This window comes from Hyperolius riggenbachi, chromosome 3 (genome assembly GCF_040937935.1).
Source record: "Hyperolius riggenbachi isolate aHypRig1 chromosome 3, aHypRig1.pri, whole genome shotgun sequence".
Lineage (NCBI taxonomy): Eukaryota > Metazoa > Chordata > Amphibia > Anura > Hyperoliidae > Hyperolius > Hyperolius riggenbachi.
In genome coordinates this window covers 86,297,231-86,369,319 of record NC_090648.1, presented here as the reverse complement: position 1 = coordinate 86,369,319, position 72,089 = coordinate 86,297,231, and the positions used below count along the sequence as shown (strand labels likewise).

The window sequence follows — 72,089 nt, the reverse complement described above, 5'->3', positions numbered from 1 at the left end:
CTATGTGGTGAAAGGCTCTCAGGGCACAAAAGGCTGCTCTCAATTCTAGCCTGTTTGCTGGCCAACTGCTCATGAATCGAGGCCACACTCCCTGTGCTATAGTTCCTGCGCAGGATGCTCCCCATCCCTTTGTGCTTGCGTCTGTTTGCACAATAATCGGTCTCTCTTGCTTCAGTTGGACTCTCCTCAGAAGATTGCTGTCTGTTAGCCACCAACTTAAATCTGTTTTCATGAAAGTTGTTAACAATATGGTCTGCGTCAGATTCAGACCATCCCATTGCTGGAGAAAGCCTTGTTGGAAATTTCTCAGGTGCCAATGTGCCCATGGCACCATTGGTATGGTAGATGACATTGTCCCTATGACTTTTAGACATACCCTTGCCTGTGCATGCTGTGCCAGTAATACCTGTAAGACTCTCTGCTTCACTGTCAGTAACTTCTCCTGTGGTAACCCCACTGCATTCTCCTCTGTGATAAATCTCGCTCCCAGATATATCAAATCTTTTGTTGGAGCCAGATGACTTTTGTGATAATTGATTAACCAGCCGAATCTTACAAGGGTTTGGATTAGTAACTGCTTGTGGAGTTCTATCTGCCCTTCTGAATCTGCCAGTAGAAGAATGTCGTCTAAATAATGGTGACAACGTAGCCCTTTTAGTCTCAGGAGAGCAATCACTTCTATCAGAACCTTGGTAAAAGTCCTTGGGGCTGTACAGATCCCGAACGGGAGGCATACAAATTGAAAGTGTTGATTTCCTACCGCGAACCGGAGAAACTTTTGGAATGATTCCTGTATTGGTATATGCAAGTAAGCATCTTCCAGATCGATGGACAACAGGAAATCGTCCGGTCTTACAGCTGCTATTATTGTGTTCAATGATTCCATTTTGAATTTTTCTAGACGTATATATGAATTGAGCAGTTTGAGGTCGAGCACGGGTCGCCAGTCCCCCGACTTTTTCTGAACGAAAAATAGGCTCGAGTAGAATCCTTGCTTTTCTTGCTGCTGTGGAACCGGTATTATTGCCTTTTTCTGAATCAATTCTTGCAGATAGGTGTCCAGTATCTCCCTTTTGTCCGTTGTAACTGGTAACTTTGTTCGTCTGAAATGATTTGCTGGTGGTGTACTTGCGAAGGTCCAGAAATGCCCCGTGGTCACTGTTCTTACTACCCAAGGGGCATGTATGTGAGATTTCCATATCTGAGCGTAGTTCATTAACCTCGCCCCAACCGGGCATTCCTGGCCTTGATAGTTGTCAAAAGGACTTTTTGGGGGTTGGTGCTGAATTAGCTTTCTGTTTGTTAGCTCTCCCATAGTTAGTTTGGCCCATTTGCCAATTTTTTCTATAGCTCCTGCCGGGCTTGTAGTTTCTTGCGTTCCTGTATCTGGACGACTGTTGCTGTCCTTGTGACGGTGCGAATTGCCTCATAGGTCGTCGATCTTGAGGTATAAGACCCGACTTACCCCCAGTCACTCGGGTGATGGCAGTATCCATTTTGTCTCCAAATAAAGATTTTCCATCATATGGAATCTTACACCATAGCAACCGGGAAGCCGGGTCCGCCACCCAAGATCTTAACCATAAGGCTCTTTTGGCTGTTACAGATACTAACATAGACCTAGCTGAGGAGCGGATGATGTCTATAGCCGCTTCGCCCACGAAGTCCCCGGTAATCTTTAGGTCCTCTAATGCTGTAATTAGATCTTCCTTTCCAGCATCATCTCTAATCTTCTGTTCTAAGTTGTCTGTCCATGCTCTGATGGCTTGACCTACAGAGGTAAGAGCGATTGCTGGTTTACAAGCTCCGCCACAGCCCACATAAATTTTCTTTAAGTCTAAGTCCAGCTTTCTGTCAAGCGGATCCTTAAACGCGATAGAATCTTCTATTGGAAGAGTAACGTGTTTCGCCAGGCGAACCACTGAGGCATCTACTGATGGTGCATTCTCCAAAGAACTTACTCCGTCTTCTGGCAATGGATATAACTTTGACAGCCTGTTAGCAATAGGAGTCTTCTTTTCTATTTTTTGCCATTCCTGATCTATTAGATCTTGAATTTCATCCATAATCGGGAAAGTAGTTCTAGACTTAGATAAATGTGCGTAATATTTCTTCGGTTTCTTTGATGTTTCCTGCGGTTCTTGAACTGGGTCCTCCCACCCAATCGCTTCTCTCACCGCCCTTACATACGGCTCTACAAGAGCAAAATCGAAACCGATCTCCAAATCGTTTTCCTGCGCCTCCATCGCTGATGTCGACGGCTGATCCGGCATATGCAGTTGTTGCTGCTGTGACATCTGTAGTGGAATCTTAGACATATAATCCTGCACTGATTCCTGTACAGCCTTTTGAACAATTTCTGTAACATCTATAGGTTCTTCGTTTGTCTGTTTCCCCATTTCTCGAAAACAGTCCGCGCAGACCGTCTTCCCTGGAACTGCCGGCTGAGAACAAGCCCAACAAAGTTTGTCCTGATTCCGATAATCCGGGGACCTTGACCTTGATTTATCCCTTTTGTGAGACTTTGTATGCTTCGATTTTCTTCTCCTTGATCTGTCCGCCGAACTCGATCTGCGTCTTGCCCTGTTGCGAGGAGGCGACCTTGAAGCACGTCTTTTGTTACGTGATCTGGAACTGCAAAAGAGAATGCAGTAATGAGCACTCCATTCTGTCCTTGTTCTTACTAACTTACCTTGTACCCCCCTTACCTTTGATAGTATTGCTGGTCTGTGTGAGGCCTATAGGCATCCATAGTTAGGCAGCAAAGTCAGCTGCAAAGAGGAAACAGAATGACAGTATAAGGATCAAAGTGGAAAACAAGAGAAAGCATCCCTAAACTATAGAGCATAGGGATATAAAAAAACTTCAATCCATTTAAGTAAAAAAACCCACCTGGTGTTCTGCAGGAAAATATATATATTATATATATACATGCGTCCGGGTTGCGCTGCATCCAACTGTCCGCAATAGCCAGCGGCGTTTTCCCCCTGCGCGCACAGCCTCCAGACACATTGTAGCCAGTGTCAGCTGTTTAAATAGACTGTGCGCGCTACCAGACGCATTACTACCGGGTCGGAGGCCACGCCATGCATCCAGCCAATCCAAAGCGGCGGAAATGACGCGATCCCGGCGTCTTCCGGATCTCGTCCTTGCGTTTCATTTGGCCACTCCGCCAGGTACAAGACGGTGGAGCGCACGCTACCCTGCGATGAATACTCCCATATGCAGAACCCGACAGGCCGAAAAGAGGAAATGGATGCCGGCCGAAACCACCCATTTAGAGCGGCAGAAAGTAAGTTGCTCCAGCCCCTCATCCACCAGGCACTGTTAGGGCCTCTATATCCAGAGCGAGCGAGCGGACATGACCCCCAAGACCAGCAGAACGGGGTCCCCCATGTTTAGGCCCATTTAGAGCCTGTGTAATGGGTAGCAACAGGGGAGGCAGCCTGTGCGAGGGTCCCATAATGAGACCGGCAAGGGGGTAAAAATAAAAATGTTTTGCAGGACAAAAGCCTGCCGTCCTGTGAGGTGATGGACCAGGAAAAAAAGACAGCGGGCGGGGCTGTAATCAAAACACTTATACTAATCATGTCCTGTGGGGTATTGGGGGCGGGAACCAATACCCGATGTGTTGCCATGGAGGCAGGGGGAAAAAATGTTAAGAAAGACTAATGGACAGATTCAGACTCAGTAGCAGAGGCAGTATAACAAACAGTAAATATAACAAATGTGTACATCTAAAGGGATGTCGGGATGCCTCTATTGTAATTACCTCACAGCAGCTTGTAACAACACAGAGACACTCCAAGCTGCTCTGCACTGCTCTGCTGTTATCAAACAGCCTTTGATGAATTGAAACCTTAGTAGTTCGGTAACTTAACGATCATCTACTGCACATGTGAAAATATTGACGAATTAGCACAATCAAGTGTAAAACACTGAATGCGGTATTTTAACTTCTTTGATTTTGTTATCGAACAGCCTTTGATGAATTGAAGCCAGTGTATAATATTTCTAATCTTGCTAACTTTTCATCACTAAGGCTGCTTTCACAGTGGGACGTTACAGGCACACGTTAGAGCAGCCTGTAACGCACCCCCACCGCACAGCAATGAAAAATCAATGGGCTGTTCACAGTGCCCACGTTGCGTTACATTGTAACGCTGCATGTTCAATGAAAGTGCAGCATGCTGTGCGTTATACGCGGTTTTAGCCGCGTTAGACTGTTTGCACATGCTCAGTAATGTTGGAGGAGGAGGGGAGAGTCCGCTATTGTGCCTAGCCACATGGCTAATTAATATTCACCGCACTGTGTGACGTCACGTGTTTACTTCCTGGAGCGGCCACTTTGTGCCACGATTGGCTGGCGGGACCACGTGATGCGGAGTGTTCCAATCACGTGGTCTCCACAGTCTTTTGACGCATGCGCCGTTTTCATTCCAACAGTATCAAGCGAAAACGGCGCACCAAGAGGAGCATAACGCGTCTCTATGTAGCGTATAACTTTATCACCACCATGGTTTGCGTTAAGGGCACGTTATGCAACCTTAACCTTCCCTAAAACGCAACGTCTTGGTGTGAAAGAACCCTCAGTGTTCCTACACTACCCACCTGTTATAGTTTCAGGGTATTCTATCGGGGATGAGTGAGTGAAATTTTTAAGTTTATTCTCATGGTGAATCTTCCCTAATCCCGCTTATGGTGCCCATACATAGTACAATTTTTTTCGATTAGATAATTTCATTCTACTATTCCAGTAGATCAAATATAAAGATTTTTCCAACATGTCCGATTAGATTTTTATTGAAAAAACTAAATAATCATTCATTTTTCTTGATCGAAAAAAAGAGTCTTTTTGATCATTTTGGTCTAATAAACTGGAAAATAAAATGTTTTTATTGTACTGTGTGTGGGCACCATTACTGCGATTCTCATGAGATCACCATGAAGCCACACTAAGCAAGGTCAAGTATTTTTCATAAAAAAATTGTAAATAGAATTAAAAATGTTATTACAACCTTTCAATCAATTTTAGCCCTTGCTTGCTGGTGTTGACTTAGATCTTTATGTGACCAGAACTCCTAGGAGTGTGTAAGGGGGCTACAAAGGACCAAAAAGCCCTCTTACTAACATGGTATGCAAAACAAAAGTGTTCCTTATTAAAACAGAACGTATTAGAGCCACATTAATCCATGCCATGTACTGATGAGGATCAACTAATCTGAAACAGTCTGTATGCATGTCGGATTATTGTGGTTCTGTATAGTTAACAAGCTGACACAACATTGCATTTCAGCAGTTCTGGAGGTGTGGTTAGCTTACAAGGAGAACAATGGATGATTTGCATATTCAGCAGTGATGCATCATGGGAGACATCATATGCTCACTCCAGCCTGAATTGTCACTTTTCTAATCTTAACACACAAACACTCAATGACCAAGTTTGTGAGCTTTGGCATCAATAATTTGTATATTCCCATAGAAATTAAAGAGAACCCGAGGTGGGTTTGAAGAATATTATCTGCATACAGAGGCTGGATCTGCCTATACAGCCCAGCCTCTATTGCTATCCCAAACCCCCCTAAGGTCCCCCTGCACTCTGCAATCCCTCATAAATCACAGCCACGCTGCTGACAAACAGCTTGTCAGAGCTGGCTGTGTTTATCTCTATAGTGTCAGTCTGCTGCTCTCCCCGCCTCCTGCAGAACTCCAGTCCCCGCCTGCATCCCTTCCCTCCCTGCTGATTGGAGGGAAGGGACGGGGGCAGGGACCGGAGCTATGCAGGAGGCGGGGGAGCAGCTGAGACTGACACTACAGATGTAAACACAGCCTCACAGCATGGCTGTGATTTATGAGGGATTGCAGAGTGCAGGGGGACCTTAGTGGGGTTTGGGATAGCAACAGAGGCTGGGCTGTATAGGCAGATCCAGCCTCTGTATGCAGATAACATTCTTTAAACACACCTCGGGTTCTCTTTAAACAAATCTATTCTACAAGGACTGAATCTTATAATATACGAGAACTTTGTTCTCTGGTTTACCTACAAGGATTGTATGAAGCTCTGTTCTCCCAAACCTCCACGTTTATCTTTTATAGGCCATCCTGAGTTTCCACCTGCATTCAAGGATCATTCTCAATTTGAATGGTGGACAACTAACTCAATGACTACCTCCAACCGTTTTTGGTTGGCAGATAAATTTATCTCCTTCCAGACTTTACAATTTGGTAGGGATTTACCTACGCATGAGTACTTTGGATACAGACAATTACGTCATTTTTTTTTTAAGCACTCCAGCCCTTACGGTCTTCTAAATTGCGCTTTCTACGAAAGTATATACCTTTCTTCCGCCCCTACAACTGGACTGATTTCTAGAATTTATTCGCACATAAATACTCTTTCACATTCAAATAAAACTAAAAGTATGAGAGATTGGGAGGCAGAGCTTCAGATAAATCTTTCTTTAGAAGAGTGGCACAAGATTGGTGACAACATGATGTCAATTACTAAAACTCTGATGATCAGAGACACTGCCTTAAAATTAGCTACGAGGTGGTATAGAACCCCAATGAAATTGCATAGAATTTTTCCTAATGTCTCCTCACTATGTTTTAGGGGATGTAATCATGAAGGCACTTATCTGCACCTATTTTGGGAATGTCCAATTGTGAGCACTATTTGGGATAAATTCAGAAATAATTTATCTAGAGCCTCTTCAGCTATAATCAAATTGGATCCCCGACATGTTTTATTACTCAAACATAATGAAAGTGTCCCTAAAAAATGGAAAAGAGTTTATTACGTAATTATATGCGCTATACTATGGGCAGTGGCCAGAAATTGGAAATCAGCTGCTATTCCCATGTTACAGATACTTCAGAGAGTTGAAGATATTCGCCTAGTGGATTATTTATATCATATTTTACACGATACTTACCCAATCTTCTTACACAACTGGGAACTTTGGTCTCAAAAAGTGTTTCTCAATAGTTACATTTGCTTGACCCGGGAGATATATCTCCTTATATTTTCTGTGAATAATAACTATCTTAATCTCTGTTTTATATCCCTAAGCACACCAACAGGAGTGGAATTTTGTTTATTGTTAATTTGTGACTTTTATATTAAGAGACTAAAGTTTTAAGGCTAACATTTCTTAAACATATTGTACAACTCAGATGCACCTTTTTATGCACTCTTTTACAAATTTTGACCTTTTATTGTCAGTTTATTACTGTCGATTCTGTTATGATCTCTATCTTGACAATAAAAATCAGTGAAAAGAAATTAAACAAATCAGATTGGCGCTTTGTGACTCCGCCCCTCTCCAGCATTTGGACCCAAGCCACCCAATGAGTAACTGTAGCAGGTTTGAGGCATCTGCTATTAACAGTGTAAAATTGGCAGCAATTTAAATATTCCCCTTGAAAATCAACAGGCGAATTTTGATTGGCTCCACCCACTTCTCTGAATCTTAATCTCAATCACCCAGTGACCATCTGGGCAAAGTTTGAGACCCCTGCCATTAACAGTGTAAGAAGGCCTGCAGTTTATATTGTCCCAGTGAAATTTGCTTTTGGCTCTGCCCACTTTTTGTAACCTGGACACGCAGTCACTCAGTGATCAAGTTTGTGAGCTTTCAGGTTCCTTGGCATCAATAAAAACAAATCTGAATTGCTGTTTGTGGCTCCGCCCCTTTTCTGAATTTTAATCACAGTGACCCAATGACCAACAGTACCAGGTGTGAGGCTTGTGCCATTAACAGTGCAAGAATGGCAGCAATTTTAATATTCACCTTGAAAATCAACAGGTTAATATTGATTTGCTTTTTTAGGCTCCACCAACTTTTCTGAATTTTAATCCCAGTCACTCAGTAACCAACAGTGCAAAGTTTGAGACCCCTGCCATTATCACTGAAGAAGGGCTGCAGTTTACATTTTCCCAGGGAAATCTGTTTTTGACTCCACCCAGTTTTTGTAACCTTGACACACAGTCAATCAATGACCAAATTTGTGAGGTTTCAGGCTCCTGGCATCAAAATTGTGTGAATGGAAGCAGTTTATGCAGCAAAGAAATCTGATTGGCTGTTTGTGGCTCCACCCCTTTAGTGAATTTGAACCCCAGTCACTTAATGACTGACTGTAGCAGGTTTGAGGCCTCTGCCATTAACAGTGTAAGAATGGCAGCAGTTTCAATATTCCCCTTGAAAATCAATAGGTGAATATTGATTTGCTGTTGTAGGCTCCACCCACTTTTCTGAATATTAATCCCAGTCACCCAGTGACCAACTGTGTCAAGTTTGAGAACACTGCCAATAACAGTGTAAGAATGGCTGCAGTTTATATTTTCCCATGTAAAAAGTTATTTGTTTTTGGGTCCGCCCACTGTTTCTAACCTTGACATACAGTCACTCAATGACCAATGAGCTTTGGGGTCTTTAGCATCAATAAGTTGCATTTTTCCATTGACATTAAACAAAGCTGATTGGCTGTTTGTAGCCCGCCCCCTTTTCAGAAATCCCAGTCTCTCAGTGACTGTACCAGATTTGAGGCCTCTGCCATTAAGAGTGTAAGAATGGCAGCAATGTAAATATTCCCCTTTAAAATCAATAGGTGAATTTCATTGGCTGTTTTAGGCTCCACCCACTTTCCTGAATATTAATCCCAGTCACCCAGTGACCAACTGTGCAAAGTTTGAGAACCCTGCCATTAACAGTGTAAGAATAGCTATAGTTTATTTTTGTCCAGTGAAATTTGTTTTTGACTCCGCCCACTTTTTGTATCCTTGATGCACAGTCACTCGATGACCAAGTTTGCGAGCTTTCAGGTTCCTGGCATCAAAATTGTGTAAATGGAAGCAGTTTATCCAGCAAGGAAATCTGATTGGCTGTTTGAGGCCCCCGCCTCTTTAGTGAATTTGGACCCCAGTCACCCAATGACCGACTGTAGCAAGTTTGAAGCCTCTGCCATAAACTGTAAAAGATTGGCAGCAGTTTAAAAATTCTTCTTGAAAATTAATAGGTGAATTTTGATTGGCTGTTGTAGGCTTCACCCACTTTCCTGAATCTTAATCTCATTCACCCAGTGACCAAGTGTGGCAAGTTTAAGAACCCTGCGAGTAACAGTCTAAATCTTCATACACACACCTGATTTTTACAAACTAGGGGTTGTCAGACCCACCCACGGGGCGGTCGTTGTGACGACAGTGTGTGTACAGTCTGTTGTCAGGCTGATAGGGCTGGTTTTCACTGATCCGCAGAGCAGTTTGTAAAAATCAAACATGTGTACATAGCTTAAGAATGGCTGCAGTTTACATTTTCCCATTAAAAATGAATGGCTGAAATTTGATTGGCTGTTTTATGCTCCGCCCACTTTTCTTGGATTTGTAACCTCGGTCACCAAGTGACCAACTGTGCCAAGTGTGGGGACTCTGGCTTGATTACTGTGAGAATGGCAGATTATACATGTTTTCCATTGACATAAATGGGTGAAATCTGATTTGCTGTTTGTAGCTCCGCCCAGGTGTGTAGGGGGGACGCGAGACCCCCAGAACATATCATGCCAGGTAGTAAGGGATCTGTATACCAAGTTTCGCTCAAATCGGTCAATGCGTTTTCAAGTGATCGCGGCACATACATACATATACACACGCCTACACACGCACATACATACGATTTTATATATTTAGATTCTATCAGGTTTTACTACCTTTATTGATTTCTTGATAGGTGCAATTTAAATGTCTAAAGTAGCAAAACTACAAACTTATTTTATGGTACCATCTTCCCTACCGTGCTCAGTAAAATAGTCCACTTTAAAAAAAACTGGGTGCCATTTATGTACACTTCACTTCCTCCTTCTCCTACTCCTCACCTTCATACAACTTGTCTTTTTCATGGTAAATTTTTCTAACAGCAGCGATAAAAATATATCCATATATTTGGCTTGCTGAATTTTGTTCTTCACCTCTAAATGGGATTCCAGACCTCTGAACTACAAGCACACCCCATCCCCCTTTCCCTTAATTATCCAGTTACTCCCTGTCTTTCTCCTTAGAGCTTAATAGCTGAGGCTTCCAAGAGCATGCTCAGTAGGCCACCCTGATACATCAGGAAATCTTGTCCAATGACTCCTTACTGGTTAAGTACATAACACAAATGGAGATAGGTCCCATGAAATAGTTAATACTCTACTTCCAGAAACAGTCACAGAAGTAAAAAAAAAGTATACTACCTGACCTGGGAGGGTGGCTGGATGGATGGATAATGGTGCCCATTACCGCCTCTCCCCGCCGATCCTATCTACTGTTTTCTTGTGGTTTCGCTTCTGTGACCCCCTGGTGGTCATGATGCTGTAAGTGCGACATAGTGATTTCCACTGAGAGCACAGAACCAGGGCCGGCGCTACCATTAAGGCAAAGGAGGCAGCTGCCCCAGGGCCCCAGAGCTTGTAGGGGCCCCCAGTGGCTACAAGAGGAAAAAAAAATTCAAATCGACCTTATAGTTCCTGAGAAAATCGATTTTAAAGTTTCAAAGGAAAAAAAATACACATTTAAAAACCAGCCGACTTTAATGGTTAATAGCAAATGCACCTTAAATTCTAGAAACCCTAAATTTGCAGGATATGTTAAGGAGATCATTGGGAATAAGAGGAAAAAACAATTTTTCAAAATGACCTTACAGTTTCAGAAAAAAATCGATTTTAAAGTTTCGAAGGAAAAAAGCATAATTTTAAATGCGGTAAATGTCACTTTTAGTACCTAACGGTAGTGTAATTTTACATGTGTCAAAAGAAAGAGCAATACATTTCCTGACGGGGTTTCCAGGGGGTCTATACGCAGCCGCAGTGGTTTGGCCAGGGATCGCTATACAGCCGCAATATGGCTGTATGAAGATCCCTGCCATTTTTTTCCTATTTTCCCAATTTTTTTTTTATGTTTAGAGTGTTTAAATTATGTGGGGTTCCCCCTCCTGAAACTTTTTAACCCCTTGTCCCCAATGCAGGCTGGGGTAGCCAGAATGTGGAGCTCCGACCGATTGGGGCTTCAAACCCTGACTATACCAGCTGCAAAAAAGGTCCCTTACTACCAATTTTTGCTCCGGGGTATCTGTTGGGGGGGCCCCCCAGGTTTATTTTGCCCTGGGGCCCCATTGTTGCTTAAACCGGCCCTGCACAGAACCCTGATGGACATGCAAGGGGCAGGGAAGAGGTGGGGAACATTCAGAGAAGAGCCAATGAGAAGGCTGTTAGAGGCAGGAAAGGGGCGTTATGTAGGAGTTCCTCTACTGCAAGGGATCCACCTTCCCCATTAGTCTCCTGACAAGCTGCTTGTCACCAGACTGGGGGGTGAGGCTAGTGCAGCACAGGGGGCTGACATTGGTGCGGAGGGCACACAGAGGCATGTCCTTCAGTTGGGAACATGCCTCTGTGTCCCTTTTTTATATTACAAAAAACTTTGGGTATACTCTAAAGCAGAAGTCTTTTCCTTCCTGAACCCCTAAACCCTCTATGAAGGGAAACTGGACTTATCGGCCTGCATGAGTGATGCTACATCCCTTTACATGGTAGTGGGTAGATGACCATGTAATGCATTTCCTCTTCATTTCACCTTACCTGGTTAGTTCATTGCTGTGTCATTATCCAACTCCTTCTGGTCAGGGCCAGATTTCTGGACACGTCACACAGGCTTGGAACTAGGGCAGCACATGCCTAACGAGGTGGATGGATATGGAAGATGGATTGCTGTACAATAAGGAGGAGTATGCACAAAGAGAAGGGAGGCTGCAAGTGGTGAGCAACACTATGGAGAGGGAAACTGCTGCCTAAGGGAGCAGTACATGAAAGAGAGGGGCGGAATGACTGTAACACATGGAAGAGGGGTCTACACATCGAAGTAGAGGTCAGTGTTGCATGCAAATTTTCCCCAAAGTCATTTTTGCATTGAAAATTATTATTATAATTATTATTATTATTGATTTCTAAAGTGCCAGCATATTACACGGCACTGTTTAACTATCTGCTGATCGCCCCGCGCGAATGGGCGCGGCCGCAGCGGCAGCCCCAGGACCGCCTAACGCCAATTGGCGTCAAGTCCCGGGTCTCTGTTTTGCAGGAGATTGCGCGTGCATCTCCTGCTCAGGGGGCGGAGCTTTCAGTCTCTAAGCCGCGGTTGCCGCTCGGGAGTCTCTGAGACAGCGAAACCGCCGTCTTTACATATAGTACAGCGCTGCGATCAGCAGCAGCACTGTACTGGGGACAGCCGTGCGACACGGCTGTCTCCCTGGGGGACAAGAGAGCGATCGACTCTCATAGGCAGAACCCTATGACAGCCGATCGCCGTGACTGGTCAGCTGCGAGGAGGGAGGGGAAATAAATAATTTAAAAAACAGTATTTTCTATTAAAAAATAAACAACAATAATATTTGTTAAAAAAAAAAAATAAACACAAAGGACCCCACCAATTGAGAGCTCTGTTGGTGGGAAGGAGGGGGGGAATCACTCGTGTGCTGTGTTGTGTGGCCCTGCAGCTTGGCTTTAAAGCTGCAGTGACCATTTCAGCAAAAAAAGGCCTTGTCTTTAGGGGGGTTTAACACTGCAGTCCTCAAGAGGTTAAAGTAAGAATACAAACAAGGGGTACATAATGATAAAGACAATGACATACTGTACATCAAATATGGACACTGGAACAAAATACAGAACTGGTGGTTACAATGACAGATGTAGCATGATGAATAAAATGTATAACAGAGTGCAAGCTATGAAATGAACAATACAATTCAAGATGCAAAAGGGTGAGAGAGCCCTGCCCTTGCGAGCTTACAATCTAAAGGAATGGGAGGAAACAAGAAGTGGGGAGGTATGCAGTATACATACAAACAGTGTGTGTTTAGGGTATCTAGTAGGAGTAAAACTTGAGAGGTCGAAGGGGGAATGGCCTAAGTTAGAGAATGTGTTTGTCGGGAAAAATTGAGCTTTGAGGGAGTGTTTAAAGATTTCATAGGTTGGAGTGTGATGGATGTGCTGTGGAAGAAGATTCCAGAGGAGGGGTGAGGCATGTGAGAAGTCTTGTGTAAGTGAATGTTAGGAGGTAATTCTAGAGGGGGATAAAAGAAGCTCATGTGCAGATCTGAGATTGCAGTTGGGTTGGTATCTGGAAACCAGTGAGGAGATGTACAAGGAGAGAGATTGTGGAGAGCTGTGTAGGTTAGGGTTAAGAGTTTAAAATGGGTCCTCTCTGTAGTTGGCAGCCAGTGAAGAGCTTGGCAGAGAGGAGCAGCAGAAGAAGAGCTAGAAGAGAGGTGGATGAGACGAGCAGCCGAGTTCAGTAAAGATTGGAGGGGTGCCAGTTGGTTCGTTGGTAGTCCACCAAGCAATATATTACAATAAGCCAAGTAAGATATAATTGAAAGTGGCATATTTGATTTTGAGACAATCTTTTGCATTATAGCAAAAATTCGTGAAAATATAAAAAAATCATTTTTACTGCAGAAACGCCCCCAAAAATCTTTATTTTTACTGCAAAAACATGAAACATCTTTTATTTTCTATAAACTTGGTCACTCCCAAAGGGCACCTCAAAAAAACCTTTGGAGACAGAGCTTTCTGTCATGCTGCCCCTACTCTTTGGAACTCCCGAGTCCCTACCATACCCAGTAAAGACAGCCCCATCCCTGGAGTTATTCAAATCCAGACTGAAAAGCCACCTGTTTAGCCTGGCATTTCCAGACTTATAGAATTCTTCCTCTGCTCCACGACTTACCAATCAACCAATTATTGGTCTGAGCCATGTTTACACGCTTTGAGTGCTACGAGAGAAAGGCACTTTACAAATGCTATTTGTTGATGTTGTTGTTATTTTAGCGAAAATAGAGAAAAATCACAAACTTATTACATAATGATTTTCAATAGCATTTTCGCTCGAAAATCGAATTAAACATTTTCACGAAAATGAATGCGAAAAAAATATTGGCATTTTTGCTCATCACTGGTAGAGATGGTTTGGTGTATTTGGAAGAATACCCACAAGTTGGCCTACGGGTGGAAAAAATGGAAGCAGGAAAAAAGGGTGCATATGGCTAACGGACAATAGGTTGCAATGCAAAATATCAGCTATTGGGCGCCCGACAGGAAATTGTATGTATGCTCCTAGTCCTAAAAATGACTTTTTAAGATATCCCATGGTTTTACTTTATATTTATGCGTGTGGGAGAGCTGGCAGGCACTCGGAGCAAAAACAGCTGATATCAGATGAATATTAACCACTTCAGGATCACAGGTTTTCTTCCCTTAAAACCAAAACAACTTTTACATTTCAGCGCTCCTCCCATTCATTCACTGATAACTTTATTGCTACTCATCACATGTGAATGATCTATAGCTTGTTTTTTTCGCCACAAATTAGGCTTTTCAAGGGTGATATTTTACTTTAGTAATAATGGTATTCTCTATGCATTTTAAAGAGAAATAAGAGAAAAAAATGAAAAGATACACTATTTCTATATTTCCAACCACTGTAGTTTTAAAATAGACAAAGATACCATAGATAAAACCAACACATTTCATCCGCCCACTTGTCCCGGTTATCACAACATTTAAATAATGTTCCTAGTACAATGTATGGCGACAATATATTATTTGGAAATAAAGGCACATTTTTTCAGTTTTCTGTTTTCTGTTTTTTCATTGTACTCTATCAGTAATTAAAAGCCCTTATCTGTAAAAGTAACAGTAATATACCATCATGGCATACATATTTAAAAAGCTGAGTGACTAAGGTAGCTATTTATGTATTGTATTTTCAATTATGTCACTTGTGGTTTTTTTTACAAGCGTTTTATTTTGGTGCCGAGTATATGAAAATAACAATTTTATTGCTTTTCATTCAGTTTCTTGCTAAAGAAAATTCACATGACATAGGTTTCAGTTGTCAAATATCCCAAATTATATTCTCTCGCTTGTCACGGTTAAAATGATACCCTATATACATCATCAGATAGCTTCTTGGGCACACCGCACACTGATAACCACAAGTAGCACCATTGGATTTTTCAAGGCCATTTTTTGCAACAAAAGTAATACAGTCATTCTTTCTTGGCAAAGCCCCTGGTGTCTCAGAACATTCAGTACAGGTCATAAACCAAACCATTCTGAAAACTAGAGACCTAGGCCTACTCAGATAAACATATTTTGTAACATTTGGATTCATGCCTTTTTTGCTGAAATTGTACCAGAAGTTTGAAAATAGCATTTTTTAACAGTTTTCTCAAGTTTGGCGAGAAAAAAAAATCACATGACATAGACTTCAACAATACTACATCCCAAATTATATTCTCTCGCTTGTCACGGTTAAAATGATACCCTATATACATCATCAGATAGCTTCTTGGGCACACCGCACACTGATAACCACAAGTAGCACCATTGGATTTTTCAAGGCCATTTTTTGCAACAAAAGTAATACAGTCATTCTTTCTTGGCAAAGCCCCTGGTGTCTCAGAACATTCAGTACAGGTCATAAACCAAACCATTCTGAAAACTAGAGACCTAGGCCTACTCAGATAAACATATTTTGTAACATTTGGATTCATGCCTTTTTTGCTGAAATTGTACCAGAAGTTTGAAAATAGCATTTTTTTACAGTTTTCTTCAGTTTGGCGAGAAAAAAAAATCACATGACATAGACTTCAACAATACTACATCCCAAATTATATTCTCTCGCTTGTCACGGTTAAAATGATACCCTATATACATCATCAGATAGCTTCTTGGGCACACCGCACACTGATAACCACAAGTAGCACCATTGGATTTTTCAAGGCCATTTTTTGCAACAAAAGTAATACAGTCATTCTTTCTTGGCAAAGCCCCTGGTGTCTCAGAACATTCAGTACAGGTCATAAACCAAACCATTCTGAAAACTAGAGACCTAGGCCTACTCAGATAAACATATTTTGTAACATTTGGATTCATGCCTTTTTGCTGAAATTGTACCAGAAGTTTGAAAATAGCATTTTTTTTACAGTTTTCTTCAGTTTGGCGAGAAAAAAAAATCACATGACATAGACTTCAACAATACTACATCCCAAATTATATTCTCTCGCTTGTCACGGTTAAAATGATACCCTATATACATCATCAGATAGCTTCTTGGGCATACCGCACACTGATAACCACAAGTAGCACCAACAGCTTTTTCAAGGCCAATTTTCTCCCAAAAGTGTCATTCTTTTTTTAAGTCCAGTACACACTTTCAATTAAGATTGGCCAATCACTGACCAATTGTACCACCTTACCATGTAGTATGAGAGTCAACAAATATTGAATAGTATGAGCAGATTGTGTAGGTAAACGCTCATAGGGTTTACCTACACAATCTGCTCATATTATTCAAGATTCAATAGTAAAATTGATCAGTGATTGGCCAATCATACTTGAAAGTGTGTACAAGGCTTTAGCAAAGTATACTGAGGGCTTCACAATGTCTCTAAACATACACAAATTGGTACTCACCATTGTAGAAGCTGTAGAAAGGTGGAAGTCAGGAGGTCCGAAGGTGTCCGGCAGCCATGCCAAGGGTCAGAGTTTGGTAGATCAGCCATGCCAGAGGTCAGAGGGTAATTCGGCAGCCATGCCAGAGTTCAGAGGGTGGTCGTTAGTTATGCCAGGGGTCGAATTCCATAGAGTGGTTGTCAGCCATGCCAGAGGTCAGATCCTGAGAGTCAAATACAGTTCAATTATACCATAAAAAAAAAGGGCAGTGAAAGGGTAAAAAAAATAATAAAAAAAAAATAATAAAAACTAATAATGAAGGACTGTATGATAGGTCTCAAAGCAGGGATTAAGGCATAGTGCTGCTTTGGACGGACATTTCGGACAATGATATCGTGTGTCCCTTCGAACGTGATTTTTCCTGCAAACTCTGCACCTCTTTTGGGGGTATGGTTTTGATGCAGTTTGAGGGAGTGGGGCAGGAAAATGATTTCCCTCAAATCTGGCAACATTTTCTGCACGAAGTTGGTCTGGGTTTGGGGCAGGTTGTCCAGATTCAAAAAGGAGACATGTAATTATTGCCAGCTGGAACTTTAAAAAAGAGTCCCTGTTACCTGATTTTTTGTACAGGACAAAGGCGTTTTGGAGGCACATCTGGAAAAAATATAGAGCCACTTTTTTGTACCAGATCTTCCTCTTCCTGTTGAGCCTGTATGGTGCCAAAACCTGGTCGGACAAGTCCACTGCCCCCATGAACTTGGTGTACTCAGCGATGGCCAGTGGTTTTACTACTTCCCGACTACGAGTCCTCACAGTTGTTGTTGCCTCGGAGTGGATGGTGGTGAGGGCTAAGACATTGCGCTTATCTCTAAATTTTAAAGCGAGCAGCTCGTTGCTCCGTTGGCTGCAGGTCTCCCCCCTCTTCAGTTTTTTATGAACGACCTCTGATGGCAGGCCTTTGCGATTTGCCCTGACAGTTCCGCAGGCTGGAGTCTGGACTGAAAATAAATGTTTGAACAGTGGAACACTCGTGTAAAAATTGTCCATGTAAAGGTGGTAACCCTGGTGGAGTAGAGGGTTGAGGAGGTCCAGTACTATCCTCTCTGTTGTACCCATGTAGGGAGGGCATCCAGGAGGCTGTATTAAGCTGTCCTTCCCTTCATAAACTTTTAGTGAATAGATATAGCCACTCCCACTTTCGCACAACTTGTACAGTTTTATCCCATACCGTGACCTTTTGTTGGGTATATATTGTTTGATTGCCAGCCTCCCGTGGAAAGGGATTAAGGACTCATCGATGGCTATTCTTTGCTCTGGCATGTATTTTTCTGCAAAAGTTCTATTTAAATGGTCGATGAAGGGCCTCAATTTAAATAGTCGGTCATGGGCTGGGTCGTCAGGTGGGAGGTGGTCTGCATTATTGCTAAAATGCAAGCAGGTTAGCAGCATTTGGTAGCGGCGTCTGGACATTCTGGACGAATAAATTGGGATGCAGAGGATTGGATTTTTTGTCCAGTACAGTTGCTGTTCAGGTAATGGAGAAAGGGCAATATCGAAAGTCAATCCCAAAAAAACTTTCAAATCACGGGTAGTTGCAGGGGTCCAGTGAGAAGCTAACACACAGGTGGGATGGTCTGCTATGCGTTGCTGGGCATAGATATTGCTCTGATCGCAGACATACTGCAGGAAGCTCTCTGGCAAAAAAAGTTCAAAAAAGTCAATGGGCTGCATGTTGCTGGTGTCCACTAATAGGCCACTCCTGGCTGTGAAGGGAGGGAGGTTAGGGGTCTCCATATTAGATGCTGACCATTGTGGGTGGCTTAGATCATAGGGTAGCGGTTCCCTCTGTGGTACCCTTGCTGGCATGCTCTGCCTTGGCCTGGCAGCCCTCTGACCTCTTGGGATGGCATTGCTGGAGGTAGCTATAGGTGACCCTCCTTCAGAAGCAGTGTCAGTGTCACTAATGCCCCTTGCCTGCTCTGCGCTCCTAGATGGCTGAGCTGTGGATGGCCCAGCAGACTCAGAATCGCTGTCCGTTGAGTTGCTTTCTGACTCGGACGGCAGCCAATCAATATCTGTGGACTCCAAATCATCCTCAAATTCGCTGCTGCTGTGACTGTCACTGTCACGCTCCAGAATGGCGAATGCCTCTTGCAAAGAATACATTCTCTTTGCCATCTTTATAGAAAATGTATATAGGATATACACTATAATTGTATAGAGGCAAATTGTAAAAAAAAAAAAAAAAAAGAAAAAAAAAAGAGTCCACAAAAATACAGCAGAAATAAGTATATTGTATAAAAAAAAAGCAAGGGAGGCTAGGATTAGATCAGGGTTGATCAGGGTTGATCAGGGTTGATCAGGGGTATATAGTCCTGGTATATTTATTTATAAGTCCTGGTATATTTATAAAATCCTCTAGGTGGCAGTCAGAATACAAGAAAAGAAGATCCAGTTACCTTGTAATCCTCTCAGGAGTGATTACAAGGTAACTGTATCTTCTCAAGTGCTGCCAACATTGTTTGTAAACCTCACAAATGAATGAGCACTGCTATTGGCTTATAGCAGTGCTCATTCATGGTTACAGGCATCTGATTGGTGATGGGAGTAATTACTCCCATTCATCAATCCCACCCAGAGATAAATGAAGCTGGTGCACGCGCATGTGCATGCACGGGGGCGCGCACCCGCAGGCGGGAGCGCGCGCGTGCATGCGCGCGATCGTGCCTGCACAGCACAATAGCGGCAGGGGCGTTTATCAACGCCCCTGATCCGCTCATTAAGTCAATAGGGGCGTAGTTATGCGTCTGGGAAATCCGAAAGTGGTTAAACACCCAGGCAACTATGTGCTCAAGACTGGTAAAGGAAAGAATTCTTCAGTATCATAAAGCATGGAAAAATAGTCTGGCACTATAGTGTTTATTGTGCAACAAGTTGACACAAAAATGCAATGTGGAAGGCATCAACAAGGTATGACAGTCATGCCAAAATATGACAAATCAGTAATCATACCAATGACTAGTGTTGGGCGAACACCTAGATGTTCGGGTTCGCGAACGTTCGCCGAACATCGCCGCGATGTTCGGGTGTTCGCGCCGAACTCCGAACATAATGGAAGTCAATGGGGTCCCGAACTTTCGTGCCTTGTAAAGCTTCCTTACATGCTACATACCCCAAATTTGCAGGGTATGTGCACCTTGGGAGTGGGTACAAGAGGAAAAAAAATATTTGAAAAAGAGCTTATAGTTTTTGAGAAAATTGATTGTAAAGTTTCAAAGGAAAAACTGTCTTTTAAATGTGGAAAATGTCATGTTTCTTTGCACAGGTAACATGCTTTTTGTCGCCATGCAGTCATAAATGTAATACAGAGAAGAGGTTCCAGGAAAAGGGACCGGTAACGCTAACCCAGCACAAGCAGCAGAACACGTGATGGAACAGGAGGAGGCGCAGGAGGAGAAGGCCACGCTTTTTGAGACACAGCATCCCAGGCCTTGCATGAGGACAAATAGCGTGCGGATATAGCAATGCTTTTTGCCGCCATGCAGTCATAAATGTAATAAAGATGAGAGGTTCAATAAACAGGGACCGGAAACGCTAACCCAGCAGCAGCAGCAGCAGCACACGTGATGGAACAGGAGGAGGCGCAGGAGGAGAAGGCCACGCTTTTTGAGACACAGCATCCCAGGCCTTGCATGAGGACAAATAGCGTGCGGATATAGCAATGCTTTTTGCCGCCATGCAGTCATAAATGTAATAAAGATGAGAGGTTCAATAAACAGGGACCGGAAACGCTAACCCAGCAGCAGCAGCAGCAGCACACGTGATGGAACAGGAGGAGGCGCAGGAGGAGAAGGCCACGCTTTTTGAGACACAGCATCCCAGGCCTTGCATGAGGACAAATAGCGTGCGGATATAGCAATGCTTTCTGCCGCCATGCAGTCATAAATGTAATAAAGATGAGAGGTTCAATAAACAGGGACCGGAAACGCTAACCCAGCAGCAGCAGCACACGTGATGGAACAGGAGGAGGCGCAGGAGGAGAAGGCCACGCTTTTTGAGACACAGCATCCCAGGCCTTGCATGAGGAAAAATAGCGTGCGGATATAGCAATGCTTTTTGCCGCCATGCAGTCATAAATGTAATAAAGATGAGAGGTTCAATAAACAGGGACCGGAAATGCTAACCCAGCAGCAGCAGCAGCAGCACACGTGATGGAACAGGAGGAGGCGCAGGAGGAGAAGGCCACGCTTTTTGAGACACAACATCCCAGGCCTTGCATGAGGACAAATAGCGTGCGGATATAGCAATGCTTTTTTCCGCCATGCAGTCATAAATGTAATACAGATAAGAGGTTCAATAAACAGGGACCGGAAACGCTAACCCATCACAGATGGTCATTGTTCATGTTACTTGGTTGGGGTCCAGGAGTGTTGCGTAGTCGTTTCCAATCCAGGATTGATTCATTTTAATTTGAGTCAGACGGTCTGCATTTTCTGTGGAGAGGCGGATACGCCGATCTGTGATGATGCCTCCGGCAGCACTGAAACAGCGTTCCGACATAACGCTGGCTGCCGGGCAAGCCAGCACCTCTATTGCGTACATTGCCAGTTCGTGCCAGGTGTCTAGCTTCGATACCCAATAGTTGAAGGGTGCAGATGGATTGTTCAACACAGCTACGCCATCTGACATGTAGTCCTTGACCATCTTCTCCAGGCGATCGGTGTTGGAGGTGGATCTGCACGCTTGCTGTTCTGTGGGCTGCTGCTGCATGGGTGTCATAAAATGTTCCCACTCCAAGGACACTGCCGATACCATTCCCTTTTGGGCACTAGCTGCGGCTTGTGTTGTTTGCTGCCCTCCTGGTCGTCCTGGGTTTGCGGAAGTCAGTCTGTCGGCGTACAACTGGCTAGAGGAGGGGGAGGATGTCAATCTCCTCTCTAAAGTCTCCACAAGGGCCTGCTGGTATTCTTCCATTTTGACCTGTCTGACTCTTTCTTCAAGCAGTTTTGGAACATTGTGTTTGTACGGTGGATCCAGAAGGGTATAAACCCAGTAATTGGTGTTGTCCAGAATGCGCACAATGCGTGGGTCGCGTTCAATGCAGTCTAGCATGAATTGAGCCATGTGTGCCAGAGTCCTGCAAGAATCCTCATCATCCTCTTGTGAGCGTTGTGATAGTTGTTGTGATGCATCATAGTCGTCACCTTCTTCCTGGTCTGCTTCTGCTGACCATTCGCACTGAATTGTGGAAGTCCAACGTGCACCGCTCTGGCCCTCGTCAGTGGTGGCAGGAAATTCCTGCTCCAACTCCAGCTGTTCCTCCTCCTCTTCTTCGTCATAGCTGCTGGGGCCAGCGTTTCCTGATGCGGATGGCCTGTTGTTGGTACCATCACGCTGATCGTTTTCTCCTTCAGATTCCCCCAGTTGCATCATGACAGCTGTTTCCTTGATTTTCAACATTGACCTCTTCAGTAAACACAGCAGTGGTATGGTAATGCTGACTGAAGAGTTGTCACTGCTCACAAGCAATGTGGATTGCTCAAAATTTTGGAGGACTTGGCAGAGGTCCAACATGTTGGCCCAATCGGATCCACAGAAGCTTGGCAGCTGTCCGGATGCGCCTCGGTGCTGCGCCGTCATGTACTGGACCACTGCACTCTTCTGCTCGCAAAAGCGGGCTAGCATGTGCAGCGTAGAATTCCAGCGCGTAGGGACATCACACAGCAAGCGATGGTGGGGGAGATTGAAGCGCTCCTGCATCAGGCAAGGGATGTGTGTCAGCTTAGCCAACCTTAAAGCGCGAATGAGATTACTCCCATTATCACACACAACCATGCCCGGTTTCAGGTCCAGCGGTGCCAGCCACAAATCCGTCTGTTCCTTTATTCCCCTCCAAATTTCCTCCCCTGTGTGCTGCTTATCCCCAAGGCAGATCAGCTTCAGCAACGCTTGCTGACGCATGCCAACAGCTGTGCTGCACTGCTTCCACGATCCTACTGCTGCTGGGTTAGCGTTTCCGGATGAGGTACAGCTTTGAGATGCGTTGGAGGAGAAGGAGTCAGAGAGGTAGGTGCTGCTGTTGTTATCCAGTGGGAGGGACGGCGGTGCAGCTGTTTGCGGCGTGGGCAACCCCCGCGCCGTAGCAGGTGAGGAATTGCTGCCAGGCTCCACAAGGTTCACCCAGTGCGCGGTAAGGTAGATGTATCGACCCTGGCCGAACGCACTCGTCCAGGTGTCAGTGGTGAGGTGAACCTTGCAGGCAACGGCATTCTTCAAGCTTCGAGTTATTTTGCTGACCACGTGCTCATGCAACTCAGGCACTGCAGAGCGCGCAAAGTGGTAGCGGCTGGGAACCACGTAACGTGGGATGGCCACTGACATCATCCCCTTGAAGCTGTTTGTCTCCACCACTCGATATGGCAGCATTTCGCAGGCCAGAAGCTTGGCTATGCTGGCTGTTACTGCCACGGCCCGGGGGTAATTTGCTGGCAATTTCCTCTTGCGATCAAACATCTCCAAGACAGACAACTGAATCGTAGGGCTGCACACTGAAGGGCTGTTGGTTGTTGTGTTTGATGAACACTGGGAGACCTCAAGAGCACTACTCCGGAAAGTGACAGTGTCAGCGTCTGATGTTTGTGAATGTTGTGAACCACGCAATGGCTGGGCTACTGCTGCTGCTGAGGCGGGTCTGGTGGTGAGTCTGGTGACCCCAAGGGAGGCAGTGTTGCTGGTACTCTGTCCTGCCGCGTTTGCCCACAGAGTGGGATGTTTGGATAGCATGTGGCGGCTCATGCTGGTGGTGGAGAGGTTGTTAATACTTTTCCCCCTGCTCAGGCGGGTCTTGCACACCTTGCAAATCGCCATAGTACCATCCTCAGTGCAGTCTTCAAAGAAAGCCCAGACTTTGGAGAACCTGCCTTGCTGGCGATTTCTATTTGCTTTTGCCTCTCACGTGAACTTCTACGCTTGTGGTGCCTGAAATTGCGCGCCGCCTACCTTGTGGCACAAGGCGAACTCGTGCAGCAGTGGGTTCTTCAACAGACTCATCTGTGCTGCTGCTACGACGGCGATGTTCTCGTTCACAAACAAAATCTGGGTCTATGTCCACATTGTCCATACCCTCCTCTTCCATCTCCTGAAACTCGTCATATGTCATTGCGGGGGGCCGCCGCCGTGGAGTAGAGCTCCCCAGAACAACCTCTGCGCAGCTCACTCCAACGTCGTCTTCCAGATCTTGTCGGCCGACCTACTGCAATTGCAACCCCTCCTGCCCAACTTGCTCTGGGATTTGGGTTTCCGAGTCCTCCTCGGACTCGCCTTGTATTTCAGTGCGCGGTGCATTTCCCACAGTTAATGGTTGTGAATCCGGGCACAACATTTCTGGCTGTTCCTCCATTGACCTTTGAAAGGTGGAAGTTTGTTGGGCTGGGAATAGCTCCTGCAAATACCCCATTGTGTCCTGAGGTAATTCATCGGACTGGTTATCTGGCAGTTGTGTGCGTGGTGTCGCTGCCGGTTGTGTCAGCTTTGTGCCCACTGGCTCCTTGTAACTGGCTGAGGACTCGGACCTCGTGCGTGATGTGCTGGTGCTGCTTAACCCACTGCTGGACGCTTGAGAGGTCATCCAAGTAATTATCTGTTCCTGTTCTTTTGGATTTGTGAGGGTTGTTGTCCTGGACAACATGGGCGGTATTGAGTGGGTTTTCTTGGGTGCTCCCCTGTGGCATGTACGTGAACCGTCAGGGGAAACACCTCTTCCCTTGCCCCTCCCTCTTTCACCGGATTTCTTCCTCATTTCACTTATCCTTAAAGTACACGCTGACTGGCAGCAGTACAGTGGCAGTACAGAAATGCTATACAGTGGTGGGTGAGCGGTGTACCACTATTCCCAGCAGCGACACAGAGCACAATGCTATACAGTGGCGGGTGAGCGGTGTACCACTATTCCCAGCAGCGACACAGAGCACAATGCTATACAGTGGCAGGTGAGCGGTGTACTACTGTTCCCAGCAGACACAGAGTGGCAGTAAACACAATGCTATATAGTGTGGCTGAGCAAGGTACACAGAGTGGCACTAAACACAATGCTATATAGTGTGGCTGAGCGAGCGGTGTACTAATATTCCCAGCAGACACAGAGTGGCAGTAAACACAATGCTATATAGTGTGGCTGAGCGAGGTACACAGAGTGGCAGTAAACACAATGCTATATAGTGTGGCTGAGCGAGCGGTGTACAACTATTCCCAGCAGACACAAAGTGGCAGTAAACACAATGCTATATACTGTGGCTGAGCGAGGTACACAGAGTGGCAGTAAACAGAATGCTATATAGTGTGGCTAAACGAGCGGTGTACTACTATTCCCAGCAGACACAGAGTGGCAGTAAACAGAATGCTATATAGTGTGGCTGAGCGAGGTACACAGAGTGGCAGTAAACACAATGCTATATAGTGTGGCTGAGCGAGGTACACAGAGTGGCAGTAAACACAATGCTATATAGTGTGGCTGAGCGAGCGGTGTACTACTATTCCCAGCAGACACAGAGTGGCAGTAAACAGAATGCTATATAGTGTGGCTGAGCGAGGTACACAGAGTGGCAGTAAACACAATGCTATATAGTGTGGCTGAGCGAGCGGTGTACTACTATTCCCAGCAGACACAGAGTGGCAGTAAACAGAATGCTATATAGTGTGGCTGAGCGAGGTACACAGAGTGGCAGTAAACAGAATGCTATATAGTGTGGCTGAGCGAGCAGTGTACTACTATTCCCAGCAGACACAGAGTGGCAGTAAACAGAATGCTATATAGTGTGGCTGAGCGAGGTACACAGAGTGGCAGTAAACAGAATGCTATATAGTGTGGCTGAGCGAGCGGTGTACTACTATTCCCAGCAGACACAGAACAGTAAACAGAATGCTATATAGTGTGGCTGAGCGAGGTACACAGAGTGGCAGTAAACAGAATGCTATATAGTGTGGCTGAGCGAGCGGTGTACTGCTATTCCCAGCAGCGACACAATGACTGGGGGGACCCTGGCTAGCGTGGCTGGAGCGCGAACTACCCTGCCTGCCTACCCAAAGCTAAACCCACAGACAAATGGCGGAGATATGACGTGGTTTGGGTATTTATTTACCCGAACCACGTGACAGTTTGGCCAATCAGAGCGCGTTCGGGTCCGAACCACGTGACCCGTTCGGCCAATCACAGCGCTAGCCGAACGTTCGGGGAACATTCGGCCATGCGCTCTTAGTTCGGCCATGTGGCCGAACGGTTTGGCCGAACACCATCAGGTGTTCGGCTGAACTCGAACATCACCCGAACAGGGTGATGTTCTGCAGAACCCTAACAGTGGCGAACACTGTTCGCCAAACACTACCAATGACCTCTTTGGTGGCGTCTGGGTGTGGAGGGGAGGCAGCGGTGGTGGGTGCCACAAGGTGCACGGCCTAACGACCGTTTCGCGTGGCTTTCGCCAAGCTTTTTACAAAGGTTGCACATTCAACTCAACTATTTTTCCATGTTTTATGATACTTATTTTATATTTACATGTTTACAAACTAGATTGAATGTTTGATTGCCTCTGCTCAGTGACAGCCTAATGCTAGTTACACATGATGCGTTTTCTCAGTTGATTTTCCGTTCGATCGATTTTCAATTTGATTTTTCCGCTCGATTTTCCTCTCCATTCCCTTATCTTTTCTTATCGCTTTCCATTCACTTCTATGAGAAATCGACCAGAAAAACGATCGAAAATAATATCGGACATGATGGAGAATATCAAACCATCGATCCAGCACAAAATTGTATGGTGTGTACCTAGCGTAATATGTGTCCCAAATTTAGAAAAAGGTCAATAGTTCATGTATTTTATCTCTCTCTGCTCTCAGGAGTTGTATTCTGCCAGGAAAACTATTCTGGCTGTAATTTGCTTATCAGTGATGCTTACTATTTCCCCGACAAGGTACCATCAAGACAGAAGCTGTCACTTCCATGTACGGTACAAAACACATTAATAACCTGGCTTGCATTATTTTGATGCCTGAAAGAGTTAAGTCAACACCAGCAAGCAAGGGCTAAAATCAATAGAAACTTTTTTACTTCTATTTACAATTGTTTAATGAAAAATGCCTGTAAAGCATACCTGAGGCAACGTGACATGAAGACATAAACATGTATATGTACAGTGCAATGCATATTAATAACCAGGCTGTTTAGTTACTTTATTTTTCCGCCTGAAGGGTTAATACACATGTTTATCTCCTCATGTCATCTCAGGTACACTTTAAAGGCATTTTACGTATAAGATGTAAAACTATCACCTAGGAGAAAACCCAGGGCCTATAATATGCAATTAACTTTTTCTCCTACATTTAATCCTAGGAGATTATTTTGAATAACTTTTTAGCATTCTGAAAAAGTACCAAAAAGAAGGTGAAAAGGTTCCATCAAATGTATATTCTTACTTGCTGGGGATTTAAAGTAAACCTTAAGTCAAAAATTAAAAATGAGTTTTACTCACCTGGGGCTTCCCTCGGCCCCCTGCAGCTGACCGGTGCCCACGTAGAGTCGCTCTGATGCTCCTGGACCCGCCGGCGGCTACTTCCGGTTTTGCCGGCACCTTTTTTTGACTTAAGGTTCACTTTAAATCGCCAGCAAGTAAGAATATTTTTGTCTTAAGGTTACCTTTAAGGGGCATTTTATTGACAAGTTAGAAAATATCAAAAAAGTTAGTGCATATGGGCCCAGGTGCCGCTATCACTGCACTGGGCTATGCTTAAAGCAAATCTATAGTGAAAAAAAACTTTCTATACAAGATATATACAGGTAATGAATTGGTTGTGTAGTACAGATAATGAATAGAACATTAGCAGCAAAGAAAAGAGTCTCATCATATTTTTTTTTTTACGTTATAGAGCATATATACTGTATATACTGTATACTAAATAATAATAATATATATGTCATTGCATCCTACCATCACAGTTGCAGTTTTTACCAATTCTGTCCTCCCAGGAATGTGCAGGAAGTTAACACTAAGGTTTTTTTTAATGATTTTCATAATTTGCAAAAAAAAGATTTCCCCCGCCCCAAAGGGTAACATGCAGTGGCTTATCTTTAAAAGCAGAGATGACATTCTGAGTTTAGTTCAACTTGAAGAGATAAAGGAAAATCAAATCTTATACTGCAGAGATTTAAAGTGTACCAGAGGCACAGCTCACGAAAAACAAAGAATCCATACTTACCTGGGGCTTCCTCCCATTCCATAAGCACGTATGAGTCCCTTGCCGTCCTCCCGCGGTCTGCTGTTCAGCCACGGTAACTGGCTCAGTCGTGTCAATCCTGGTCTTCTGCGCATGCGTGCAACCTCCACACATGTGCAGAAGACCACAACTGACGTGACTGAGCCAGGTACCGCGGCTGAACGGCAGACCGCGGGAGAACGGCGAGGGACTCATACGTGCTTATGGAATGGGGGGAAGCCCCAGGTAAGTATCGTTTTTTTGTTTTTTTGTGAGCTCTGGTTTCCTTTAAACCTTAAAAAAAAAAAAAAAAAAACAGGTAAAAATAGTTATATTTTGTGGCGATTTTTTTATGGATTGGCGAAAGAATGTACCTTTCTATTTTTAGTCCAATGTTGATCTATTTTTTTTTCAGATGAATGTCTGTTACATACAATTTAATGTCTAGACACAGTGGCGTGATCACGTGGTCTGGTGATTCTCCCATTGCAAGTGCCTTCCCGTTCCTCCTACGGTGCCCGTGTTCCACCGCTGGATTCCCTCTTAGCAGTCTTTGACTGATCGGTCGGAGACTGCTCTGTGCCGCTGCCTGAGGTAAAGAGCCGGACAGAGCTGGGACAAGGTCCTCCAGCACCCTAGGCTGAGATACCGAAGTGCGCTCCTCCATCCCTCCCACCCCAACCGTCATACACTGATTGTTATTAGACTAAGAGGCTCCCCAGGGTCCCCCCCAGCACCATTATCTCTAGTTATCTGGCGTACAGTCACTGCCATGTATCCCCTTTCTTTATTTCTCTCTACTTCAAACACAATAGGGCAATGATAGCCGAGTGAGCTGTGCGCCCCTCCTACACTGCGCCCTGAGGCTGGAGCCCCTCTCGCCTCTGCCTCGGCTCGGCCCTGGAGCCAGGTGAGTTCTGCTATGCGCCACTCACAACTCTGAATTGAGGGGAATCACAAAGAAGAGGGGTAGACTCAGGGAGGGGAGTGAGCTGCCTCTCCACCTTCAGGTGCCTGTAGGTTCAACTCGATGTAATATAATGGGAAGGCTCTTTTTTGGTAAAAAAAAAAGGGCAAAAACACACAGTCCTTAAAGGGAACCAGAGAGGAATGCTTTGGTAAAATAGAAAAAAGATTTTATACATACCTGGGGCTTCTTCCAGCCCCATAAGCCTGGATCGCTCCCACGCCGCCATCCTCCGCTTCCTGCATCCGCCGTTACCGGCCCCGTCACTTCCGGCGGACGCAGCCAATTGTCCGCATCACAGGGGCTCCCTCCATACCCGTACGCATGCGGCTGCGCAGTAAGCAGCCACACGCGTACCTGTATGGAGGGAGCCCCCTGTGATGTGGAGAATTGGCCTCGTCCGCCGGCCGACTGGCCGACTTGTGGCAATGACGGGACCCGGTACCGGCGGATCCAGGCAGCGGAGGACGGCGGCGTGGGAGTGATCCAGGCATATGGGGCTGGAGGAAGCCCCAGGTATGTATAAAAGCTTATCTTCATCCTCTCTGGTTCCCTTTAAAGGACATCTGAGGCAAAAATAAACTGATGAGAAAAACTATTGTATCTAACCTCTATCTCCTAAAAATGACTTTTTTTTAGATATCCCACAATTTTATTTTATATTTAAATCAAGTTGTTGCTTATTCATTGTATCTACTCAATGACTCCTTCATTGAAGTATGCCAGAGCTTAAATCTATGAATTATTGACTATTTTATTTCTTTCCTGCTCTCAGAAGCCATTTACTGACAGGAAAGTATTTTATGGCTAAAATTACTTATTAGTGAGGGTTATGCTACAGTCCAACCCAGTCCGACCTGGTCCCGACCCCAACAGAAACTGTCACTTGCATACCTGATGTTTAACTCTTTCAGGCAGAGAAAGAAAAAAAGGAACACAGCCACTATACATACACATGTCTATCTCATCATGTCACATGTCACCTGGAATGTCCTTTAAGAGGGTGATCCACCACACCCAATCATCACACTTAAGGGGCCCATACACCTAACGATTTTCCCGCCGATATACAGCAGATTCGATCACTGTGATTGAATCTGCTGTGAAATCGTTGTACAAACGCAAATGCAATCAATTGATTTCCGTCCAAAATCAATCGTTCCCGTCGATTCCTGTCGAGCCGTCCGTGCAGAAGATTTTGCTTGATCGCCGGCGGGTCGAGAGTGCGTCGATAGCGACGTTAGAATGCCCGACGACCGACGCAATACAGCGGCAATACATTACCTGTTCCGCCGCCGCGAGTCCCCTGGTCACCGCCAGGGGCGTAACTAGAAATCACTGGGCCCCCCTGCGAATATTTGGATAGGGCCCCCCCCCCCCCATAGGTGCCAAATAATCGTAATGGGGCAGCGTTTCACTGTAAATTAATTGTAAAGTGGGCAGCATTTTACCAGACAATCGTAATGTGGGCCAGAAAATCGTAATGTGGGCAGAGTTCACCAGAAAATCGTAATGTGGGCCTTTAGAAAATCATAATGTGGGCAGAGTTCACCAGAAAATCGTAATGTGGGCACCAGTCACCAGAAAATTGTAACGTGGACAGCATTCACCAGACAATCGTAATGTGGGCAGCGTTCACCAGAAAATCATAATGTGGGCAGAGTTCACCAGAAAATCATAATGTGTGCAGAGTTCACCAGAAAATCGTAACGTGAGCAGCAGTCACCAGAAAATTGTAACGTGGACAGCATTCACCAGACAATCGTAATGTGGGCAGCGTTCACCAGAATATCGTAATGTGGGACAGAAAATCGTAATGTGGGCAGAGTTCACCAGAAAATCGCAATGTGGGCAGCAGTCACCAGAAAATCGCCATGTGGGCAGCAGTCACCAGAAAATCGCAATGTGGGCATCAGTCACCAGAAAATCCTAATGTGGGCAGCAGTCACCAGAAAATCGCAATGTGGGCAGCAGTCACCAGAAAATCCTAATGTGGGCAGCATACACCAGAAAATCGTAATGTGGGCAGCAGACACCAGAAAATCGCAATGTGGGCAGCAGACATCTGAAAATCGTAATGTGGGCAGCAGACACCAGAAAATCGTAATGTGGGCAGCAGACACCTGAAAATCGTAATGTGGGCAGCAGACACCTGAAAATCGTAATGTGGGCAGCAGACACCTGAAAATCGTAATGTGGGCAGCAGACACCTGAAAATCGCAATGTGGGCAGCAGACACCTGAAAATCGTAATGTGGGCAGCAGACACCTGAAAATCGTAATGTGGGCAGCAGACACCTGAAAATCGCAATGTGGGCAGCAGTGACCAGAAAATCGCAATGTGGGCAGCAGTGACCAGAAAATCGTAATGTGGGCAGCAGTCACCAGAAAATCGTAATGTGGGCAGCAGACACCTGAAAATCGTAATGTGGGCAGCAGGCACCTGAAAATCACAATGTGGGCAGCAGACACCTGAAAATCGTAATGTGGGCAGCAGACACCTGAAAATCGTAATGTGGGCAGCAGACACCTGAAAATCGTAATGTGGGCAGCAGACACCTGAAAATCCCCCTCCAGCTAGTCAATGTGTGTGGGCAGCGGGCAGCGGGCAGCAGCGGGATACATACCTTCTTCCTTGCGTTCCATCGCCGTCTTCTCGCTCTAGCGTCTGACGTCACTTCCGCTTCCGGAAGTGACGTCAGCCGCTAGAGCGAGAAGGCGGCGATGGAACGCAAGGAAGAAGGTATGTATCCCGCCGCCGCTGCCCGCTGCCCACACACATTGACTAGCTGGAGGGGAGCGCAGAGGGGAGAGCCCCGAGGTGAGGGAGAGGGGGGAACTTCCCCTCTCCCCGCCGACTGTGGGCAAGGCTTTCCCCTCATGCTGCCACCCCTCCAGCCCCCAAAAAACGGCCCCGAGCGGGCCCCAGGGGGGGGCCGGCCCCCCCCCCGCGGGCGCAGACGCTGCAGGGCCTATTGCTACGCCCCTGGTCACCGCTGCTCCGTCTCCACGCTGGGCTACGAGTCCGGCAGGCTTCATTTCTTCCTGTCCCGGCAGGAAGTTTAAACAGTAGAGCGCCCTCTACTGTTTAAACTTCCCTGGACAGAAAGAAGTGAAGCCAGTCGGAATCCGGAACCCAGCGGAGAAGAAGACAGTGAAGACCGGGGGACTTGCGCCGGTCAGAACAGGTAATGTATGCGGGGGGCGGCGGCGGCGGCAGCTCCACAGATTGTGATCAATTTCATGCTGAAATCGATTCACAATCTGTTTGCAGTAAAGGTAACCATACGATCCCTCTCTGATCAGATTCGATCAGAGAGGGATCTATCTGTTGGTTGAATCTGATGGCAAATCGACCAATGTATGGCCACCTTTATGTGTTATAGAAGGACCAGTAATTAATTTAATGAGGTACCATGACACACTTCTTCTAATGCAAAACTTAACCTCCCTGGCGGTATATTAAAAACCGCCAGGGGGCAGCGCTGCCGTTTTTTTGCTATATTTTTTTTTTAAATCATGTAGCGAGCCGGGGGCTCGCTACATGATAGCCGCTGCTCAGCGGCATCCCCCCAGCCCCTCCGATCGCCTCCGGCGATAGGCGATCAGGAAATCCCGTCCAAAGAACTCAATTTCCTGGAGGGCTTCCCCCATCGCCATGGCGACGGGGCGGGATGACGTCACCGACGTCATGGACGTCGTGACGTCTAAGGGAGTCCCGATCCACCCCTTAGCGCTGCCTGGCGCTGATAGGCCAGGCAGCGCAGGGGTCTAGGGGGGGGGGCTGTACGGCGGCGCGGATAGCGGCAATCGAGCGCGGGGCAGCGGCGATTACGCAAATCGGCCCAGCAGGGCCTGAGAAAACCTCCTGCGCGCCAAGGAGGTTAAGTAGTAGGAAGGATTGGTTAGCACACCATCTTCTCAGCGAGCAAATGATTATTCTTCAATCATGTGTCAAACATCATAAGTTAACAATTGTTTTGGGGTCATGCAGGGTTCCCTTCTTCAGAACAGTGCAGAGAAAAAAAATCCTTTTTTTTGTCTGTACTGTTCTGAAGAAGGGGACCCTGTGTGGCCCAAAACAATTGTTAACTGATGGTGTTTGACACATGATTGAAGAATAATCATTTGCTCGCTGAGAAGATGGTGTACTAACCAATCCTTCCTACTACTTGACTGTGTTGGGACATCACTCAGTGTCCCTGGTTATGTACCCGATCTAAGCAAGAGAGGTGATTTACTTTGACATGTGACCTCCTATCTCTCCAAGTCCTGTGCCCTGCTAATTTTTATTGTCCTAGGCCATGGCCTTTGTGGCCTTCCCAGAAATCCGGCCCTGACCATTCCTATTTCAAGATAAGCATCCCTCTTTCAGTAAACTCCCGGTATAGGTAACTACATGTGCCCCAGTATTAGGTAGCTCCTTAAGTATAGGCAGCAGATGTGCCCCCTCCCTCCAGTACAGGAAGCCAAATGGGCCCCAGTTTGGGTAGCAGTTGTGCTCCCTCAGTATAGATCACCATATGTGCACATAGTAATACATAGTCAGTAGTCACCCTCCCCCCCCCCCAGTATATGTAGCAGATGTGCCTCTCACAGTATGGGAAGCCACATGCTCCCCAAGTATTAGGTGGACCCCCAGTTTAGGTGGCATATATGCCCCCCCCCCCCCATTTCAGTATAGATAGTATAGCCAGACGTGCTCCTAGTATTAAGCGAGCCCCTTCCCCAAGTATGGATAGTAGATCTGCCTCCAGTATAAGGTAATCTCCGCAATATATAGTACATAGTAGATGGCCCCGCCCTCCCCATGCAGAGTCACAAGTGGAGCATAGGAGGAGAAGTTACTCACCAGGCTTTCGGCATTTCACCACTCCCTGGTTTCTTTTTTCAATGCAAAGTCTATTTATGGCTACAGCTGCATGATGCTCCTCATGTGACTTGCTGACGGGTCATATGATGAACAACACACCACTGTAGCCATAGAGATGGGACAATGGATATGCAATTGAAAAGAGATCATGGGCAGTGGTGGAGTGCAGAGAGCCAAGTGAGTTCTCCTCCTATGCTCCGCTCGCAACTCTGCCAGGGGGCGGGTGGAGAGGCGGGGTGGGAAGTGAGTCACCTCTCCACCATCAGGTGCCTGCAGGCTCAAGCTTTAGTGCCTTGATGGTAAATCCGGGCCTTGTGTCTGCCATAGTTTTTGCAGCATTGTACCTTACTTAACTGATTTTGGACGGGCGCCTCTGGTACCTTTAAGGACCAGATGCTTTTTTTCATGTCTTTCCTTACAGTGATGCCTATCACTGTAATTGGCTCACCAGTGATCAGGAGGTCAGGAGCCAATGAAAACGGCTCCTGACCAATAGGAGGAAGTCACACAACAGCCGAGTTTACTTCCTTCAGGAACAGCAATCTGCTCCGGAATCTATGCCGCATCAGAGTTAGAGAACCACAGGTGTGGCGTAGATTGTACTTACCACGGGCCCAAACCTTAAAGCTAACTGAGCACCTGAAATTACATTTCTTTTATGAACCTCCCCATAGAGAGCTGTTGGAGGAGGGAGGGTTGGGGTGAGAATCATTATCTATGGGTTGCTTCTCCTCTGGACTCTTGTTCCTATGGGATCCACCAATTTCTCCATGGACCAATCGCACTGTGCTGAAGTTTACCAGCGAGGCAGGGCCAGATTTACCATAAGGCACGGTAGGAATGTGCTCACAGGCGCCTGATGATGGAAAGGTGGCTTACTCCCCTCCCCAAGCGCCTCTCTTCCTCTTTCCCTTCGCAGAGTCCTGATGAGAGTGTAAATTAGAGGTAACTCACCCAGCTCTTGGTGTTCCACTGACATGATTTACCTTCAGTCGGGGCACAACAACTAGTTACTTAATATTGAGGGTACCTCCGGCTACCTAATGCTAACGGACACCTGTAGCTACCTATGATGGGCAAGGGAAGTAAGGGAGAAGTGACAGCTGGGACAGCCAGCACACTTGCGGTGTAGCTTGGAGGGGGTTTGTAGGTTCATGGAGGGTGAAGTCTAGGATGCCAGGACATCTGTGCCTATAGGCTCCTGTGAAGTAAATTTGGGCCTGCAGCGAAGGAGTGTTTGCCTTCACCGCAATGTATGCCGGTAGCATAAGCACTGATGCTCACCTCAACCCCTTCCGCCCCAACGGCACACTATTATGAAACTCCCTTATGGGAATGTTCATTTTTAAAGTACACATTTATTCTAGGGGCTCAGATCATTTTAATATTGCTGAGCGCCGCTTTTATTAATATGAAAATACAGAGGCTCATCCAGCTTTGCCTGCAGTGTTTCCCACTATCAGCATTGAGTTTTTTAAACTTACCTGCTGACAGGATCTGTTCCTTAATGATACACCCTGAAGTCTGAGGTCATGTTTATTAATATAATTTTGGTATAGCCAACCATGTGAATCTGAAACATAAATCATTTAGGTTCCTATGACAAGCACATGCTCATGGATGTGACTGGTGACTCTCTCTATAAATATATACATACAGTATATATACACACATACACAGAAGCCTTCGCTGTGACCCTGAGTACATCATATAGCTGAAGATTTGATCCTGCTATTTGGAAGATGGATTCTACCGAAACCAAAATGTACAATAAACATGGGTTCAACTCAAAAGAATATCTTGAAACATATTTTTCTGAAAAGTCATCTCCGGTGTTTGGAGATGAGTTGCTAAAGTTTCCTATGGAAAAAATTCATCAAGCTTGTGTTTCTGGTATGTATAATGTAGAACTAAGACATTTATTGCATGTATATACTTATTGTTTTTTAGCATCTGCAAACATCATAACCAGGGATGCTCGGATACCCCTTTTTAAAATCCTAATTTATTCGGATCCGGATACCCAGACACCTTCTCACTGAACTGAACTATTGGAACTTGTAAGGCTACTGTAGGGGGGAAAAGAGTTGAACTTACCCGGGGCTTCTAGTGTCCCCCCGCAGACGTCCTGTGCCTGCGCAGCCACTCACCGATGCTCCAGGCCCCGCCTCCAGTTCACTTCTGGAATTTGTGACGTTAAAGTTGGAAAACCACTGCATCTGCGTGGCCGTGTCCTCGCTCCCGCTGACGTCACCGGGAGCGTACTGCACAGGCTCAGACCATACGGGGCCTGCACAATACACTCCTGGTGACGTCAGCGGGAGCGAAGGCGTGGCTGCGCAGACGCAGTGATTTTCCGACTTTAAAGTCGCAAATTCCGGAAGGCGGGGTCGGGGCATCGGTGAGTGGCTGTGCAGGCGCAGGTTGTCTGTGGGGGGCCATTAGAAGCCAGGGGTAAGTTCAACTTTTTTCCCCTGCCCCCCTACAGTAGTCCTTTAAAGTGGTATAAAACTCAGCATTTAATTGTCTGCTACATAGTTACATAGTTACATAGTTACATAGTTATTTTGGTTGAAAAAAGACATACGTCCATCGAGTTCAACCAGTATAAAGTACAACACCAGCCTGCTCCCTCCCATATCCCTGTTGATCCAGAGGAAGGTGAAAAAACCCTTACAAGGCATGGTCCAATTAGCCCCTAAAGGGAAAAATTCCTTCCCGACTCCAGATGGCAATCAGATAAAATCCCTGGATCAACATCATTAGGCATTACCTAGTAATTGTAGCCATGGATGTCTTTCAACGCAAGGAAAGCATCTAATCCCCCTTTAAATGCAGGTATAGAGTTTGCCATAACGACTTCCTGTGGCAATGCATTCCACATCTTAATCACTCTAACTGTAAAGAACCCTTTCCTAAATAAATGGCTAAAACGTTTTTCCTCCATGCGCAGATCATGTCCTCTAGTCCTTTGAGAAGGCCTAGGGACAAAAAGCTCATCCGCCAAGCTATTATATTGCCCTCTGATGTATTTATACATGTTAATTAGATCCCCTCTAAGGCGTCTTTTCTCTAGACTAAATAAACCCAGTTTATCTAACCTTTTTTTGATAAGTGAGACCTTCCATCCCACGTATCAATTTAGTTGCTCGTCTCTGCACCTGCTCTAAAACTGCAATATCTTTTTTGTAATGTGGTGCCCAGAACTGAATTCCATATTCCAGATGTGGCCTTACTAGAGAGTTAAACAAGGGCAATATTATGCTAGCATCTCGAGTTTTTATTTCCCTTTTAATGCATCCCAAAATTTTGTTAGCTTTAGCTGCAGCTGCTTGGCATTGAGTACAATTATTTAACTTGTTGTCAATGAGTACTCCTAAGTCCTTCTCCAAGTTTGATGTCCCCAACTGTATCCCATTTATTTTGTATGGTGCTAGACCATTAGTACGTCCAAAATGCATGACCTTACATTTGTCAACATTGAATTTCATCTGCCATGTATGTGCCCATATAGCCATCCTATCCAGATCCTGTTGCAATATGACACTATCTTCCTGAGAGTTGATGATTCTGCACAATTTTGTATCATCTGCAAAAATAGCAACATTGCTCACTACTGCATCTACTAGGTCATTAATAAATAAATTGAAGAGCACTGGACCCAGAACAGACCCCTGTGGGACCCCACTGCTAACAGTCTCCCATTTTGAGTACGATCCATTGACCACAACTCTTTGTTTTCTGTCCATTAGCCAGTTCCCTATCCATGAACACAGACTCTTCCCCAGTCCTTGCATCCTCAACTTTTGCACCAGACTTTTGTGGGGAACAGTGTCGAAGGCCTTTGCAAAGTCCAAGTATATCACATCTACAGCATTCCCAATATCCATATTAGCATTCACTACCTCATAAAAGCTGAGCATGTTAGTCAAACAGGACCTGTCTTTAGTAAACCCATGTTGATGCTGAGAAATAAGATTATTTTCTACTATGAAGTCATGTATAGTATCTCTTAGTAACCCCTCAAATAGTTTGCATACAACTGATGTTAAACTTACAGGTCTATAATTTCCTGGATCAGATTTTTTGCCCTTTTTAAATAATGGGAAAACGTGGGCTGTACGCCAATCCACTGGGACTCTGCCAGTTGCAAGAGAGTCACAAAAGATAAGATAAAGGGGTTTATCTATAACTGAACTTAATTCCCTTAGGACCCGAGGATGCATGCCATCCGGGCCAGGTGCCTTGTCTATTTTTAATTTATTTAGTCTTGCCTTCACTTCTTCCTGCGTTAAGTATTTAATATTACAGTTAGAAGATTGAGACTCTTCCGCCTCTGTAGTTTGCAACAGTGCTGTTTCTTTTGTGAAGACAGAAGCAAAGAAAGCATTTAATAACTCTGCCTTACCTTGGTCATCCACCATTGAGTTCCCACCCTCATCCTTTAGGAGTCCTATACAGTCAACCTTTCTTTTTTTAGAGTTAATGTACTTGTAAAACTTTTTTGGGTTAGATTTGATATCCTTAGCGATTTGTTTTTCAGCTTCAATCTTTGCCTGCCTAATTTCTTTTTTACAATTTTTATTGCACTCCTTATAATTGCTTAGTGCAACCTCGGTCCCCTCCTGTTTTAAGACCTTATAGGCATTCTTTTTCCTCTTCATTTTATCTTTAACCTTTCTATTCATCCATAGAGGCCTTTTTTTATTCCTAGACATTTTGTTTCCATATGGGATATACATACTACAGTATTGATTGAGTATAAGTTTAAAAGCTTGCCATTTCCCTTCAGTGTCTTCCCCTTGTAGTACATTATCCCAGTTCACCAAACTTAGTGCCTGCCTAATTTGATTGAGGTTTGCTTTTCTAAAATTCATAGTTTTAGTGGTCCCGCTGCCCCGTGGCCTATCAATTAGTATACATTACAAGCTGTGCTGAAAATTAACTCTCTCAGCTTTAGAAGCAGAGAGCTGAGAGGTGATCACTAGATTTTAATATATAAATACAGCAGCAATGCAATAAAATGCAATGGCAGCTTTTAGAGCAGATAAACTGTACTTTGGGAATCTGTAATTTGTAAACATTCAATATTACTTGTGTACAGAAGCAAATATGATAACTGTATGGGTAATAATAAAGTAGGAAAACACATTTTTATTTAATGTTTTATCAGTTTCATCCCAATATAACCCAACTAAACCACTAAACAAAAACAAAAACCCAGAATATCCCCAATTAGTATGATTTGAAAGAATGCACTCCTTATATTAACATTAGTCTTTGCTTTTTTTTCACTTTGGCAGTATGTCACCCATTACTACATACAGTAACTATGCTGAAAAGTTGATTCCATGCAAAAAAATTGGCATGGCATTGGAAGAAAGGTTGTTTTTCATGCCCTTGTTAAAATTAATCTAGCAGATGTTGAACCAAAAAAATGCTCTCTGTAACTTAGAGATGTCTGCTTTAGGCTGCTTTCACAGTGGGACGTTAGCAGGGCCGGCCCTAGACTTTTTGCCGCCTGAGGCATAATTAGAAAAAATCGCCGACCCCCCTGGCCGTGGGTGGGGTGGGGGGGGGCGGGCGGCGAGCTGGAGGGGTAGCTGACAGAAAGGGGGTATTGGGCCTAGCGGTGGGAAGGGGGGTCGGACCCCCCCCCCTCCCTCGCCTGGGTCCCCCGATCTGCGCTCCTCCTCCAGTGTTAAGTAACCAGCGTGCATACAGATGAAGAGGCAACGGGCGGGGGAATCACTCACCTCTTCCGCGTTCCATCGTGCGCTCCACTGACGTCACTTCCTGCAAGGCCGTCCACTTACAATACAGTGGGCGGCATTGCCGGAAGTGACGTCAGTGGAACACACGATGGAACGCGGAAGAGGTGAGTGATTCCCCCGCCTGTTGCCTCTTCATCTTTATGCACGCTGGATACTTAACGCTCATTCACTCATTACCTACCAACAGTTCATGTTTTGTGGATATCCACAACAGTTGGTTAATCCATATATGTAATACTAGTGCATATGTCACCTGCAAAACATGCACTGTTGGTGGTTGGTGAGGACAGGTTTGGGAAAAACTGGTCTATAAGATTGGAGGTACACTGCAGGGAAGCAGGAAATGTGGGTGCCCACTAGTGGTGGAGGTTCAAAATGTACTTTTTTTGTGGGGTGCTGGAGCGGGGCAGTTAAGGTTAGCCTTGGGGGGGGGGAAAGGGTTAAGGTTAGACATGGGGGGTTAAGGTTAGACACTGTTGCTTACCCAGTTCATTATAGTGAAAAACTCCCAGAGCAAGGAGCTATCAGCTCCAGGCTGCCCATAAGGCGGGTGAGGCAGGCCATGGGTGGGGTCACCGAGCTGGAGAGGGTAGCAGCCAGGAAAGGGGAGCAGTGGGCACAGCGGTGCGGAGGGGGGGGTCTAAGCCCCCCTCACCTGGGGCTCCCCCAACCGCACTCTCCCTCCAGCAATTTTCCCAGCATATAACTAATCAACAAGCAGGCAGAGGAGGCCGATGACTCACCTTCCTTCTCCCACTACAGCGTTGCGTTCCACCGCTTGCATCAATTCCTGCAATGCCGCTCACTGGTCAGTTGGCGGCATTGCAGGAAGTGATACTAGTGGTCCAACCTCCCCTTCCCACAGCTGTGCCCGCTGCTCCCCCTTCCTCGCTGCGACCCCGTCCAGGCTACCTATTAGTGGGGGCAATGTTACAACCTATAGGATGTGGGGGGGGGGGGGCGGTATCCTCACAAGTTTGCCTCAGGGGGCAAAAAGTCTGGAACTGGCCCTGGGAGCTATTGCAGCAAGTCCTGCAGCAACCTATTAAAGCAGTAGGATTAGCCTTTAGCCATACTATGCCAGGGGAAAAAAACACATATATAAGTAGATAAATACTTTATCTACTTACATAACACATGTATTGTACTGTCCACGTTTTGATTTCAGTGAATTTTATATAGCAAATGAAGAGAATTCTGTTTCTGGTGCGAACCATGTTTTTTGCCCACAGCTGAGGCTAAATACTGATGTAATTTCTTCCCTTAACTTTTGTTTTTCTTTTCTCCTCCAATAGCTGAGTCACCTCAGTCTTGCTTTTAAACACAAGTGAGCAGAGGATCATGTTTCAGATAGGCATCTAGGCGGGGAAATAAAGGGAAGAGCAATATATTATAGATAAAAAGAACCCCCAGCATGCAACTGTTTGGCAATGGCACGTAATGGTCCAGAGCTCATAAGGTATATGATAACTCCAAACCATAGCAGCAGAAAAAGTTTTGCAAGTTTTGAATGCAGGATTAGCATCTTTATCACTTAATACACTCAGATCATATGTTGTTGAAATGTGATTTTTATGGTGACAATCCAGCTTAAAATCCCACAGCAGGGAATTTATCAGCTATGGCAAGCTCTGCACTCAGTAAAGCCAATAAATAGAGCTTGCTGCAGAGCTTGCGGCTGTAGCTGATTAGCTCCCCAGTATGGGAGTTTGCCAGTATAATGTGGTGGGTGGTATCAGATGCTACTGCTGACATGCACCGGCGAGTGCTTCAATCAAGATCTTGAGGATACTGGCTTGGGTACATTTATTAATGGTAAATAGGTGTATTTATTGTATTTCCAAGTCTTGTGATTGCCCTGAAATTTCAGATTGTAGGCCAATCACAAGACTCAGAATTCGTAAATACTCGGTAGTATTGGACCATTTAGAGAATGGGGAGGTTTACCACAGAAATCAGAATACCACAAGCATTTTAGATCAAGATTCAATAAAGTTTTGTACTATCCGGGTCTTGTGATTGGTCTACAATTTCTGTGATATTCTGATTTCCGTGGAAAGATTCTGCATCCTATGGTTGGTCCATTGTTTCTGGGCTCTGTGATTGGGCTAACAGAGTTGCAGTACTGCTCATTTCCGCAGAGTACTGATTTCCAAGGCCGATTTCCAATTACTGCTGCGGAAAGACGATTTCCAATTGGAAACTTCAGAAATTGTAATCTCACAGATGTTTTTTGACCATCCCTGTTCACGGGTACTATGGTACTCCTAAACCTATTTCACTTGTGTAGCAACTGACTGAATATAAGAGGGATTTATTTGATATCATCTGGTCAAGGACTAGGAAAACACTTCTGTCTGGAGCAAAACCCTACTATGAATAGCATGGACATTAATGGGGACCTCTTTTGATGGTCATTCGGAACTCTTTATAGGGCTTTCAATGCAAACCCGAGACAAACCTCAGGTAAAAAAAAACACATACTTACCTAAGAAGAGGGAAGTTCCTGGAACTTGTAGAGGCTTCCTGTGTCCTCCTTGCCTCTACCACCACTTGTCAGGACCCTCCGGAAGATCCAGGTGGTGCGCCTCTTCATGCACTAGTACGGCCGTGTTGCACCCACATGAGAATGACTGTGCTTGGGCAGTAGCACAAAGCCCCTTGTGCACCATCGGCTCTGACTTACTGGATGCCCATAATCGTGTGGATGCAGTACAGCCACATGAAGAGGCGTGCAGCATGGATCTTCAAGCCTCTCAAAGATTTGTTTGGGAGGTGTGCTAAAGGCAACGGAGGGCCACAGGATGGCATGGTAAGCTTCTTCAGGATCCACAGGCTGCCCTCTTCTTAGGCAAGTATGTGTTTTTTGACTCAAGGTTTACTTCAGGTACACTTTAACCACTTGCCCTCCCCTGGAACGAGTATCTATGTCCCTGCAAAATCCCTCTTCGCCTCGCAGGGATGTAGGTACTACATCCCTTGCCGCCGTGCACGCCTGCTCGCTCCCGTACTCATTCTCATTGCTGATCATTAGAGTGGAGATCAATGAATGGGAACATAGTCCCCATTCATTGATCTAAGTCCTTGTGTGAATGATTGCCGGCATCAATGAAATGCCACGTCATTCATAAAAGCCAATACTTACACATCCACGCATTACTACCTGTTTGTACGCGCAGGAAAGTCATGCGCAAGGACATCTTGTGGCCAAATAGTGAAACTACACCTATACACACTTTTTAAATAAACAGACCTATATTTACATTGAAAAATAACCCCTTACCTCCCGCACTCCTCGATAGTTACCCAAATATATATATATATATATATATATATATAAATATATATATATACAGTAAAAAAATACATTCATGGTTATCTTAGGGACTGGCCTTTTTAAAATGTATGTCAAGAGGGTATATTACTGCTACTTTTAAAATTATGGGCTTGTAATTAGTGATGAACATAAAACTGAAAAATGCAGCTTAATTTCTAAATAAAATATTGTCACTATACATTGTACTAGGAATATAGTATATATGTACAGACAGTGGCGTCCCTACCATAGGGCGGCAGGGGGCGCCCCGCACCGGGTGTCGGGCGCCCCAGGGGGTGTCATCAAGGCCTCCCACAGAGGCTTGCGCAGGACAGGAGGGGAAGCAGCACGGAAAGGAGGGGTGGCGGGGAAAGCGGCGGGGAGGGGGGCCGGACCCCCCACCTCCCTCACCTGGGTCCCCTCCTTCTGGCGCTTCCTCCTCCTAATTAGTAGCAGCGGGCACGGGCAGCAGCGGGCAAGAGGACTTACTCACCTCCTTCCTGCGTTCCAGGCGATGGCAAATAGCGTCATCGTCACGTGACGCTGGTCTCCGCCTTCTCCACCGCTCACTGTGCTTCCTGATTGGCGGAAGCACAGTGAGTGACAGAGAAGTCGGAGACCAGCGTCGCGTGAGGATGACGCTATGCGCCGCCGCTATCGCCAGGTGCAGGTGAGTGAGTCTTCTTCGCCGCTCCTGCCCGCTGCTGCTAATTAGGAGGGGGAAGCGCCAGAAGGAGGGGGACCCAGGTGAGGGAGGTGGGGGGTCCTGCCCCCCTCCCCGCCACCCCTCCTTCCAGGCTTTCCTCACACTGGGGGCAACTAAACTAGCTATACTGGGGGCAATTATACTAGCTATTCTGGGGGCAACTGTACTGGCTATACTGGGGGCAACTAAACTAGCTATACTGGGGGCAGCTATACTAGCTATACTGGGGGTAGCTATACTGGGGGCAGCTATACTAGCTATACTGGGGGCAGCTATACTGGGGGCAGCTATACTAGCTATACTGGGGGCAGCTATACTAGCTATACTGGGGGCAGCTATACTAGCTATACTGGGGGGCAGCTATACTAGCTATACTGGGGGCAGCTATACTAGCTATACTGGGGGCAGCTATACTAGCTATACTGGGGGGCAGCTATACTGGGGGCAGCTATACTAGCTATACTGGGGGCAACTAAACTAGCTATACTGGGGGCAGCTATACTAGCTATACTGGGGGCAGCTATACTAGCTATACTGGGGGCAGCTATACTGGGGGCAGCTATACTAGCTATACTGGGGGCAGCTATACTGGGGGCAGCTATACTAGCTATACTGGGGGGCAGCTATACTGGGGGGCAGCTATACTGGGGGCAGCTATACTAGCTATACTGGGGGCAGCTATACTAGCTATACTGGGGGCAGCTATACTGGGGGCAGCTATACTAGCTATACTGGGGGCAGCTATACTGGGGGCAGCTATACTAGCTATACTGGGGGCAGCTATACTAGCTATACTGGGGGGCAGCTATACTAGCTATACTGGGGGGCAGCTATACTAGCTATACTGGGGGCAGCTATACTAGCTATACTGGGGGCAGCTATACTAGCTATACTGGGGGCAGCTATACTAGCTATACTGGGGGGCAGCTATACTGGGGGCAGCTATACTAGCTATACTGGGGGCAGCTATACTGGGGGCAACTAAACTAGCTATACTGGGGGCAGCTATACTAGCTATACTGGGGGCAGCTATACTAGCTATACTGGGGGCAGCTATACTGGGGGCAGCTATACTAGCTATACTGGGGGCAGCTATACTGGGGGCAGCTATACTAGCTATACTGGGGGGCAGCTATACTAGCTATACTGGGGGCAGCTATACTAGCTATACTGGGGGCAGCTATACTAGCTATACTGGGGGCAGCTATACTAGCTATACTGGGGGGCAGCTATACTGGGGGCAGCTATACTAGCTATACTGGGGGCAGCTATACTGGGGGCAGCTATACTAGCTATACTGGGGGCAGCTATACTGGGGGCAGCTATACTAGCTATACTGGGGGGCAGCTATACTGGGGGGGGGGCAACTATACTGGGGGCAGCTATACTGGGGGCAGCTATACTAGCTATACTGGGGGCAGCTAAACTAGCTATACTGGAGGCAACTAAACTAGCTATACTTGGGGCAGCTATACTAGCTATACTGGGGGCAGCTATACTGGGGGCAACTATACTAGCTATACTGGGGGCAACTATACTAGCTATACTGGGGGCAGCTATACTGGGGGCAGCTATACTAGCTATATTGGGGGCAGCTATACTAGCTATATTGGGGGCAGCTATACTAGCTATACTGGGGGCAGCTATACTAGCTATACTGGGGGCAGCTATACTAGCTATACTGGGGGCAGCTATACTGGGGGCAGCTATACTAGCTATACTGGGGGCAGCTATACTGGGGGCAGCTATACTAGCTATACTGGGGGCAGCTATACTAGCTATACTGGGGGGCAGCTATACTAGCTATACTGGGGGCATCTATACTAGCTATACTGGGGGCAGCTATACTAGCTATACTGGGGGGCAGCTATACTGGGGGCAGCTATACTAGCTATACTGGGGGCAACTAAACTAGCTATACTGGGGGCAACTAAACTAGCTATACTTGGGGCAGCTATACTAGCTATACTGGGGGCAACTAAACTAGCTATACTTGGGGCAGCTATACTAGCTATACTGGGGGCAGCTATACTGGGGGCAGCTATACTAACTATACTGGGGGCAGCTATACTAGCTATACTGGGGGCAGCTATACCAGCTATACTGGGGGCAGCTATACTGGGGGCAGCTATACTAGCTATACTGGGGGCAGCTATACTGGGGGCAGCTATACTAGCTACACTGGGGGCAAATATACTAGCTACACTGGGGGCAAATATACTAGCTACACTGGGGGCAAACATACTAGCTATACTGGGGGCAACTAAACTAGTTATACTGGGGGCAACTATACTAGCTCCACTGGGGGCAGCTATACTGGGGGCAACTATACTAGCTAATACTTTAAAATACAGTTAGCACCGCCCTCATATGGTCATGACCACGCCCATTGTTTTGCTGCGAAGCACGCCGCAGGTTGTGGCCACGCCCATTTTTAGGGGGGGGGTGTCTTTTAATACCCAGCACCGGGTGCCAAATGCCCTAGGTACGCCACTGTGTACAGATCATTTCAGTGTGATAAATATTGTTAAAGTTATTGGCAGATGAATGGACACAGCGCTGAAAGGTGAAAATTGCTCTGGCTTTTAATTACTTGCCCCACTGGGACGTCAGCCTCATGTCCGCAGCAGCAGCTTCTACAGCCGCAGGGATGCGCTAGTCACATCCCTGCAGTTTGGGGGAGTTTGCACACAATCGTGCAGGCAGATACTCGCAATTACGATGTTGCTGGTAGCAGGGGCGATTGGCACAGTTCAAAAACAGTGTTTATATTAAATAGAGCCGCCACGCTTCCTTCCGCCGACGCTTTATGCCGCTTAACACCGCCGATCGTTAGATTTCTGAATGGGAAAAAAGTTCCCATTCATTAATCTACCCACAGGCCACCGTGATCGCTGTCTGCGTCACTCCCCTAGTTACAATGTAGCAATACATTGTTTCCTATGCAGAGTACTTATTGTACGCTAATAGGATTTGCTCAGCGGGGACATCTTGGGCCAAATAGTAAATATACACCTACTGACTTTAAGGAATAATAAAAAAAATTAATACGTATGTCAAGAGGGCATATTATTATTAAATTATGGGCTAAAAATTAGTGATGGATGTAAAACTGAAAACATGTACCTTTATTTCCAAATAAAATATTGCCACCATACATTATACTAGAGATATAATTTTAACGTTGAAATAACTGGGACAAATGGCCAAATAAAATGTGTGGATTTTAATTATGGTAGCATGAATTATTTTAAAACTATAATGGCTGAAAACTGAGAAATAATGAATTTTTTCCCTTTTTTTCTTATTATTCCCATTATAATTAAAATTCTCAGAATAAAGTACCACCCAAAGAAAGACTAATTGGTGGCAGAAAAAAACAAGGTATAGTTAATTTTGTTGTGATAAGTAGCGATAACGTTATTAGGGAATGAAAGGGAGGAGCACTGAAATGTGAAAATTCCTCTTGTCCATAAGATGAAAAATACCCGCTGGCTGAAATGGTTAAGGGGAAAAATCCTTGGAGGCGAAGTGGTTAATCCTGTGGTTCTTCCCTCAATTTTTAATTTGATTCTTTTTTTTTCTTCTGTAGGTGATATTAAAGGAGATATTCTTATAGACATCAGTGTTGGTCCGATAGTCCACCACCTCTACCCGATGTGCGGCCTCTTTAAAGACATCCTATTATTCCGGTTCAATGAGCGGTGCATAATAGAGTTGCGTAAATGGCGCAATGCACATGATGGAGCTTTTGACTGGACGCACATCTCACCTACAATGGCAGAATTGCTGAGAGACAGGTAAGTATATTTGGATGGGTGAAGGTTTCCCTTCCCTGGAAACCTTACATATGCTAAATAGGAGCTATAATCCCTAAACCACATTTTCTGTCCCCAACAAAATCACAGGTGTTTACACAGGTAGTGTAGCATGCATTGTGCACAAAGCCAGGGCCGGATTTGTACTTTTTGCCGCCCAAGGCCCACTATCACAAGCCGACCTCCTGACCAATAGCATCCTAACCACCATTATCCCCTCTTATTCCATCCCCCTAAGTAGAGTATATGTAGATGACACCTGCTCTCCCCATGTACATTATAGTTAGCCAGCTGACCCCCCCCCCCTCCCCAGTACAGTATAGGTAGCCAGAGCCCTCCCCCCCCCCCCCCAGTGCGGTACAGGTGGCCATATGCACCCACCACAATATATGTAACCAGATGACCTCCCCCATTACAGTAGAGAAAGCCAGCTTGTGACAACCCCCTAGAATCCCAAGCACAGTATAGGTAGCTAGAGCACCCCCAGTATAGTATAGGTGATCAAAGTACACCTCCACTACAGTATAGATGGCCACATGAACCCCTAGCACAGTATAGATAGCTAGAGCCCCCACCCCAGTACAACATGGGTGACAAGATTACACCCCACCCTCCAGAATAGTATAGGTGGCCATGTTAACCCCCAGCACAGTACAAGTAGCTAGAGCACTCCACCCCAGTACAGCATAAGTGACCAGATTAAAGCCCCAGTACAGTATAGGCGACCATATTAAACCCCACAACCCAGTATAGTATAGGTGGCCATGCAAACCCCCTGTGCAGTACAAGTAGCTAAAGCTCCCCACCCTAGTACAGTATAGGTGACCTGATTACACCTCCACTACAGTACAGGTGACCAGGTGACACTCCCACCCCCCAGAACAGTATAGGTGGCCAGGTTACACCCCCCCCCCCCCCAGAACAATATAGGTGGCCAGGTTACACCCACCCCCCAGAACGGTATAGGTGGACAGGTTACATCCCCCCCCAGAACAGTTAAGGTGGTCAGGTTTAGAGATGTAGCGAACGGTTTGCCGGCGAACGGTTCCAGGCGAACTTTGGGGGTTCCCGTTCGCCTGGACCAAGCAAACTTTTGCGGAAGTTCAATTCGCCCCATAATGCACTATGAGGGTCAACTTTGACCCTCTGCATCACAGTCAGCAGGCACATTGTAGCCATTCAGGCTACACTAAGCCCTGGAGCCCCCCCCCCCCCCCCTTATATAAGGCAGGCTCACTGGCCATGACACTCACTCGTGTGCCTGCTAGAGACAGACTAGGGACAGCTGCTGCAGATTTTTTCTTCTAGGGAAAGATTAGTTAGGCTCTTGGCTTGCTCCTGGCTGATTGTTATTGCTAAAATAGCACCCCTCAACAGCTCTTTTGAGAGCTAATGTTCTCCTGATGTGTTTTTTTTGTGTGTGTTGCTCACTGACACTGACATTATACAGCCCTATCTGTTGCAGCTGAACCTTGGTAATTGTTATTACTGTGCCAGCCAGGCCCTGCCTAACTATCTATACTGGGACACCTACCTATGCCTACCTAACTACTGGGGCACCTACTTACCTATATGGGGACACCTACCTACCTATACTAGGGGACCTACCTATGCCTACCTACCTATACTGGGACTCCTACCTATGCCTACCTACCTATACTGGGTCTCCTACCTATGCCTAGCTAACTACTGAGGCACCTACCTATGCCTACCTACCTATACTGGGACTCCTACCTATGCCTATCTACCTATACTGGGACTCCTACCTATGCCTAGCTAACTACTGAGGCACCTACCTATGCCTACCTACCTATACTGGGTGTCCTACCTATGCCTACCTACCTATACTGGGTCTCCTACCTATGCCTAGCTAACTACTGAGGCACCTACCTATGCCTACCTACCTATACTGGGTCTCCTACCTATGCCTACCTACCTATACTGGGTCTCCTACCTATGCCTAGCTAACTACTGAGGCACCTACCTATGCCTACCTACCTATACTGGGTCTCCTACCTATGCCTAGCTAACTACTGAGGCACCTACCTATGCCTACCTACCTATACTGGGTCTCCTACCTATGCCTAGCTAACTACTGAGGCACCTACCTATGCCTACCTACATATGCTGGGACTCCTACCTATGCCTACCTACCTATACTGGGACTCCTACCTATGCCTACCTACCTATACTGGGACTCCTACCTATGCCTAGCTAACTACTGAGGCACCTACCTATGCCTACCTACCTATACTGGGTCTCCTACCTATGCCTACCTACCTATACTGGGTCTCCTACCTATGCCTACCTACCTATACTGGGACTCCTACCTATGCCTACCTACATACAAGAAGATAATAAGTTTGTTGCTTCATTGTTGACAGACCAAATTTGATCAGCTGGACAGTCACTGTTCTATCATTCAGCTACCACAGCCCCGCGACCATATGGGCTGGAAAACTGCCACGGCCTGCACTCTGGCCATGTTGCGCACCAGTCCAGCATGGCCGTCACTATGTAAACAGCTGTTTGCGGTGCGTTACACAGTGAGTTTGGTGTGTCAGTGTGAAGCAGTACTCTAATTACACTCCCTGATTGATGTATACACATGCAAGATGTTTAAAAGCACTTTAGGCCTGCAATTTAGCATTCAATGTGATTTCTGCCTTTAAAACGCTGCTTTGCGTCAAATCCAGATTTTTCCCCGGGACTTTTGGTGTCTATCCCACTCCGCCACCTGGGGGTCCAGGTGTTAGACCCCTTGAAACATGTTTTCCATCACTTTTCTGGACAGCATATTTTTTGCTATTTTTCAAAGTTCGCCTCCCCATTGAAGTCTATTGCGGTTCGCCAACTTTTACGCGAACCGAACCTTCCGCGGAAGTTCGCGAACGGGGTTCGCGAACCGAAAATCGGAGGTTCGCGACATCTCTAGTCAGGTTACACCCCCCCCCCAAGAACAGTTAAGGTGGCCAGGTTACACCCCCCCCCCCCCCCCCAGAACAGTATAGGTGGCCAGGTTACACACACCCCAGAACAGTATAGGTGGCCAGGTTACACCCCCCCCCCCCCAGAACAGTATAGGTGGCCAGGTTACTCCCCCACCCCCAGAACAGTTAAGGTGGCCAGGTTACACCCCAAGAACAGTTAAGGTGGCCAGGTTACACCCCTTCCCAGAACAATATAGGTGGCCAGGTTACTCCCCCATCCCCCAGAACAGTACAGGTGGCCAGTTAACACCCCCACCCCACAGTAAAGTATAAGTGGTGTCTTCACTGTACTAATTACATTTGTAGCCAAATTACTTTTTCCCCACCGAGTACAGTGTAGGCAGCCTCCCCCATCCAGGACATTATAGGTAACCTTCCTGCTCTCACCTGTCCCCCTCATTCTCTGCTCTGTCTGGCATAGACGTCCTCTCATCAGCGATGGCCGGGACTCACAGAGATGATAACGTGTGTTGGTGCACAGTGACGGCGCCACATATTTCAAATACAGGAAGTGAGCTGTTGTTTTACTTCCTGTAAGAGGCTCCGTGCACCGCTCGCTATCTCTGTGATCGCCGGTCACTCCTGATGTGAAGTCTACGTCGGGCAGGGTAGCGAGCAAGGAGGAGCAGGAGAAAAATCTTTGTGAATGCCTGCCTGAGCGAGAGAGTCTGCCTAGTTGTAACATACTGGCTGGTGGCTGCCAGGTGCAGGCAAGCTCGCTCGAGTCCAGAGCAGCAGCTTCAACGCCTCCAATCTCCTCCTCAGTACTCCGGGCTCCCGCCTCCTTGTTGCCAGGCAACCGCAGCCACCTCCACCTGACCTACTCTGCTCACATGATCGCTCTCAGACAGAGAGGCAAGCGGGGTGGGCGGCTGCAGACAGTTGCGTGCGGCTAAGCTGACAGCCTATGGAGGAGGGTACCAGGTGCAGTACCTGTCACCCGTGGCCGCCCCATGATCCAGCCCTGCACAGAGCGCAACTTGTAGTATGAACACAGTTCTAATGATGTCTCTATATTGCACATTAGGCAAATATTGTAATGCAAATATTGTAAAACTTTGTATACATAGCCTGAGTTGCACTATGTGTAGAACAGCATGTTATGCAAGTAGCGTAAACAGCTGTAAAATTGCTAAGCACTGCCTCACTTTTGGCCACAAGTATTGATGTTGAGCCTGCCAAATATAAACATCTACATTTAAAGGGAACTTTGCACAATTTTTTAAAAAAAAACTCTCAAATGATCCTCCCCCCTAAGGGATGTTCATTGATTTTGTGGGCTTTAGGGGGTACAGCAGGCATTTACTTACCTATGGGGGGCTGCTCAGGAACTAGTACTAGGGGTTAAGGTAAGGCAACACCGGGTGGGGGTGTTAAGGTTAGGCACCACCAGGGGGGGGGGGGGTTAAAGTTAGGCATAAACAGAGGAGGGTTCTGTGTGAGAGTAGGGAGAGGTTAGGTTGTAGTAAAATATCGGTAAGTATTAAAGATATTTTACTATTTGAATGAAGTAGTGCAATATTAGTAAATTAATGTTTTATCACTTTTGCTGGTGTCCATTTTACTAAATGTAAAAATAGAGGTTACAGTGTGGAATAGTAGAATATCAATATTATGAACAATATTTTACAGCATATCCTTGCGTCCATTTTACTAAACGATAACTTCAATATTGTTTAATCTGAGCCTTTATTCTATGCACACTTCCTGTCTGCCTGTCTGCTGTATCTTCTTTCATAACCACACACTTCCTGTAACATAACATGAATAAACCAGAGCTGATCATTTTGGAACTGCCACCTCTATCCACTTCTCTACCCGATATAACAATAAATGTCAATAAATAACATCCCTGAAACGTCAGTTCTCCAACCATGTTACCCAATATTGAATTCTCTCTCTAATTTCTCCAACATATTCACCATTTAACCACTTCACCACTGAGAGGTTTTTCCCCTTATGGACCAGAGCAATTTTCACCTTTCAGCGCTCCTCCCATTTATTCACATGGCAAGGATATGTGTGTGTGTCTGTTTATACTGTACATATATATATATATATATATATATATATATATATATATATATATAGATATAGTTGTCCTTTAAACACTTCACCCCTAAGCAGGTGCCACTTAAACAACAGAGCAATTTTTACATTCCAGCACTGCGTCCATTTATTTGGCAATAACGTTATCACTACTTATCACAATTATATAATCTATAAATTATCTATATCTTGTTTTTTTTTCGACACCAATTACGATTTCTGTGAATGGTAGGTTTTGCAATGAATTATTTTATACTTCTCAGTTTTCAGCCATGATAGCTTTAAAATAAAATGTGCTACTGTTGATAAAACCCACACATTTTATTTGCCCACTTGTCCTGATTATTACAACATTAAAAATATGTCCCTAGTACAATATATAGCCACAATATTTTATTTGGACAAAAGGCGTATTTTTTCAGTTTTGCGTCCGTCACTAATTACAAGCCCTTGTTTGCAAAAATAACAGTAATATACCCTTATGACATACATATTAAAAAGTTTACTCCCTATGGTAACTATTTATGTATTTTTTAAATGTCTTTTTGTATATACAACTTTTTTGAGGGGGAGAGTGGGGGAGATACGGGGGTTAATTTTAATGGGTAATTGTAACAATGGGTGTCAGCAAGTAACAGAGTACTGATTATTTGGTGATCTGCAGTATCACCATTAATACAGATACTGTTATAAACTGTTCTTATCACCTTGCTTCGACACCATCATCTCACAGACTGTGAGATCACTTGACTCTCCACACAGCAAACAGGATATAGACTTGCTCAGGCTTCTTTCAATGTTTCCGTTATTTATTCAAGTCACAGGAATACAGATAGATACATTCATCATATCCTAGCCATGCCAATCTTCATGTTGCGTTATAAGCTCATGATTAGACTCCCTCTTGAAGTCAATCAGGTACCTTCTTCCTAACTACGTTACACTAAACTACATATGTACAGCATACATTATATCAGATTACAGAAAGGACGAACATGCTTAGGTCCCAGTCGGCCTTGCGAGCTAGTGCAGAAGGAAGAAGCAGAAGTGAGTTCTCCATTGCTCGCTCCAGATTTAATACCGGCTAGGAAAGAGTTAAATATGACATCATCTTCGCCACCCCCTAAATAAGTCTATTGGTGGACTCACTTGTGGTGTCATCATACACACCTACTCGATTAATAATCGATGAGGCACTTGACCCAGATGCGGGAATGTGAATGTTTAGTAAATATGGCCAATGTTTACTGTTCCTGTCCTGTAAGTGGAGGTCAGAGTAAACCGATGGCCTTCTCTTAGGAACATGTTCTCAGTATCTGCGTGTATCTTCTGCTACACGCAGACCCTGAGATGCCTCTGTCTATTTTAAAGGCATACACTGCGGACAAGCCTTTTACATAAAACTCAGGCCAAGTAACTGAGGCCTACTTAAATTATAACAATCCCCCCTAAAACGGCTTGACCCGCAGATCCCAGCGTCTGAACCTCCCAGTACCTGGTTTCTTTCTTGTATGTTTCACTTTTCGATGTTCGTGCTCACACAACCTCTCTGCTCTAGGCGGTTACCCCTGGAAGAGAGAGAGCAAGACCTCTTGGTCTTCCTGTAACCAGGCTCTCTGGGGAGGCCCTACTTCTAAGTCCCTCAATACCACATGCTCAGCATTTGCGTCACTTGCGTATCACTCACAAACTTGCATGACCACAGAAAAGTGAAACTCGTTTGGTTGTTACAAAACGGAGCAGTGCCAGGTGCCTTTTAAAAGAGCGCCTTTATACAATCAGCTCCTAGGTACTACTAAACCTATACCCGTAACCCTGTATATCCCTTAATTTAAACTATTGGTTCCGGAGATTGTTTATGAGGCACCAATCTCTGGACCGGTTAATTTATTTTACGTAATTTTAACCCGCAACCTCACCTGGATAACGATGCCTAAAGTTGTCATCCCCATCCAGACGACCAGTGGGTGTAGAAAGAACTTTGGAACTGCAGATGCCCCGTCCGAGTGTCCCTGGAACATCACCGGAACCTTTGTCCACCAGGGCAGACTGGAACTCACCTGCTTATTTTTGTGTTCTACCTCGTTAAGATCACCTGTATCATGGTGAAATCTTACCTCTAACTTAGTGTACTGTTTGTTTAACCTTTGTAACAACATGTGGCCGTCTTGGATCAAACCCTGTTCCCCTTTGTCCCATGTCGTGTTCTCTTTCAGGACGGGAACTACCCGTGAAACTTTGACCTTTAGAGTTCTCTTAACAATTTGAGAAACAACGTCATCAAACCTGGATGACAGGATCCATATGGGATCTCCACTCACACAATATGTTCCCCTTGGAAACTCCCCCTTATCGGAACAATTATGAGAATATACCTTGAATGTATCATTAGACCTTATGTTAAAAAAACAAACCTTTCCTTCCGCCACCGGAACTATCGGTTGGGCTTCAGGGTGGATCTTTTGAATGGTAGCCTCGCACTCTGCGTTATTGAGCCTGCAGGCATCTTCACTAAATTTGACTTGCCCCGGCCAACGCAGGTACTACTGCAAGAATTGCCCACATGAGGACAACTCTACTTGTTTCACCTCCCTGTCTAGCACCAAAAAAGGTTGACCTCTCAGGTCCTGGTGTAAGACATGGGTTGAGGTGGGAACTAAGGAAGTGGCGGTGCCTAAAGGAATGTTGCACCGTTTCCATTTGTCCACCCAAACATCTCGAAGCTGCCATGCAAAAGATCCTTCTCCAGAAAAATTAATATACCTCCCCTTGTCCAATCTTTCGCTGACAAAATATGTCCCCAGCTGTCCTGATTGGACCTCTTCCCCCCTTACGTCCTGAGGCACAATATGTACCTGAGGTCGGGAAGACTGTACTCTCTGCAATCTTTCGATTAAGAGTACCTCTTCACTTACCCAACTCTCATGAGGATAAGCTGTTGCATATGGACTGTGTAATATCGTCCCCTGTTGTGACCCGTGTGGTGTGAATGGGGTTCCCTGTGTGGGCTTTCCCTCCCCCGGGACCGCTCTCCCCACCCTCTTTGTCACCTGGAAATGTGGCTTGATCTCGATTTTTACTTCTTGTTTCGAGAACCTCCCACCCTTGGCTTTCCAGCCTTTACGTGTGTATAGTTGTTTCAGAGGCACTCTCTGTTGGTAGCTCCAGAGTGTGATGTGGTCCCCTGCGTCTCTCTGGTAAGAGAATTGACGCCTCCTGCTCGTTCCTCTCCAATCTGGACCCATCTCACTCTGCATAACCAAGACAAGGTACCCCTGAATCACACACTCCCCCTTTTGCATGTACCCATTGTACTGCAATGTACCTTTTAACAAACCTTTGGATCGGTGCATTGATTCTGGGAGTGTGGCATTCAATAGCAGATTTACACTGCCATTAAATTCCCACTGCCCGCACACTTGACCCTTCAGACCTTTCACCCACATTGTGCCATGAAATTTGCTTTCTCCTGGCACAAGTGCTCCTTTCCTCCGTCCCTGCATGGTCCATCTGTGCCAAGCGGAGGGAGGTGTGAAAGGATCAGTACCTTTGTCACCCAACATTAACATGCTTGGGCCTTGCATTCTCATTAACCCCTTATTATACATGAGAATGTCCTCTCTTCGTTCTCCTAGGACGGAATGGCAACCTAGGATCACCATCAGCATGGTACACTTCATTATAAAAGCACCACCCTGGGAAAGAAAAACATTAGCACTTTGCATTATGCTTTGCTCCGACAGTTTTGTTAGTCTCTTTCCGATTTCAGGAATCTCGTGGTTTAGTCTCTTTCCAATTTCAGGAATCTCGTGTTTTAGTCTCTTTCCGATTTCAGGAATCTCGTGTTCCTCCAAGCTTAGATTGACATCTGGAACCTTTCGCTTATCCGACTGACATCTCCATCTTTGCTGCCAGCACGGCATCTGTCTCAAATCCATATTGCCAAACACCTGAAATCGAAATACAAACAAATCAATTCTTATTAATGATTTGGGATTCGCCCTGCGGCTTGTACTCTTTACACTTTAAATTGATCAATATATATCGTAATTGATCTCGTTGCTTTATGGTTCTCCTGAACTCTGTTTACTCTTATTGGTAGATTGGAGTTAAACTTCACCCCCCTACCTCAGTACTATCTTCAGTACTTACCTGTTTAAAATATGCTCCCGCGGACTTCACCTATGGAAGCTCGCTTCACCTTTGGAAGCTCTCCCCCATTGCAGCTCACTCCACATCCCCCTTATCTGTCCATGCGCGGCCGTCGCATGCACAGATTACGGATGCCACACCTGATGCTGCTTTGCAGGTGAGCCTGCAATGCTCTTACTCATTATCGCATTTCCTTGTCTAGAACTTCATCGCGATACCAGCTCTGCTAGAAGTTCTGTGTGTTGTACCCTCTGATCAATGTTTGCCGTGCCACCACCTAAACTACCAAAAAAAACTGGCTGCCTCCCTGTAGGAAGGAGCACTTTGCACTTAAACTACACAGGGTGCAGGGCTAAGCATACCAGCGTCACATGCCTGTATGCAGATCCCTGAATGCCCACATGGAAGGTAGTCACCTGGCAAACAGCGTACTGATACACTGTCACTCTGTAAACGGCAATTCTATCATCTGTATAATTGCCCCATGAACTGTTGTCAGTCCTTGTTCTTTGTGCTACAATTGATAGGAGCTGGAAAAAACATATTTGACCAATCAGTGGACGAAAAAAAACGCACACAAAACAGCTGCAGCCCAGCATAGACCTCTCAGTCCAGCTCTGGCCCTATTCACGACAAAACCGGAAAAAACGTTACCGCTCTGCAGAAGCGGCGACGGAAACCCGAATTGGTCAACTCCCTTTTTTCCAACTCCGGCACCCCCTTTGATGTGCTGTCCCCCTTTCCTTCTATTGGGAACTCATGCTGCACCACCCATTAAGGTGCCTCACTTACAGGAATAATCCCATAAGCAACACAGTACAGACCCATTTCTGATCTGTACTGCTCCGTGTGTCCCTGCACCGAGCTGGGAAACACTTCCTATTCTGGCATTCCTGTCCATGGACTCTGGGAAAAACTCTGGGGAAATACGTTGCAACCCGAGACACACAGTAGCATGTCTCTGTATCTCTCCCCCCCTCCCTTCCAGCTGCTCTGCCCGGAGCCGCGAGCACAGCCTGACGTGACGTGGATCCCCCAGCCCCTCCTCCCCCCTGCCATGACGTGTGGGGGCCATGACTCACGGGGGCGGGCTCTCTCCACTGCCGCCATTTTGAGTCCTGGACTGCCAGCCAAGATGGCTGCTCCCATAGCAGCCTCTCGTTCCTATAGACCTAGGAGAGAGAACAAAATACAAACAAACATTTTTTTTTTTTTTTTATGCCTAGTCACACACAGCATCTATCCACAGTGCACAAAAATCAGCCTCAGCATTCCTTCACGTCTCAGCTGTAATCCGAACTGCAATCAGACATACGGATCCCCAGAGACGTAGGAATCTTTCTCACTCTATCACAGACATAACTAAGAACCGCCCGACTGGAAATGCGAGAAACGTGCAGAACATCTCACAAACAGAAAGACACTCGCTTTCCTCCTCTCTCCCCTCTCTCCCCCCCATCCAGCCCCAACAGACTGAAGCACCGCTGGCTTATCTCCTGCTGCGGGGGACCCCCCCCCTTTTTCCCAGCCTCTGTAGAGACGGGAAGAGAAGAGAAGAGAAAAAAAACTTCTTGCCAGCACAAACATGCCTGAGACAAATGCAAAGATAACCACTCCGTAAATATACAACACAGGAAGCTTGAATCTGAAGAGGGAGAAAAAAAAAAACCAAGCACATAAACCAGACTCCCCCCTCCCACCATGCATGGGAGAGATGAGAAGCCCGCAGCCACCATGCTGCACTTAACACAGAATGTACACATTAACACATTAACCTCTCCTTGTTATAATACCCAAATACAACACAGATAAGGCCATACAACAACGTAAACAAACTTGCCTGAGCAGCAGATTCTTCGCAATTCACCAGCATTCCGCAACTTTTCCCACGAAACCTCTGTGGACACCGGAACGTCAGTGGGGGCATCCACCTTCCCCCACAGCGGATCAATCTCCAGCGGCAGTTGCGAGCAGCCGTAGCCTCGGAGAGTTCCTTCTGACCCAGGTTTTTAGGCTTGTAACTGTGTGCACATGCAGTTACAGTGTAACGTCCAAGAGTTTCGCCGTTGATTTTTCGAATCGCTGCCGTGTGCTTGACTCCCGCACACATCCCACACCACTTATCAGTATCAGCTTGATAAGCTTTACCGTCTGCGTCCGTCTATTCCGCTTGTCTTGCTGTGGAATATCCTGAAAACTTCTTTTTCGGCCCCGGCCCGTCCACCTGTTTTGCTAAACAGGGAAGAGTTTAACGGCACCACTGTTATAAACTGTTCTTATCACCTTGCTTCGACACCATCGTCTCACAGACTGTGAGATCACTTGACTCTCCACACAGCAAACAGGATATAGACTTGCTCAGGCTTCTTTCAATGTTTCCGTTATTTATTCAAGTCACAGGAATACAGATAGATACATTCATCATATCCTAGCCATGCCAATCTTCATGTTGCGTTATAAGCTCATGATTAGACTCCCTCTTGAAGTCAATCAGGTACCTTCTTCCTAACTACGTTACACTAAACTACATATGTACAGCATACATTATATCAGATTACAGAAAGGACGAACATGCTTAGGTCCCAGTCGGCCTTGCGAGCTAGTGCAGAAGGAAGAAGCAGAAGTGAGTTCTCCATTGCTCGCTCCAGATTTAATACCGGCTAGGAAAGAGTTAAATATGACATCATCTTCGCCACCCCCTAAATAAGTCTATTGGTGGACTCACTTGTGGTGTCATCATACACACCTACTCGATTAATAATCGATGAGGCACTTGACCCAGATGCGGGAATGTGAATGTTTAGTAAATATGGCCAATGTTTACTGTTCCTGTCCTGTAAGTGGAGGTCAGAGTAAACCGATGGCCTTCTCTTAGGAACATGTTCTCAGTATCTGCGTGTATCTTCTGCTACACGCAGACCCTGAGATGCCTCTGTCTATTTTAAAGGCATACACTGCGGACAAGCCTTTTACATAAAACTCAGGCCAAGTAACTGAGGCCTACTTAAATTATAACAGATACTATATCTGATTATATGGTGATCTGCAGAATCACCAATAATACAAATATAGTAAATACAAGGAGAAGGATGACTAGTCACCACTTTAATACACAGTGATAGGTGTTTGGTGCAAACAGTAAGATACTGATAGATTCTCCGCGGTAACCTCACCAGAGGAGCTGGAGGTTGTAATTAGCTACACAGAGAGCTCCTCACCAGTGACAAGGGCTCACTGGTGAGAGAAGAGTGGTCAGACAGATCGGGTTGGCAACAGACGGGCAGATAGGTACAGAATCAGAAGGCAGAAGCAGAATGAGGTATCAGGCAAAGGTCGGCAACAAGATCAGATGGGCAGAGGTACAGAAACGTTTAGCAAAGAGTAGTCAGAACGAGCCAGAGTCATACACAGATAAATCAATACAGTCTTCAATAGTTATAATTACAGCTATCAAAAGTCTGAGCGCTAACACAAAGTATTCGCAACAGCAGACAAGTTGCTAGTGAACCCGCTGTGATTAAGTACGCTGAGGAATTCCCGAGGCACGCCCCTAGAGCTCAGCCAATCAGCGGTGGCGAGCGTGCCCTCTGACGTCAGCCGTAGAGTTGGGCCGAACGGTTCGCCGGCGAACGTGGTTCGCGCGAACTTAGGTGGTTCGCGTGCGGGTACCGCACGCGAACGTTTTGCGGAAGAAGTTCGGTTCGCCCCATAATGCACCTGAGGGTCAACTTTGACCCTCTACATCACAGTCAGCAGGCCCAGTGTAGCCAATTAGGCTACATTAGCCCCTGGAGCCCCACCCCCCTTATATAAGGCAGGCAGCGGCGGCCATTACGGCCACTCGTGTGCCTGCATTAGTGAGAGTAGGGCGAGCTGCTGCAGTCTCTCATATAGGGAAAGATTAGTTAGGCTTAACTTCTTCCTGGCTGCATACCTGTTCTGTTCAGTGAGCCCTCAGCCCACTGCATACCTGTACTGTGATCCTGCCACTGCATACCTGTTCAGTGATCCTGCCACTGCATACCTGTTCTGTGAACCCACCCACCACCACTGCATACCTGTTCAGTGATCCTGCCACTGCATACCTGTTCTGTGAACCCACCACTGCATACCTGTTCTGTGAACCCACCCACCACTGCATACCTGTTCAGTGATCCTGCTGCCACTGCATACCTGTTCTGTGAACCCACCCACCACTGCATACCTGTTCAGTGATCCTGCCACTGCATACTTGTTCTGTGAACCCAACCACCACCACTGCATACCTGTTCAGTGATCCTGCCACTGCATACCTGTTCTGTGAACCCACCACTGCATACCTGTTCTGTGAACCCACCCACCACTGCATACCTGTTCAGTGATCCTGCTGCCACTGCATACCTGTTCTGTGAACCCACCACTGCATACCTGTTCTGTGAACCCACCACTGCATACCTGTTCAGTGAACCCGCCACTGCATACCTGTTCTGTTCAGTGGACCCGCCACTGTATACCTGTTTAGTGAACCCGCCACTGCATACCTGTTCTGTTCAGTGGAGTTTGGTGTGTCAGTGTGAAGCAGTACCTTAATTACACTACCTGATTAGGGTTGCCACCCAGCCGGTATCTGGGCGGCCCTACCGGGAATTTCACTAAAAAGCCGGCGCCGGAATAAAAGTTTTACCGACACGTTATCTGCCGGAAAATTAACACGGGCTCCTTGCTGCTGAGTATTTGGAGACAGTTCTCCCTCCTCTGTTCTTGGATTGGCTGGCCAGGCACTGCCAGCCAATCACTAGTGAGGATTCTCGGGGAAGGAGGAGCCGAGCAGACAGTCTGTGAGCCTGAGCAGCGTTCCGTGCAATGCATCCTGTGAATTGTCCTCCTGGTCGGATTGTTTGGAGTGAGCTGCTCAGTCACCGGCTCACAGTCTGTGAGTGGAGGTAAAGAAATGAGAGAGGTACAGAGACACGTGTCTTGAGCAGAGGCAGCACATAATTACTGTGCTTCTGTGTGAGCTGGAATGTGTCTGCCGTTTTTTCTGTGTGATGTGTGCAGTGCAATGAGCCAGCCCAGCCCCCCAGGCAGCAGAATCAGAACAGTCTATGGTCACATTGGAAACATCAAGCATGCTGTCAGCTCTTTACACAAATGCAAAAATCCATTCAATTTGAATAAGTCCAGTGAATGATTAACCCTGATAAGCAGCAGTGATAAGAGTGGAGAGAGGTCCCCCAGACCACTTGTCACAACTGAAGTGCTGTGTTACAGCAAGGAAGCAGGTTCCAGAGTCACAGTGACACAGCTTCACACACAGTGTGCCTCTCTCTCCCCTCTCTTTCTCTCCCCCCCCCCTCTTTCTTCCCCCTCTCTCTCTCGACCCCATCCCCCCAACCCTCTATCAGCCCATATCCCCCCTTTCAGACTCTTATGGCCCATACTCACGGGCTACAATTGTCGCCGCAACACGCGGCACGCGCGTGTTGCGGCGACAGGTCGCCCGTGAGTATGAGGCGCTGCACGGGCGCGCACCCCGAACTGTCGCTCGCCGCTGATGTCGCCAGGTGATTGAACCGCTCAATCGCCTGGCGACAGTTGCCGCCGCAACTATCGCTAGTCCGCGTGAGTACGCGGACTAGCGACAGCAACCTACATAAAGATTACGGAGCTTCCAGCGGGGGGAGGAGGAACGTCGGCGACAGCTTCCGTCGCACCGCTGGTCCCTCTTCCGCGTGTGTACGCGGAGGGACCTGGCGAGGAGCTGTCGCCTGCCTGTCGAGCACACGCTCACGTGTGCTGGCGACAGGCCCAAAAAGTTGCCCGTGAGTATGGGCCATTAAGGGGGCTATACTTTAGGCGACTTGGTGGCCAATTGACCATCCGATTTGATTATTATAATCAAATTGGATGAAATCCTGACCCACCAAGTTCATGCCTGACTGACAAAGCAACCAATTTGGGGGCTAAAATTGGTCGTATCGATGATCGCGCAAGATGTCGGGCCGAAATTGGTTTGTCAAGTGTGCAGTGGTACGGCGGCTGATTTCAAAATGAACGACGAAACCCCCGCCGCTGTCTGCGTAATGTAGTGTGTGCATTTATACAATCCTGTAGCAACCTTCCGCGTGGTGTCCGTCCATCTCTCCGGTTCTAACAGCTACATACACGCTGGCGGTGCATAGCGTCTGACATCACAAGCTATGCACTGCCAGTGTGTATGCGGCTGATAGACTCCAGGGAGATGGACAGACACCACGCAGAGGCTGCTACAGGATAGGTAATATAAATGCACACACACGGGGGAGGTCACATTTATACATTGGGGGGGGGGGGGCAGCGGCAGGGCAGACTCGGCAGCTCAGCCGATTCCCTGAAGATTTCATGTGGAAATCGGACGGGAATCGCCCTGCAGTAAATGAGCAGCTACAACTAGAGACAAAGTTATCTCTAATCAGATTCGAGTAGAGATACATTTGTCTCTTTGTCTAATCTGCCCATAATCTGCTGATGTATGGCTACCTTTAAGGTGCCCATTAATGATACAATTCTGTGGCTGATCATTTCTGTGGTAATCAGACAGAAACGATCAGTCATACCGATTAATGGCCCAATTCCTGCTAGCCAATTCGATGGGATCGATACGAAATATAGGTCAATTCCAGTAATCTGATCGACTTCGCTACCAGTTATTCGGTCATTAATGGGGCAGGACCAGTTGCATCCGATCGATTACCGCAGTGATTGGAAATTATCTATCGATCGTGGAATTGTATCATTAATGGACACCTGTAGGAAAGAAGTGCCCCTAGGGGGAACTTACCTTGGGAGGGAAAAGCCTCTGGATGTTAAAGAGACTTCCCCCATCCTCCGCAGTAGAGGGGATCCAGCACTGGGACCCCCCCAAGAGCTCCTTGTGGCTGCTTGTTGGCATGGGCACTAGTGGCTTCCTTCTCAGGTTCTGGCAGAAATAGCTGAGCCCGATTGGGTCTGACCTACTTTGTAGGCACCTGTGCAGTAGAGCAGACCTGATCGGGCTCGGCTATTTTTGTCAGAGCCCAAGTGGAAAGCTGATACGGCGCGCAGCAACAACGGGGGTCCCAGCACAGTATCAGACTTACCAAGGAGGATGGAGGAAGCCTCATTAGGAGTCAGAGGCTTCCCCTTCCCCAGGTAAGTACCAACCAGGGGCGATGTTTTTTCCTTTAACGGTGTTCTTTAAACTATTTAACATTAATGTTTATTTTTGTAATTTTCTGGTTTACTTTTTGAAAAAGGGCCGTAACAAATCCCTCCCACTTTTAGGCCACACCCTCCAGGCCACACCCCAAAGCCGGTATTTTCTCATTCAAAAGGTGGCAACCCTATACCTGATTGATGTATACACATGCAAGATGTTTTAAAGCACTTTAGGCCTGTCATTTAGCATTCAATGTGATTTCTGCCCTTAAAACGCTGCTTTTCGTCAAATCCAGATTTTTCCCGGGGACTTTTGGCGTGTATCCCACTCCGCCATGCCCCCCTCCAGGTGTTAGACCCCTTGAAACATCTTTTCCATCACTTTTGTGGCCAGCATAATTATTTTTTTTTTTTCAAAGTTCGCATCCCCATTGAAGTCTATTGCGGTTCGCGAACTTTAACGCGAACCGAACCTTCCGCGGAAGTTCGCGAACCCGGTTCGCGAACCTAAAATCGGAGGTTCGGCCCAACTCTAGTCAGCCGACCCGCAGGTCAGCTCACTCGCCTCCTCCCCGCATAAAGTTCCTGTCGATGAGCACGTGCACGCGCTAATGCGACCCTATGTGCAGCAGAGATGCCCGTCCTTGGTGCGCGAGCCGCCCGAGGTGCGGGGACACTTACAGGCTGAGAAGCAGAGGCAGCCGCGGCGGTATCGCTGTTCACCGCAGCTGCCTCGCTGCCATTCATTACAGTAATAAATGTATTTGTATTTAATATAATGTATGTAGGGTGTCATTTTACTATTTGGCCACTAGATTCCCCCCCTCCCTCCCAGTTTATTGATCCCTTAGAGCCTTTCTAATCCTGCGTGTGTCTCCTCATTCCACGACCAAGCTCTCATTCAAATGTCCTGCCGGCTGCATCTTCAGGTCTTCTCGGAGGGCTACAGAAGTACTTAGGTCTCTGGGTACTTCCAAAGACAAGCGGCCCCATCAGGGGCGTAACAATAGACCCTGCAAGGGATGCCTCCGCAGGGGGGCCCAGACGCCACAGGGGGCCCGTGGGGAGAAAAGTTTGAGAGACTGACAGCTAAGGGCATGGAGAAAAAAAACGTATTCTGCTCTCACAGCATTGTTATATTGACTGCATGTGTCCACCACACAGATAAGGAATCATACACACTTTGAAATTTGTACACTGTCCCTGCTCTTTAGGGTTCGTAAAAAACATCTGTCTCACACTGCAGCTAAGTTCTAAAGACTTGTCAAAGACTTTACAAACAAAGGAGTCACATTTTGAAAAAAAAGTTGTAGACTTTCCCTTTTCAGCAAAAGGATTCCTAGATTATTATCACACGGGCTAATGACTTTATGGTCTCTGAATACTTTTACAACTCAATGGAGTGGAGATTGATGTCTTACTGTTGCTGCTTCATTGAGAGCTTGTGACATTCTGAATGTTTTTTTGCCAAAGTTACATTGATACTATATCTCAGTGTTCCCCAACCCTGTCCTCAAGGCCCACCAACAGTGCATGTTTTGTGGAAATCCACAAAGGTGGTTAATCAGCTCCGCTGAGACACTAATTACCTCACCTGTGAATGTTTGTGGTTTTCTGCAAAACATGTACTGTTGGTGGGCCTTGAGGACAGGGTTGGGGAACACTGCGTACATCTTATGTTCAGCATGTCATTGTTGTTCCTCCATATAGTATGTGCTCTCATGTAGTAAAATAATACGGCTGTGTGTGTATGTATGTACTGGGAACAGAGCTGCAACAAGGGACTTGTCAGCTGCAAGGGGCTGGAGGAAGCCCCGGGTAAGTAGATCTGGGGGTAGCATAGATTGCCTGACATTTCCTTTGAAGGGATACTGTAGGGGGGTCGGGGGAAAATGAGCTGAACTTACCTGGGGCTTCTAATGGTCCCCCACAGATATCCTGTGACCGCGCAGCCGCTCACCGATGCTCCGGCCCTGCCTCCGGTTCACTTCTGGAATTTCTGACTTTAAAGTCAGAAAACCACTGCGCCTGCGTTGCCGTGTCCTCCATCCCACTGATGTCATCAAGAGCGCACAGCGCAGGCCCAGTATGGTCTGTGTCTGCGCAGTACACTCCTGGTGACATGAGCGGGAGCGAGGACATGGCAACGCAGGCGCAGTGGTTTTCTGACTTTAAAGTCAGAATTTCCAGAAGTGAACCGGAGGCGGGGCCGGAGCATTGGGGAGTGGCTGTGCCAACACAGGATGCCTGCGGGGGACCATTAGAAGCCCTGGGTAAGTTCAGCTCATTTTCCCCCGACCCCCCTACAGTATCCCTTTAAGTCTAAGTGTTTTTATCTGCATGGGGAAAACACATTGGTCCTCAGTTTTCATGTGCAGAAAGCGAGGGGGGTGGGGAGCACCATCCAAAGTTTCGCAGGGGGGTCCAGTGATGTCTAGTTACGCCCCTGGGCTCCATATTGTGCACACGCGAGTATGCGCTTGCGTGTGCGCAGTACATTCCGTGGGCTTTTTTGGAAGTACTCAAAGACATTAAAGTTGGACACTGGAATGGGGGTCTGATGGTGAAACTCCCCCCTGGTGGTTACAGGTATCCTCTAAACTTTACAGCATTTTAAGGCAACTGAATCTATTCTGTTGTTTATGAAACATTTTCCTCATTTTCAGCAAGCAGTGGGAGTTGAAAGATGCCCTTCTGAAGTCAAAGATCAAGCAAGTTGTGAAATGTGACATTGAGAAGGAAAATCTCACGGATCCCCTGCAGCTTCCACAAGCTGACAGCGTGACCTCTGCTTGGACCCTGGACAACATCAGCTCAGACAAAGAGGAATACATAAAAAATCTGAGGAAGATTGCAAATTTACTTAAACCTGGAGGACGCCTGCTGCTAGTTGGGGCTTTAGAGGGGACATATTATATGGTGGGGAAAAAGCGGATGCATCTGCTTAAGTATGATGAGAATTTTGTGAAAGATGCCCTTGCTAAGGAGGGATTAACTGTCACCCATTCTGAAGTTCTCCCAAGCAAAGCAGTGAGCGATCTAACTGATTATAAAGGAAAAGTGTTTGTTGCTGCACGCAAAGATAAGTAGCTTACATTAGTTAGTAAAGACACGCCTCCACAGGTCTTGGTGTTACCCCGACCCCAAACTCTTCTCATCTGCTATTTCAGCATTTCTATGCTTGCCATAAGTGGTCTTAGCTGTTGTTAGATCAGGTCAGGTGTAGAGCTGCGCACTTGCAGGCACCACTGGTTAAATTATGCACTATTTTCATGGCAACAGTTAAAATATTGATAATTTAATATTACCGATATTTTACTATTGACTTACCCGGTCCTCTATTCTAACACTACCCCCTCCTAATGCCTAACAGTAACCCCCCTCCTAATGCCTAACCCTAACCTCCCTCCTTATGCCCATCATTAACTTTCCCTCCTAATACATAAGACTAACCTCCCTCCTAATGCCTAACAATAACCCCCCTCCTAATGCCTAACACTAACCTCCCTCCTAATTCCTAACACTAACCTCCCCTCGCCTGACACTAACCCCCCCCTCCCAATGCCTAACACTAGCCTCCCTCCTAATGCCTAACACTAACCTCCCCTCCTAGTGCCTGACACTAACCCCCCTCCCAATGACTAACACTAACCTCCCTCCTAATGCCTAACACTAACCTCCCTCCTAATTCCTAACACTAACCTCCCCTCGCCTGACACTAACCCCCCATCCCAATGCCTAACACTAACCTCCCTCCTAATGCCTAACACTAACCTCCCCTCCTAGTGCCTGACACTAACCCCCCTCCCAATGCCTAACACTAACCTCCCTCCTAATGCCTAACACTAACCTCCCTCCTAATGCCTAACACTAACCTCCCTCCTAATGCCTAACACTAACCTCCCCTCCTAGTGCCTGACACTAACCCCCCTCCCAATGCCTAACACTAACCTCCCTCCTAATGCCTAACACTAACCTCCCTCCTAATGCCTAACACTAACCTCCCTCCTAATGCCTAACACTAACCTCCCCTCCTAGTGCCTGACACTCACCCCCCTCCCAATGACTAACATTAACCTCCCCTCCTAGTGCCTGACACTAACCCCTCTCCCAATGACTACAACTAACTCCCCCTAATTCCCAACACTAACCTCCCCCCAGTGCCTGACACTAACCCCTCCTCTCCATGCCTAACACTCACCCTCCTCCTAATGCCTAACACTAACCTACCTTCTTAATGCCAAGCACTAGTCCCCCCCCCCCCAAGGCCTAACACTAACCTTCCCTCTTAATGCCGAACATTAACCCCCCTCCTAATGCCTAACACTAACCCTCCCTTCCTAATGCCTAACACTAACCCCCTCCTAATGCCTAACACTAACCTCCCCTCTTAATGCCTAACACTAACCCCCCTCCTAATGCCTAACAAACCTCCCCTCTTAATGGCTAACACTAACCTCCCCTCTTAATGCCTAACACTAACCTCCCCTCTTAATGCTTAACACTAACACCCCTCCTAATGCTTAACACTTACACTCTCCTAATGCCTAACACTAACCTCCCTCCTAAAGCCTAACACTAACCCTCCCTCCTAATGCCCGACACTAACCCCCTCCCAATGCCTAATCCTAACCTCCCCTCTTAATGCCTAACACTAACCCCCACCTAATGCCTAACACTAGCCCCCTCTTAATGCCTAACACTAACTCACCTCCCAATGCCTAACACTAACACGCTCCTAATGCCTAACACTAACCTCCCCTCTTAATGCCTAACATTAAAACCCTCCTAATGCCTAACACTAACCCTCCCTTCCTAATTCCCAACACTAACATTACCACCTAATGCCTAGTACTTACCCTCCCTCCGATTGCCTGACACTGACCCCCCTCCCAATGCTTAACACTAACCCCCCACCTAATGCCTAACACTAACCTCCCCTCTTAATGCTTAACACTAACCCCCCTCCTAATGCCTAACACTAACACCCTCCCAATGCCTAACGCTAACACCCTCCCAATGCCTAACACTAACCTTCCTCCTAATGCCTAACACTAACCCCCTCCTAATACCTAACACTAACCCCCTCCTAATGCCTATAAGTAACCTTCCCTCCTAATGCCCAACACTAACTTCCCCTCCTAATGCCTAACACTAACCTTTCCTCCTAATGCCTAACACTAACCTTCCTCCTAATGCCTTAAGCTAACCCTCCTCCTAATACCTAAAAGTAACCCCCCTCTAATGTCGAACACTAACCCTTCTCCTAATGCCTATAAGTAACCTCCTTTCCTAATGCATAGCACTAACCCTTCCTCCTAATCCCCAAAACTAACCCCCTCCCTAATGCCTAACACTATCCTTCCCTCCTAATGCCTAACACTAACCCCCTCGTAATGCCTTTAAGCTAACCCTCCTCCTAATGCCTAAAAGTATTCCTCCCTCATAATGCCTAAAAGTAACCCTCCCTCATAATGCCTAACACTAACCCTCCTCCTAATGCCTATAAGTAACCTCCCCTCCTAATGCATAGCACTAACCCTTCTTCCTAATGCCCAACACTAACCCTCTCCCTAATGCCTAACACTAACAATCCCTCCTAATGCCTAACACTAACATTCCTCCTAATGCCTTACACTAACCCTCCTCCTAATACCTAACACTAACCTCCCTCCCAATCCCTAACACTAACCCCCTCCTTATGCCTGAAAGTAACCCTCCCTCCTAATGCCTAACACTAACCTTCCCTCCTAATGCCTAACACTTACCCTCCATCCTAATGCCTAACACTAACCTTCCCTCCTAGTGCCTAACACTAACCCCCTCCTAATTCCTAACACTAACCCCTTTCCTAATGCCTAACACTTACCTCCTCTCCTATTGCCTAGCATTGAGCTCACCTTCCTAATGCCTAACACTAACCCCCTCCTAATGCCTAACACTAACCCCCTCCTAATGCCTAACACTAACCTAATCCCAATGCCTAACACTAACCCCCTCCTAATGCCTATAACTAACCTCTCCCTCCTAATGCCTAACACTAACCTCCTCCTAATGCCTAACACTAACCTCCCTTCTAATGGCTAACATTAACCCCAGGATCTAAATGGTTTATTTTGCTCCTGCCAAAGCCAGTGTCCAATTCAACTGATCCCGTGAACCTGATTCAATCACACTTAGCGAGATTCTTTTGAATCCATTATTAAAGCTCACCATGTGGTTGGCTTAGGTAAATCATTTGCAAAGTAGAGTAAAAAATCTGAAAATATGGATATGACAGCAAACTGTAGCCAGCAAAATAAGCTATCCATCCAAGAAAATTCTAAAGACACAATGCAATATGTTCAGTAGCTTAAACAACTTTTTATAAAGAGGTATCCATGATAAAATGTATTTTAAAAAAAACTATCAGCAATAAACCAATATAAGTAACTGCCTAGAGTACTATGAGATATAAAATAGTTCAAGAATTGCACAAAAAAGTCTATTAATAATAAGGAACATAGGGACCATCATAAGTTATAGTAGAATAGTAGACTAAAGTGAACAACAATGTAAATTAAAAAAGTGATATAATTTATGTAGATAATGTACTATAATACATAATACAACATTCATCCAGAAAATAACAGCCATTTACTTTTATCTGCTATGCAAGGTATTATTTCTATGTAACTTCACATGCATCTGTCAGATTAACTTCTCTCCATGCACCGCCTGACATGTGACTGCAGAATGCCCGTAACTGTTTGTTCAGCAGCATTACCATGAAACCCCTGCATCACTTCAAAACAAAGGGATTTAGAATCTTGTAAAAATATGATAAATGTTTAAATTAAGGAGGTGATTATGTGGAAAAATAGTCAGAAAACAAAAGATCAAAGTGAAAATAAATAGAATGTGTACTTAATTGATTAATTGAAAATGATTGTTACTTTCCAGATGACCCTCGTTTAATATACTGTATATACTCGAGTATAAGTCTAGAAATTTAGGTCTGATTCACTTCCTAAAAGTATAGGGGTCGACTTATACACGAGTCACAGGCAACACTGAGAACACCGAGATTTGTGTGTACTAATAGTGACATTCCCATTTGCAGTGATTTACCCAGTGGTAAGTGACACTGTAAAGGTGGCTACACACCATACAATTAAAAGATATAATTTTTCACCAATTTGATAATTTCGTTAGTTTGTCCCAAAAAATCAAGATCTTCTCTGTGTTTTTGATCAATATATATCTGATCGTATTCCCCGTTTTTTTTTTTTGGGAGACTGGACATGTTGGAAATTTCAGACCAACTTTATCAAGAATTCTATGGTGTTTACACAAAGGACACCAAAAAGGTCTCATCTCACAAATTTACTCTATTCTACAAAGTAAATCGGGTTCTCATACTCCCACACATGATTATATGGCTAAATGGGAATCCGCTTTATCTACTTCTATATCATTATAGGAATGGGAGGATATCTGGAACAATGCTAAACTCTCTTCTATTTGTATACAAATCAGGGAAAACATATATGAAATGTTATGTTTCGATGATATTTGACTCCAGATATCCTCTCAAACATCTATCCTAATACTCCAGATTTATGTTAGAGGGGATGTGGTGAAAAAGGCACCATTGAACACGTTTTTTGGTTCTGTCCTGTAATAGTCCCTCTATGGCAAGAGGTTCAGTCTTTAATTACCAATGTCTCCGGTGTCTTCATTCCTTTAGATCCCCTCCAAATACTCCTAAGCAAACCTATTCCTGACACCAATAAACATACCATGCAACTGATCACTCATATTCTGACAGCCACCAGATTATTTACAGCCCCCAACATTGTCAGATGTTAAAAATTGGACCAGAACAATGAAGCAAATTACAGCATCCTTAAGAGACACCGGTGACAAATTCCATAAAATATGGGATCAGTGGCCATATACATCCCCAGATTATAATCCCCTTTAGTTTCCCTTTTTGACTGGAAAACTTTAACTCGACTTCCTCCACCCGTATACTTTACATTACAGGTCCTACAACACTCACTTATATATCTCTATTTGTACGCTGGACTTACTTATATGGCTTTTTGACCAATGTGGCCTTTTCTATAATTCTTAGATACTTAGTTTATATAAGGTAAAATTTTCAATTGATACTGTGGACAACTTCATATGCTCTCCGCTTTGTCTTAGTCATCACCAGTCCTCTTAATATTCTGATGCTTTCAACATGACTATATGAGTTTGTTTATCATTTCTTGCCAATGTCAGGAAAATTAATATGGAAGATTTTTATTTCCTTCTCTTGCTTGTACCAGTATGAGAAATTTTGTTCGATAATTACAATATGTTCTGCTTTATTTTGTGATGGCTTTACTTACCTTTAATAATAATTAAAAAAAAGTGTTACAAGAATTGTATGGTGTGTGATGGATTGTCAATTACTTGATGTACAGTTCCCATCAATTTCTTCTGAACTTTCAATTATTTTATTCATGAAATTGAACATAGGTGTGTGGCACATTGGTCAGATTTGTTAATTGTTACAATCAGTCAGAAGA

General features: G+C 45.9%; 2 protein-coding genes across 2 annotated transcripts; one reads left to right on the top strand and one right to left on the bottom strand.

Moving 5' to 3' along the window:
* Window positions 1–2,754: 2,754 nt before the first annotated feature.
* Window positions 2,755–18,663, bottom strand: LOC137562176 (piggyBac transposable element-derived protein 4-like). The gene is made up of 2 exons (XM_068273509.1): window positions 17,100–18,663; window positions 2,755–2,771 (listed from the first exon to the last, which is right to left on the bottom strand). Exons 1-2 carry the CDS (start codon window positions 18,661–18,663, stop codon window positions 2,755–2,757), a joined length of 1,581 nt encoding a protein of 526 aa, XP_068129610.1.
* A 16,647-nt stretch (window positions 18,664–35,310) lies between these two features.
* On the top strand, window positions 35,311–66,618 carry LOC137562175 (indolethylamine N-methyltransferase-like). Its single transcript, XM_068273508.1, has 3 exons — window positions 35,311–35,461; window positions 46,957–47,164; window positions 66,195–66,618. Exons 1-3 carry the CDS (start codon window positions 35,311–35,313, stop codon window positions 66,616–66,618), a joined length of 783 nt encoding a protein of 260 aa, XP_068129609.1.
* The last annotated feature ends 5,471 nt before the right edge of the window (window positions 66,619–72,089 follow it).

What these genes read in the sequence shown, in the direction of transcription:
- LOC137562175 (XM_068273508.1), top strand. Translation starts at nt 35,311, where the DNA reads ATGGATTCTACCGAAACCAAAATGTACAATAAACATGGGTTCAACTCA. An exon ending in TCATCAAGCTTGTGTTTCTG is followed by an intron (nt 35,462 to 46,956) that starts GTATGTATAATG and finishes TTTCTTCTGTAG; the next exon opens with GTGATATTAAAGGAGATATT. An exon ending in GCAGAATTGCTGAGAGACAG is followed by an intron (nt 47,165 to 66,194) that starts GTAAGTATATTT and finishes CCTCATTTTCAG; the next exon opens with CAAGCAGTGGGAGTTGAAAG.
- LOC137562176 (XM_068273509.1), bottom strand. Translation starts at nt 18,663, where the DNA reads ATGGCAAAGAGAATGTATTCTTTGCAAGAGGCATTCGCCATTCTGGAG.